The 72,089-nt window shown below is 43.7% G+C and overlaps 1 protein-coding gene across 2 annotated transcripts; it reads right to left on the bottom strand.

The window, feature by feature from the left end:
- Positions 1-21,097: 21,097 nt before the first annotated feature.
- ccdc85a (coiled-coil domain containing 85A) lies at positions 21,098-64,060 on the bottom strand. 2 transcript variants are annotated; one of them, XM_055902355.1, is made up of 4 exons: positions 63,412-64,060; positions 60,180-61,227; positions 26,127-26,184; positions 21,098-21,963 (listed from the first exon to the last, which is right to left on the bottom strand). In XM_055902355.1, the coding sequence occupies exons 1-4, from the start codon at positions 63,640-63,642 to the stop codon at positions 21,948-21,950; spliced, it is 1,353 nt and encodes a 450-aa protein (XP_055758330.1). In that variant the 5' UTR covers positions 63,643-64,060; the 3' UTR covers positions 21,098-21,947. The 2 variants fall into 2 exon arrangements, with proteins under 2 accessions (XP_055758330.1, XP_055758331.1); XM_055902356.1 differs by lacking the exon at positions 26,127-26,184.
- Between the last annotated feature and the right edge of the window lie 8,029 nt (positions 64,061-72,089).

The following is a 72,089-nucleotide window of genomic DNA, read 5'->3' as shown; positions in this document are numbered from 1 at the left end:
CAAATGTTCTATAAGATTGAGGTCAGGGCTTTGTGATGGCCACTACAATAACTTGACTTTATTGTCCTTAAGCCATTTTGCCACAACTTTGGAAGAAGGCTTGGGGTCATATTTCATTTGGAAGACCCAAGCTTTAACTTCCTGACTGATGTCTTGAGATATTGCTTCAATATATCCACATAATTTTCCTACCTCATGAAGCCATCTATTTTGTGAAGTGCACCAGTCCCTCCTTCAGAAAAGCACCCCCACAACATGATTCTGCTACCCCCGTGCTTCACGGTTGGGATAGTGTTCTTCGGCTTGCAAGCCTCCCCCTTTTTCCTCCAAACATAACAATGGTCATTATTGCCAAACAGTTCTATTTTTGTTTCATCAGACCAGAGGACATTTCTCCAAAAAGTACAATCTTTGTCCTCATGTGCAGTTGCAAACCGTAGTCTGGATTTGTTATGGCGGTTTTGGAGCAGTGGCTTCTTCCTTGCTGAGCGGCCTTTCAGGTTATGTCGATATAGGACTCGTTTTACTGTGGATATAGATACTTTTGTACCTGTTTCCTCCAGCATCTTCACAAGGTCCTTTGCTGTTGTTCTGGGATTGATTTGCACTTTTCGCATCATCTCTAGGAGACAGAACGCATCTCCTTCCTGAGCGGTATGACGGCTGCGTGGTCCCATGGTGTTTATACTTGGGTACTATTGTTTGTACAGATGAACGTGGTACCTTCAAGTGTTTGGAAATTGCTCCCAAGGATGAACCAGACTTGTGGAGGTCTACAATTTATTGTGGAGGTCTTGGCTGATTTCTTTTGATTTTCCCATGATGTCAAGCAAAGAGGCACTGAGTTTGAAGGTAGGCATTGAAATACATCCACAGGTACACCTCCAATTGACTCAAATGATGTCAATTAGCCTATCAGAAGCTTCTAAAGCCATAACATAATTTTCTGAAATTTTCCAAGTTGTTTAAAGGCACAGCCAACTTAGTGTATGTAAACTTCTGACTCACTGGAATTGTGATAGAGTGAATTATAAGTGAAATAATCTGTCTGTAATCAATTGTTGGAAAAATTACTTATGTCATGCACAAAGTAGATGTCCTAACCGACTTGTCAAAACTATAGTTTGATAACAAGACATTTGTGGAGTGGTTGATCAACAAGTTTTAATGACTCCAACCTAAATGTATGTAAACTTCCGACTTCAACCGTATCTCTCTGAAATTAACCCATCAAGTGATTTTTAACAAATACATATCTGTCATTGAACAACCACATACCATGAATAGATAGTGACAAAACACACCAGTCTCTTATGTCATTTTTTAAACAATATAAGCTAATTAACCATTTCTGAAAATGGATATACTGTGTACTGTTGCATTTTGGAATGAAACTCTTCTATTCAAGTTTGAGATAAAATGTAGATTCTTCTGACTTCCTTTTTTAGGTCGGGAATTAACTTTTACCGCCTCTCAACCCCGGATCCGGGATCACCCCTCACCCCCCCCCCCCCCCCCCCCACACTGATTAGCATCGCTAGCATAACGTCACAATTAAATAGTAGCATCTAAATATCATTAAATCACAAGTCCAAGACACCAAATGAAAGATACAGATCTTGTGAATAAAGCCACCATTTCAGATTTTTTAAATGTTTTACAGGGAAGACAAAATATGTAAATCTATTAGCTAACCACGTTAGCAAAAGACACCACTTTTCAAACTCCATCAGTTTCTTACTCCATCAGGTGCTGTCACCAATTCGGCCAAATAAAGATATTGATAGCCACTAACCAAGAAAAAACCTCATCAGATGACAGTCTGATAACATATTTATTGTATAGGATAGGTTTTGTTAGAAAAATGTGCATATTTCAGGTAGAAATCATAGTTTACAATTGCACCTACCATCACAACTCGACTAGAATAAATACACAGAGCAACGTGTATTACCTAATTACTAATCATAAAACATTTCTTAAAAATACACAGCTCACAGCAATGGAAAGACACAGATCTTGTGAATTCAGACAACATTTCAGATGTTCTAAGTGTTTTACAGCGAAAACACAATAAATCGTTATATTAGCATACCACATGTGCAAACGTTACCCGAGCATTGATTCAAGCCAAAGAGAGTGATAACGTAATCATCGCCAAAATATATAAATTTTTTCACTAACCTTCTCAGAATTCTTCCGATGACACTCCTGTAACATCATATTACAACATACATATATAGAGTTTGTTCGAAAATGTGCATATTTAGCCACAAAAAAACGTGGTTATACAATGACAATACTAGCAAAACTAGCCTGAAAATGTCGGGCGCCATATTTGACAGTGATCTTGTCTCATGAATAACTATTCATAAACTTGACTAAAAAAATATAAGTTGGACAGCTATCGAAAGACAAATTACTTCTTAATGCAATCGCTGAATTACATTTCTAAAATTATCCTTACTGTGCAATACAGGGTTCGCCAAGCGAAGCTATACCAAACAAAATGGCGGAATATGCGTTTAACATTTTTCGACAGAACAACGATTTATCATCTTAAATATTTCTTACTATGACGTGATCTTCCATCAGAATCTTGGGCAATGTATCCTTTCTTGGGTCTAATCTTCTTTTGGTCGAAAGATGTCCTCTTGCCCACTAACGTTCGACCGGGACCCCGAAACGTGCCCGGCGCTTCAAAGTGCATCACAAAGCAATGCCTCAAAATCGCACTAAACAGATATAAATTGCTATAAAACGGTTTAAATTAACTACCTTATGATGTTTTTAACACCTATAACGAGTAAAAACATGACCGGCGATATATTACTGGCTAAACGACAGCTTGGAAAGAGAGCAGGTCCGACGTCCATCGTGCGTCAGGCGCAGGGAGCAAAAGAACGGTACATCCGGTCTTTGGCCTTTTATACAGGCCCTGATTGCGCAATCGACTCCATTCAAATTGTCACCACTTACTGACATCTAGAGGAAGGCGTAGGCAGTGTTTGTATCCTCATAGCATTTACAGGGACATTAAAACTGACCTGGGACCAGAGGCCAAGATTTCTGAAATCTCACTCCATATCAGGAAAAGTGCTGTAGAATGAGTTTTGTTCCACTCAGAGACATAATTCAAACGGCTATAGAAACTAGAGAGTGTTTTCTATCCAATAATAACAATAATATGCATATTGTACGAGCAAGAATTGAGTACTAGGCAGTTTAATCTGTAGAGCAAAGTATGCTAATGCGAAACAGCACGCCCTATAGTGGCAAGAATTAAGGAACGAAGTAAAGTCGAAGTGCTCATTGGATGAATTCAAACTCTATTTAAATGTAGTTCATAAATAAATATTTTTTATCTCAAATTGTCAAATTAAAGTGTATGTGTCACATGATTCATAAACAACAAGTGTCGTAGACTAACAATGAAATGCTTACCTACGGGATCTTCCCAACAATACAGAGAGAAAAAATAATAATAACACAAGGAATAAACAAACAATGAGTAACGCTAACTTGGCTATACACACGGGGTACCAGTACTGAGTTGATGTGCTGGGGTACGAGGTAATTGAGGTAGATATGAACATATAGGTAGGGATAAAATGACTAGGCAACATAATAGATAAGAAACAGTAGCAGCAGCGTATGTGATGAGTCAAAAGAGTTAGTGCAAAAATAGTAAATGCAGCTAGTCAGGGTATCTATTGGTTAACTATTTAACTAACTATTTAGCAGGGAGTAGAAGCTGTTCAGGGTCCTGTTGGTTCTGGACTTGGTGCATCGGTACCGCTTTCTGTGCTGTAGCAGAGGGAAAAGTCTATGGCTGGAATCTATGACAATTTGTAGGACCTTCCTCTGACACCGCCTGGTATAGCGGTCCTGGATGGCAGGGAGCTCGGCCCCAGCGATGTACTGGGCCGTATGCACTACCCTCTGTAGCGCCTTGCGGTCAGATGCCAAGCAGTTGCCATACCAAGTGGTGATGCAGCCAGTCAAAATGTTCTCAATGGTGCAGCTGTATAACTTTTTGAAGAGCTGAGGCTGTAGTCTATTTCCTGTAGTCTATGATCAGATCCTTTGTTTAGCTGAAGTTGAGGAAGAGGTTTTTGTCCTGGAACCACACTGCCAGGTCACTGACCTCCTCTCGATAGGCTGTCTCATCGACGTTGGTGATCAGACCAACCGCCGCCGTGTCGTCAGCAAACTTAATGATGGTGTTGGAGTCGTGGGTGGCCAGGGAGTACAGGAGGGGACTAAACACGCACCCCTGAGGGGCCCCCGTGTTGAGGGTCAGCGTGGTGATTGTGTTGTTGCTTACCCTCACCACCTGGGGGCAGCCGGTCAGGAAAACCAGGATTCAGTTGATGTGAGCCATGACCAGCCTTTCAAAGCATTTCATGACTACAGATGTGAGTGCTATGGGGTGATAGTCTTTTACCTTGGCATTCTTGGGCACAGGGACTATGGTGATCTGCTTGAAACATGTAGGTATTACCGGTCAGGTAGAGGTTGAAAATGTCAGTGAAGACACTCTCCAGCTATTCGGCAACTGCTCTAAGTACGTATTCTGGTAATCCGTCTGGCCCCTTGGCCTGTCACGCCCTGACCTTAGAGAGCCTTATAATTTCTCTATTTGGTTAGGTCAGGGTGTGATTTGGGTGGGCATTCTAGTTTGTCTGTTTCCTTGTTGGCCGGGTATGGTTCCCAATCAGAGGCAGCTGTCTATCGTTGTCTCTGATTGGGAGTCATACTTAGGCAGCCTTTTTCCCACCTGTGTTTGTAGGTAATTATTATTTTCTGTGTGTGCGCCACGGTTGCATCACGTTCGGTTTCTGTTTACCTGTTTTTTTGTGAAGGTTTCACTTTATTAAAGATGTGGAATTACAAGCACGCTGCGCATTGGCTCATTTATGACAGGGAGATTGAAGACAGCGATCGTGACATGGCCTTGTGAATGTTAACCTGTTTAAAGGTTACGGAGAGCGAGATCACAGAGTCATCCAGAACAGCTGATACTCTCGTGCAAGGTTCAAATAAAAGTTTAATAAATTAATAAATTCATTAAGTGTTGCTTGCCTCGAAGCAAGCATGAAAGGAATTTAGCTTGTCTGGTAGGCTCCCTTCACTGGGCAGCTCGCGGCTGAGTTTCTATTTGTATTCCGTGACAGTTTGCAGCCCCTGCCACATCCGACGAGCATCAGAGCCGGCGTAGAAGAATTCACTCTTAGTCCTGTATTGACATTTTTACTTTTTGATGGCTCATCGGAGGTCGTAGTGGGATTTATTATAAGCATCCAGATTAAATCAAATAACATTTTATTTGTCACATGCGCGGAATACAACAGTAAAATGCTTACTTACCCTTAACCAACAATGCTTTAAGAAGTTATAAGAAAAAAAATACAGTAAAAAATTAATAAGTAAAAAATAGAAATAGACAATAAAAGTAACAAATAATTAAAAAGCAGCTGTAAAATAACAAGTGAGGCTATTTACAGGGGGTACAGGTACCGACTCAATGTGCGGGAGCACCGGTTAGTCGAGGTAATTGAGGTAATATGTACATGTAGAGTTAAAGTGACTATGCATAGATTATAAAGCAGATAGAACAGTCCACAATCATCTCCTTTGTCTTGATCGCGTTGAGGGAGAGGTTGTTGTCCTTGCACCACATGGTCAGGTTTCTGACCTCCTCCCTATAGGCTGTCTCACCGTTGTTGGCGATCAGGCCTACCACTGTTGTGTCATCGGCAAACTTAATGATGGTGTTGGAGTCATGCCTGGACGTGCCGTCATGAGTGAACAGGGAGTACAGGAGGGGACTGAGCATGCACCCCTGAGGGGCCCCTGTTTTGAGGATCAGAGTGGCGGATGTATTGTTACCTACCCTTACCATCTGGGGGCGACCATCAGGAAGTCCAGGATCCAGTTGTGTTTAGTCCCAGGGTCATTAGCTTAGAGATAGAGCATTGGAAGTTAAGACCAGGTTTAGCCATTGTTCTCTCTCTTACGTTTGGCCTTCACAAGCGAAGGTCACGGTTGTTTTATTGGGTATCCTTCATTTATTTGGCGTGGGCTACGGCCAAACAGTAGCCTGTGTGAATTTGGGTTAATCAACCATAAATTCGTAAACTCAATACTCTGTCTGTATAATTCTTCCTTTATGATCTAGCCAGGTCCTTACATTGGTGTCAGAAGTAAAAACGTTGATAAAAGTTAGCCAGCTAGCTAGCTGACTTTCGTGGCTAGCTAACATACGTGAGAACGGGGGTTGAATATGCTTAGAGGGAATCCGGAAGGGGAGGTGGGGGACAATTATGGCCAAGGAGGTGTGTGTTGGAGGATCTGGCTGAGGAGATCGCCAGGACGATGGAGCACAGAAGACGCTTGAGGGAGGACGCTAGAATGATGGCTGCTGAAGCGGGCATGAGTGCTTCGTCGACTGTGCTTCGCACAGATTCTGGTGGGCGGACCGAAGGTGTGATGTCGACGCGGCGGGACGAAGAATCTGGGGCTCAGGGTGTAAACAAACATGGTGGCGCCCAGTTCCCGATTGCGTCTGTATCTGTTAAGAGCCAGAAGTATTCCGGTAAGGCGGATTGGGAAGCTTTTTCATGCTCAGTTTGAACTGTTAGCTCATTTTTGGGGGTGGTCGAATGAAGATAGGGCACTGCAGTTGGCTTTGTGCTTCATGGATGATGCTCTGGCCTATTTGATATTAATTAGCCCCGAGGACAGACGTGATTATGAGGCTTTAGTGGGAGCACTGAGGAGGCGCTTTGGACAGTGTGTACAGCCCGGGCTGCTGCGATCCGAACTGAGTAATAGACGCAGGCAGCCTGGAGAGCCACTACGGGTGCTAGCTAATGACATTGAGAGCCTCTCTCGGCAGTTATATACTCACATGCCCCCCTCCGTGCAGAGCGAGCTAGCATGGGACCAGTTCATAGAGGCGCTTTCTCCTACGGAGCTGCGCATACAGACCCAGCTGAATCATCCTGAGTCATTGCAGATAGCTTTGGAGATGGCTTTGGAGAGGGAGCTGGTGTGGGCTGAGGCTTCAGCTGGGGCTTTGGTGAGGGTGCAGGGAGACAGACCCACTGTGCGGGCTGGGGGGCAGAGCAGCCCAGAGCTGGAAAAGCCTGCATGGGTGGCTGAAATGACTGAACTCATTCGTGCTGTGTCGCTACAGGCGGCACGAAACACACGCCAAGGTCCCAGGGTCTGCTGGGGGTGTGGCCAGTCAGGCCATCTACGTTGGGATTGCCCCATGTCCCCCAGAGCTCAGGGAAATGGCTCGGGGTCCGCATAGACCGGGGAGTGCGGACCCCTGGCTCTCTTTCCCAACCACCATCATCTTCAGGAGGAGCCCGCCGGCACAGACGGGGAAGCAAGGCTCCACTTCCCCCAGAAGCAGACGGGCAAGCTGATGGAGCCTGTTGTTGTGGTGGGCCGGACCTGTGTTGGGGACTTTTGTCATGTCCCTGTCACTGTGGAGGGTGTGCACTGCTCTGCCCTGGTGGACACTCGGTCCACAGTAACCCTGGTGAGGCCGAATATTGTGCCAGGTTGGACTCAGTTTGAGTCCACAACTGTGCAGCTCTGCACAGTCACAGGTGAGCTGGAACCCATGAAAGGGAAGGGAATAATGACTCTGACAGTAGATGGCAGGTCTGTGAGTCATCCTGTGTGGGTGGCGGCTGTGCAAGACCCTCGTATCCTGGGGTTGGACTTTCTTAGGAGCACAGGCTGCCAGTTAGACCTAAATGGGGGCACACTGAGCTTCCAGGGAGGGCCGGCAGTCACCATGCCCCCCCCCCCCCCCCAATGTCACATTCATTCAACCCAACAAACCCTTTACTCCAACAGTTAAAGCAGCAGAGACCCCCCCCCCCCTCCCCCACATCTGTGTGTGACTTTTCCCCAGCCCCTCTGTCACCTACGGCTGTGTGTTACATTCCCCCAGCTACCTCCACGACACATCCCTCCATGAGCCCAGGCCACGACCCCCCAGCGCAGCTACCCCAGATGGGAGAGGAGAGGACACTGTCTGCTGTGAGGGAGATTTGGGGAAGGAACTGTGTTGGTCTTGACCCTGAGTAGCAGGAACGGTTGTGGCAGTTGCTGTTTGAATTCAGAGACAGCTTTGCGCTGACTGAGGAAGAGGTGGGTCAGACTCATCTGGTGCAGCATGAGATGGACACAGGTGATGCTCGGCACATCAAGATGCGTCCCCGCCATATCCCGCTGGCATGCCAGGAGGCGGCAGACAAGGCTGTGTTGGAGATGCAGCGGGCAGACTTCATCGAGCCCTCAGACAGCCCCTGTGCGGCGCCAGTCATCATGGTTCCTAAGGGGCCAAGCTGAGGTTCTGTGTGGACTACAGGCGGCTGAATGAGGTAACCAGGAAGGACTCATACCCCACACCACGTATCGATGAGTCGCTGGACCTGGTTAGGGGGTCCTCCTGGTTCTCCTCACTAGACCTCCGCAGTGGCTACTGGCAGGTGCCCCTCTCCCCAGAGGTCAGAGCCAAAACTGCGTTCTCCACTAACAAAGGACACTGGCAGTTCAAGGTCCTGTGCTTCGGCCTGTGCAACGCTCCAGCTACTTTTGAGCGTTTGATGGACAGGGTGCTGGATGGCATCCCCCGACAGCAGTGTCTGGTATACCTCGATGACATCCTGGCCCATGGCAGCTCCTTCCAGTCAGCCCTGGGGGCGCTACGGCGTGTGCTGGAGCGGCAGGTTAAGTCCAGGTTTAGCCATTGTTCTCTCTCTTACGCCTGGCCTTCACAAGAGAAGGTCACAGTTGTTTTATTGGGTATCCTTCATTTATTTGGTGTGGGCTACGGCCAAACAGTAGCCTGTGTGAAGTTGGGTTAATAAACCGTAAATTCGCAAACATAATCCTCTGTCTGGACAATTGTTCCTTTTAGCGTCTTGAAAATGACTGGTCGCTGAGTCAGACAGGCACGGTCATTGAGACACAGAGTTTAAAACTGTGGAAACCCAGATAATCATAATAGTGTCTGAGAGTTTAGGTCTGTTGCCATGGTGATGAAGTCATGTCACCCATGGTTGGGCAGAGTTATGTAAGTGTGTGGGGGGTGGGGATGCGGTTGGATACAACATAGGCAACATTCTACAAAACAACGCAACAGAAAGAGGAGTGTGTTTGTGGGTGTATGCACCTTTGTGATTATTTCACAAGTCTGGATTTCATCAAGTATTTACCTGCGTTCAAGTTTACAAACAAATATTTAGATGGTGGTAATGTATCGAACATAGCCCAGAATCCCTTTGATCAAATTGCATTTAGATAACTACTGTAAGGGGTCAAACACAATACAATGTATACTGTGTATGCCCTTGGGTCTTGCAATACATTTGTGTAAGTAGCCCCTCTCAGACTTCTAGGTCAGTATGACTCAACAGTGTGTGGAAACGGTACTGTACTGAACAACCAGTTGAAGACATTGACCACGTTTACATGCACACAGTACTCTGGATAGTAGCTCATATCCCGTTGAAGGTCTTATTCGGGATAAGACGTTTACATGCACCTTTGATATCCCGCTAACAAGTATACCCGTATCCATGAAAAACTGAATATTCCTAATTAAAGTTAATATATGGGTTAAATGGAATAGTAATTGAAATATGGACACCGACTGTAGGCCTATAACTGCTCACATGTAGCGTAATACAATATTAACTACTGCAGAATTATGCATTTCTTGCAGTAAAGGTATAGAACAAATGTTTATTTTGTCTCGGGTACAGAAGTGGAGAAATATGATATATTTCTTTCAGCATCTCTTGAGAAAATGCGAATGTGCGTGTAATGTGTTATCTTTCACACTGTAATGCAAGCAGACAGTATTTCAACCACATAAAATATCAGCCTGGTCTCATAGACTAGACGTAACATAGTAAATGTAAATCCGGGACACTCAACTGATATAGTATTATTTGTTAGGTTTGTTATGGTTACATAAGACAGAAGGTTATGTAAGGCAAAAACATAAGGAGGGTGTAACAGAGCAACCTGGTCTCAGAGCATTTCATACTATTTTTATGTACGGAAATCCGAGACACTCAATTTAGTATATGTTACATTTGGTATGGTTACATAAGACAGATGGTTACTTCAGGCAAAAACAAAAGGAGGTTATTTAGGGTGGATGGGTGGGTGTATAATATGAAATTCATCATGGACAACTTTAGCATTTTAGATGAATAGCAACTTTTCAACTACTTACTACTTTTTAGCTACTTCGCAACTACTTAGCATGTTAGCTAACCCTTCCCCTAACCATAACCCTTTTAGCTAACCCTTCACCTAACCTTAAGCCTTCAGCTAACACTTCCCCTAACCTTAACCCTTTAACCTAACTCTTAACCCTAACCCCCAACCCCTAGCCTAGCTAACTTTAGCCAGCTAGACAACACTAGCCAACTAGTTACCAAGCTAACGTTAGCCACAACAAATTAGAATTCATAAAATATAATACATTTTACATACAGTACCAGTCAATAGTTTGGACACACCAACTAATTCAAGGGGTTTTCTTTATTTGTACTATTTTCTACATTGTAGAATAATACAACGTAGAATCATGTAGTAACCAAACAAATCAAAATATATTTAAGATTCTGAAAAGTAACCACACTTTGCCTTGATGACAGCTTTGCGAACTCTTGGCATTCTCTCAAGAAGCTTCACCTGGAACGCTTTTCCAAGAGTCTTGAAGGAGTTCCTACAAATGCTGAGCACTTGTTGCCTGCTTTTCCTTCACTCTGCGGCCAACCCATCCCAAACATCTCAATTGGGTTGAGGTCGGGTGATTGTGGATGCCAGGTCATCTGATGCAGCACTCCATCACTCTCCTTATTGGTCAAATAGCCCTTACACAGCCTGGAGGTGTGTTGGGTCAGTGTCCTTTTGAAAAACAAATGATAGTCCCACTAAGCCCAAACCAGATGGGATGCTGTATCACTGCAGAATGCTCTGGTAGCCATGCTGGTTAAGTGTGCTTTGAATCCTAAATAAATCACAGACAGTGTAACCAGCAAAGCACCATCACACCTCCTCCTCCATGCTTCACGGTAGAAACCACACATGCGCAGATAATCCGTTCTGCTACTCTGCGTCTCAGAAAGACACGGCTGTTAGAACCAAAAATCGCAAATTTGGACTCATCAAACCAAAGGACAGATTTCCACTGATCCAATGTCAATTGCCCGTGTTTCTTTCCCCAAGCAAGTCTTTTCTTCTTATTGGTATCTTTTAATAGTGGTTTCTTTGCAGCAATTTGACCATGAAGGCCTGATTCACTCAGTCTCTTCTGAACAGTTGATGTTCAGATGTGTCTGTTATTTGAACTCTGTGAAACATTTATTTGGGCTGCAGTTTCTGAGGTTGGTAACTCTAATGAACTTATCCTCTGCAGCAGAGTTAACTCTGGGTCTTCCTTTCCTGCGGTGGTCCTCATGAGAGCCAGTTTCATAATAGCGCTTTATGGTTCTTGCGACCGCACTTTCAAAGTTATTGAAATTGACTGACCTTTATGTCTTAAAGTAATGATGGACTGTCATTTATCTTTGCTTATTTGAGCTGTTCTTGCCATAATATGGACCAGATCTTTTACCAAATAGGGCTATCTTCTGTAAACCAACTCTACCTTTTCACAACACGACTGATTGACTAAACGCATTAAGAAGAAAATAAATTCCACAAATTAACTTTCAACAAGGCACAAGTTAATTGAAATGCATTCCAGGTGACTAACTCATGAAGCTGGTTGAGAGAATGTCAAGAGTGTGCAAAGCTGTCATCAAGGCAAAGGGTGGTTACTTTGAAGAATCTCAAATATAAAATATATTTTGATTTGTTTAACATATTTTTGGTTACTACTTGATTCCATATGTGTTATTTCATAGTGTTGATGTCTTCACTATTATTCTACAATGTAGAAAATAGTCAAAATAAAGAAAAACCCTGGAATGAGTAGGTTTGTCCAAACCTTTGACTGTACTATATATATATATAAAATATTATATATATATATTTTTTTTTAATTGTATTCTGATTTTTGAAGAGCCCTAAAGGAAATATTACCATGATTATTCAACCAACCAACCCCAAAACTGCAAAATTAACCAAATTAATTGCAGTAGAAGCCATCTGTAATGTTTCATAAAACAAATTAATGAATGAGTCCATTGAGGGTACTTGTGTACAAAGAACATGTTTTTGGTTACTACATGATTCTATATGTGTCATTTCATAGTTTTGACATCTTCACTATTATTGTCTTGCCTTGATGTTTCACCTGTCCATGTGATTGTCTCCACCCCCTCCAGATGTCACTTATTTTCCCCAGTGTATTTATCCCTGTGTTTCCTCTCTCTCTGTGCCAGTTTGTCTTGTATGTTTCCAAGTCAACCAGCATTTTTCCCGTTCTCCAGCTTTTTGCATTCTCCTTTTTCTAGTCCTCCCGGTTTTGATCCTTGCCTGTTTCTGGACTTTGTACCCACCTGCCTGACCATTCTGCCTGCCTTGACCACGAGCCTGTCTGCCACTTTGTACTTCCTGGAACCTGATCTGGTTTTGACCTTTTTGCCTGTCCCTTTGGATTAATAAACATTGTAAGACTCCAACCATATCCTCCCGTGTCTGCATTTGGGTCTCGCCTTGTGCCTTGATAATTATTCTACAATGTAGACAATTGTAAAAATAAAGAAAACCCCTGAAATGAGTAGCTGGGTCCAAAACTTTTGACTGGTACTGTATTTGTCATATATCATAAATTTAGCAAGTTCGCTATTCGCTAAATATTGTACGCTTTGCAAATTCCGTAACATCATATGAAATGGATGATAGACATCCACAAATTAATACATACCATACTAAACGTAACATATGATACTAAATGGAGCATCTCGGATTTACATACAGAATAATATGAAATATTCTAAAGGAAGGTTGCAGCAATGCACCCAAGATGAACTGAAGTCTTATCAGAAACGTGTTTCATAGTTTTCTCGCCTTTCATTTCCTTAAAACCGGTCAAGCTGATGACATTTGGACATTTTGCACAGGACCAATCTTTCCACTGTTTTGGAGTTATTGCGTTTTATCCCCGGTCCCTAAAAGAAACAGACAACTTTACCAGTGTTAACTGCATTCATTCTATAAAGACATTATTCTGGTGAGCACTACTTTATTCTACTCTTCTAGGGCAACAACTTATGACAGAAGAGAAGCTGCATGAGAAAAATATCAACGCAACATGTAAAGTGTTGGTCTCATCATGATCTGATTTAAAAGACCCCCCCCCAAAAAAACAACAACATTTTACATCCCTGTTAGTGAGCATTTCTACTTTGCCAAGATAATCCATCCACCTGACAGGAGTGGCATATCAAGATTCTGATTAAACAGCATGATCATTACACAAGTGCACCTTGTGCCGTGGACAAACGGCCACTCTAAAATGTGCAGTTTTGTCACACAACACAATGCCACAGATGTCTCAAGTTTTGAGGGAGCGTGCAATTGGCATGCTGATTACAGGAATGTTCACCAGAGCTGTTGCCAGATAATTTAATGTTAATTTCTCTACCATAAGACACCTTCAATGTCGTTTTAGGCAATTTGACAGTACGTCCAACTGGCCTCACAACTGCAGACCACATGTATGGCGAGCGGTTTGCTGATGTCAACGTTATGAACAGAGTGCACCATGGTGGTGGTGGGGTTATGTAATGGGAAAGCATAAGCTACGGACAACGAACACAATTGCATTTTATCGATGGCAATTTTAATGCACAGAGATACCGTGTAGACATCCTGAGGCCCATTGTCACGCCCATTGTTTTTAAGATACAGTATCTGTGACCAACAGATGCATATCTGTATTCCCAGTCATGTGAAATCCATAGATTAGGGCCTAATGAATTTATTTCCATTGACTGATTTCCTTATTTGAACTGTAACTCAGTAAAATCTTTGAAATTGTTGCATTTATATATATTTTTCAATATACCTATATTTGACTAACAAATGGCCTATCAAAAAAAATGTGGCCAGTAGGCTATACGGTCCAGTACGGAGTATCAGCAAAATCAATTATTATGAAATTACTATGGTGGATGGAACTGCGCAGGTAGCCTACTTTTTGAAGTGATTTGTTTGAAAATCAGATGAAAACATCATCACACCACACCCATTATATGTAAAATTGGACTTGCGGAGACCGCAAAAAACAACAGTAAACAGGGTAAGATGTTTACAAGGCACAGTATCCGGCTTAAGATCAGCATATCCCAGGCATCTTATACAGGTTTCTCATAACCGGGATACAAGCTTTTTCGGATGATTGTAAACAGGATATTGTCACGACTTCCACCGAAGTCGGCCCCTCTCCTTGTTCGGGTGGTGTTCGGTGGTCGATGTCACCGGCTTTCTAGTCACCACCGATCCATGTTTCATTTTCGTTTTGTTTTGTCTGTATTACACACACCTGGTTTCAATTCCCATATCATGTTCCTTATTTAACCCTCTGGCATACCTTTCTGTTCTGTCTGTGATTGTTGGTGTCTTAGGGGTTGTTGTAGGTGTTAGTTTGTATTTTCCTTATTGGAATATTGCTTGTTTGTTTAATTGAGTAAACTCAGTTGTTTTACTCTAAACTGTGTCCTGCGCCTGACTCCGCTACATCTCTGCACCCAATCGCTGACAGAATCACGGACCACTCAAATGGAGTCAGCAGGTGCAGCCAGCCCTTCTCTCCCAGTAGAGGAGCGAGTCCAGCAGCACGCGACTATGTTACAAAGTCTCTGGACAGCCATGGATCGCGTGCTGCAAACAATGGACAGATGGGAGAGAGGAGGCTTTCCTGTAAATCCTACATTCACCTCCGCCCGCACCTCAATCTACACCGATGTCCACCCCTTCTTTGTCAGGACCCAGTGGGATTCGGCTCTCGCTCCCGGGAGCGTATGACGGAACAGCTGCCAGGTGCCAGGGGTTCCTACTCCAGCTAGAGCTCTACCTGACAGCTGTTCAGCCGGCCCCTCCGGGACGCGAGAGATTGAGCGCTCTCATCTCCTGCCTGACTGTAAAAGCCCTGGAGTGGGCCAATGCCATCTGGGGAAGGGAAGGCCCGACTCTGGATGACTACGAAGACTTCTCCTGCCGCTTCCGGGCAGTTTTTGATCATCCACCTGAAGGGCGGGAGAGCTATTGTTCCATCTGAGACAGGGGATGAGGAGCGCTCAAGAGTTCGCACTGGACTTCAGAACTCTGGCCGCTGGTGCGGGATGGAATGAGCGGGCCCTGATCGACCACTACAGGTGTAGTTTACGACAGGACGTTTGTAGGGAGCTAGCCTGCAGAGATACCACTCTCAACCTGGACCAGCTGGTGGACTTGTCTATCCGGCTGGATAACCTGTTGGCCTCCCGCGGACGTCCGGATCGGGGTCCGTTCGTTCCATTTCCCAGCACCTTGGATCCAACACCGATGGAGTTGGGAGGGGCTGCTATGAGGGGGGCCGGAGGGGGGACCATTCCCTGCACCAGCTGTGGCCGCAGAGGGCACACTGCTGGTCGGTGCTGGGGTGGTCCTCCAGGAAGTCGAGGTAGCAGGCGGAGCACTGGTGGGTCATCCCAGGTGAGTAGGCACACAACTCACCCAGAGTCCCCTGTTGCACACATGTGGTTACCTATAGAATTTCCTGAGTGTCCCCGCATTCCCAGCATAAGGCGCTAGTAGATTCAGGCGCAGCTGGGAACTTTATTGACTGCTCCTTGGCACATAGATTAGGGATCCCTATTGTTCCTGTTGATGTTCCCTTCCCTGTACATGCCTTAGATAGTCGTCCTTTGGGATCGGGGCTAATTAGGGAGGTCACAGCTCCCATTACTATGATAACGCAGGGGGGTCACGAGGAGAGAACTACGGTGGAAAGTCCAAACCAGATTTCCACCATGCACATTCCCTCCGAATATGCCGATTTGGCACTCGCCTTCTGTAAAAATAAGGCGACTCAATTACCAACCCATCGACAGGGGGATTGTGCGATAAATCTCCAGGTAGGCACTGCACTTCCCAGGAGTCACGTGTATCCTCTGTCACAGGAGGAGACGGCGGCTATGGAAACATATGTTGCCGAATCTCTGGGACAGGGATACATTCGGCCTTCCACTTCACCTGTCTCCTCAAGTTTATCTTTTGTGAAGAAGGATGGAGGTTTACGCCCGTGTATTGACTATCGAGGTTTAAATCAGATTACGGTAAAATACAGTTACCCGCTACCTCTCATCGCCAGTATGACAGAGTCTTTGCACGAGGCGCGCTTCTTCACAAAATTGGTCCTCAGGAGCGCTTACAACCTGGTGCGTATCCGGGGAGGGGATGGGTGGAAGACGGCATTTAGTACCACTTCTGGGCACTATGAGTACCTAGTCATGCCGTATGGGTTAATGAATGCTCCATCAGTCTTCCAATCCTTTGTGGATGAGATTTTCGGGGACCTGCACGGGCAGGGTGTAGTGGTGTATATAGATGACATTCTAATATACTCCACTACCCGCGCCGAGCATGTCTCCCTTGTGCGCAGGGTGCTTGGTCGACTGTTGGAGCATGACCTATACATCAAGGTGGAGAAATGTCTGTTCTTCCAACAGTCCGTCTCCTTCCTAGGGTACCGCTTTTCAGCGTCAGGGGTGGAGATGGAAAATGACCGCGTTTCAGCCGTGCATAATTGGCCGACTCCAACCACGGTAAAGGAGGTGCAGCGGTTCTTAGGGTTTGCCAACTACTACCGGAGGTTTATCCGGGGCTTTGGTCAGGTAGCGGCTCCCATTACCTCCTTGCTGAAGGGGGGACCGGTGCGACTACAGTGGTCAGCTGGGGCGGACAGGGCTTTTGGTCACCTGAAGGCTCTGTTTACCTCGGCTCCCGTGCTGGCTCATCCTGATCCATAGTAGAGGTGGACGCGTCCGAGGCTGGGATAGGAGCTGTGCTGTCTCAGCGCTCGGGTACGCCACCGAAGCTCCGCCCCTGTGCTTTTTTTCCGAAGAAGCTCAGCCCGGCGGAGCCAAACTATGATGTGGGGGACCGGGAGCTGTTGGCTGTTGTCAAGGCTCTGAAGGCGTGGAGGCATTGGCTTGAGGGAGCTAAACACCCTTTCCTCATTTGGACTGACCACCGCAATCTGGAGTACATCCGGGTGGCGAGGAGAATGAACCCTCGCCAGGCAAGGTGGGCCATGTTTTTCACCCGCTTTGTTTTCACCCTATCCTACAAACCAGGTTCCCAGAACGTTAAGGCAGACGCACTGTCCCGGCTGTATGATACAGAGGAGCGGTCCACGGATCCCACTCCCATAATTCCAGCTTCTCGCCTGGTGGCACCGGTGGTATGGGAGGTGGACGCGGACATCGAGCGGGCGTCACGTGCAGAGCCCACTCCCCCTGAGTGTCCAGCTGGGCGTCTGTATGTTCCGTTTGATGTCCGCGATCGTTTGATCTGTTGGGCTCACATGTCACCCTCCTCTGGACATCCTGGCATTGGTCGGACGGTGCGCTGCCTTGCTGGGAAGTACTGGTGGCCCACTTTAGCTAAGGACATGAGGGTTTATGTTTCCTCCTGTTTGGTATGCGCACAGTGCAAGGCACCTAGACATCTGCCCAGAGGGAAATTACAACCCCTTCCCGTTCCACAACGACCGTGGTCACACCTATCGGTGACGGATCTTCCACCGTCGTGGGGTAACACCACGATCCTGGTCGTTGTGGATCGGTTTTCTAAGTCCTGCCATCTCCTTCCTTTGCCTGGACTCCCTACGGCTCTACAGACTGCAGAGGCCCTGTTCACCCACGTATTCCGGCACTATGGGGTGCCTAAGGACATAGTTTCTGATCGGGGTTCCCAATTCACGTCTAGAGTCTGGAGGGCGTTTATGGAACGCCTGGGGGTCTCGGTCAGCCTTACCTCAGGTTTCCACCCCGAGAGTAACGGGCAGGTGGAGAGAGTCAACCAGGATGTGGGTAGGTTTCGGCCGGGGGAGTGGGCGGTTTACATCCCCTAGGCGGAGATGGCCCAAAACTCCCTCCGCCACTCCTCTTCCAACCTATTACCGTTTCAGTGTGTGCTGGGTTATCAGCCGGTCCTGGCACCATGGCATCAGAGCCAGATCGAGGCTCCTGCGGTGAATGAATGGTTTCGGCACTCGGAGGAGAAATGGAACGCTGCCCATGTGCGGCTACAACGGGCCGTCAGGAGGCAAAAGGCAAGTGCCGACCGCCACCGCAGTGAGGCTGGATCGGGTCTGGCTCTCGACCCGAAACCTGCCCCTTCACCTGCCCTGCCGGAAGCTGGGTCTGCGGTTTGTGGGGCCATTTAAAGTCCTGGGGAGACTGAACGAGGTTTGTTATAGGATACAACTTCCCCCTGATTATTGTATTAACCCTTTGTTCCATGTGTCTCTTCCTCCGCCCCCTCTGGACATCGAGGGAGTCCCGGCGTATACCGTACGAGCCATCATGGACTCAAGGCGTCGGGCGAGGGGCCTTCAATACCTCGTGGAGTGGGAGGGGTACGGCCCGGAGGAGAGATGCTGGGTACCGGTGGAGGACATCCTAGATCCTTCATTGCTACAGGAGTTTCACCGTCTCCACCCGGATCGCACACATTCCCGAGGCCGGTGTTGGTGCGCTGCGCTGGAGCCGCGCGTCAAGGGGGGGGGGGGGTACTGTCACGACTTCCACCGAAGTCGGCACCTCTCCTTGTTCGGGTGGTGTTCGGCGGTCGACGTCACCGGGTTTCTAGTCACCACCGATCCATGTTTCATTTTCGTTTAGTCTGTATTACACACACCTGGTTTCAATTCCCATATCATGTTCCTTATTTAACCCTCTGGCATACCTTTCTGTTCTGTCCGTGATTGTTGGTGTCATGGTGGTTGTTGTAGGTGTTTGTTTGTATTTTCCTTATTGGAATATTGCTTATTTGTTTTATTGAGTATACTCAGTTGTTTTACTCTAAACTGTGTCCTGCGCCTGACTCCGCTACATCTCTGCACCCAATCGCTGACAGATATGATGTTTATATGCATCAACTCAAAAACAGAATCCTTGAGTATCCCGAATAATAACGGTGTCACGCCCTGGCCATAGAGAGGTTTTTATTATCTATTTTGGTTAGGCCAGGGTGTGACTAGGGTGGGCATTCTAGTTTCTTTATTTCTATGTTTTCTATTTCTTTGTTTTTGGCCAAGTGTGGTTCCCAATCAGAGGCAGCTGTCTATTGATGTCTCTGATTGGGAATCATACTTAGGCAGCCTTTTTCCCACCTGTGTTTGTGGGTAGTTAGTTTCTGTTTAGTGTCTGCACCTGACAGGTTGCGGTTTTTCACTTTGTTATTTTGTTCAAGTGTTTTTTGAGAAATAAAATATCATGAACACTTACCACGCTGCGCTTTGGTCCATGCCTTCCGACAGGAGACGTTACAAACGGGATATTGGTGTGCATGTAAACGTGGTCAATGTGACAATGGTGGCCCAGATGGTGATTATATATGGTGTGTTTGGCAATTTCAGATGGTCACAACCATATTGATCAGGCCGCACCTTGCTACATCCACCAAACAGGAGAAAACATACCTCAACTGCTGTTGAAGACCGTTTTGGGAAAATGTGGTTTCAGTACAAACCGCCACGCAACGTAGCAAATGTTGAACGCACCCCAGGTAGACTTCCAGGTGTAGTGTGTCACATAACTGACGGAAAGAGACAATAGAGGCAAAGAAAAAGCTGCTTTACTCAATACCTAGTGAGAACTACTGATTTATACACAGACCGTTCCCTACAGGGAACAGGGAATAACAATGAAGGGGAACAATCCATTGCAAATCCAGGACTTTGCAATGTGATTCCCAAGTCCCTAGGCTCTGACATTAGTGTGTGACTGTTATCCTGGATCAAATGTAGGATGTTTAGGACTTGAAAAAACAACGTAGTTCTTCTATAATGAGAAATCCCCAGGGATCTCCATGCATGCACACGCACACAGACACACACACGTGCAGAATCAGACACACACAGAAAGTCACAGTCACACACACAAGCACACATACCAGGTATCAACGTGCTAGCGAAGGCATGTTGCTACTTAGACAATCCCAGTTCCTACAAATTGTGTTATTTTATTTGAACAATACTGCAGTTATGAAATATAAGCCATCCTCTTCAGCCCTCCCAGCCTACATTGACATTACATGTCAAAGTAAGTACAGGCGGATAGACAGACACAGTGTGTTAAGTAGTCAGGTAGGCTGACACAGAGACACAGCTTGCCGGCAGTAGTGAGAGCAACCCTAGTAGGACCCACTACTGGTGCATTGCAGTGAGAACTCAGACAATCACAGGAGTAGGTTTGCAGTTCCGCCCTGCTGACAGAGTTAATGTTAATCAGCACACCACTCCCCTCGCCTACCCCACACACAGGTGTGTGTTTGTAAGATAATTGTGTACAATGAAAATAAAACATTTTCCTTTGTGTGATTTCCTTAGTGTGTATGCTTCCTTTGCGAGTGTATGTATGTTGGTTGGGAAAGTGTAGAGATGTATATGTGTTTCTAAATGCGAGGGTGGTTCTTATTAGAATTGATTTGATCTGATGCCATTTGAGTAAATAAATAATGTTAGACCATTTCCCATGGCAGCAACCCAGAGGAAAATCTATATATTTACTGTATAATATAGTGTTACGAAAACACACAGACACAAGCTGACTATAGAGAGATATTGATCAGATAAGCCTGTGAATATCATGGAGGTCTCTTCGGTCAAGCGGAATGGTAAGCTTGATCATCATGAGCTTCTATCTGCTGTGTTGTGCCTGGATCGACGAGTTAAGCGCATAATTGCTGAATACCTGTTGCCGTTCCTTCTGCTGGGGTGAAATAGCCATTTTCTTCATCCTTAACATGAATCCATGCACTCCTAAATACAAACACACCTATCGTCAGTGTATGGTGTGTGTGTGGGGCCAAACAGAAGACAAGTCTCTCTGGATTAGGTATTTTACATAAAGACACTTTATTATATTAGACATACATCTCTTGATATGATATTTATAGATATAATAAGACCAGTAGGTCAAAAATAATACTATCATTGTTATATATAGAAAACTAAGCAGATATACACTACTTTTGACTTATCTTAGTTCTGTCACCAAAAATCTAAAAAGTCACAGGGATTAGAGGTTATACGGTACAGTCTGTTAGTAATAAAGTGTGTGTGTGTGTGTGTGTGTGTGTGTATAAGTGACCCCTCACAAATCACATGAATTGAGATTGGGATTTTGTTATGTTCTCTCCACAACCATTGTCATATTAGCTGGTGTTTACATTTGTAGATGTATAATAAGAGGCCAATATAATGCAATCTTCTCAGTTGAACTTTGACACAAGGTTTATGTACTGTACTGTAACACTGGTTGGAACTTCACACTAAGCTGAAAGGGGAACACAGTACTGTAATGCATTATGGAGAGCATGTGTTGGTCTGTAAAGGGCCTATGGCCGACAAGTCTTGTTCCTTTCTGTTTCATAGGCTTTTTTATCAAAGGAGGTAGGACTATTTTGTTGGCAACAGAGAGATAAAATTCACTGACAGTAATATTAATTTGGCAACCACACTACCGTGTTTCCTCTATCTGACATTAAGAAAGAGCATGGCTGAAGTGGGAGAGTCGCCCTCATCAAGACACTGTCTTTCAACCTTTATTTTGGTATTTCTTTCTCTTTTTTTCTCTTTCTCTACTGCACCTCTCTCTCTAGTGTTTCTCTCTGTCTCTCCCCCTCTCTCTCTCTTTAGGGGCTCTGGTCACTGCAGCATGTATGATGGAGGCTTGTCGGGGTCAGGAGGCATCAAAGCTGAAAGACAAGAGGGGAAAATGGGTATTACCATTACTGTGTATATGCATGTTTCGTGCAAGTTGCCGTGTGTGTGTGTGTGTGCGCGCGCGTTAGGGATGGGGGTTTTAAATAATTTCACTATTCGAAAAGTAATTTCTGTCAGATATCCGGATATTGTAAATAAATGTTATTTTTTTACTTACGTTTTTTAACCTGAGCACTGCTGCTATAGCTAGCTAGGCTAATTCAGGCTACATGCTGCGCTTTTTCCCCAACCCCATTCAAATAAAACAGCTTACCTGTTGGTTGCTCGTTGTAGCTTACTCCTTCTCATTGAGAACTTTTAATTCCATAATTTTATTCCATCTTGCATTGCATTAGAGAACTCTCACTCCACTTGCTACACATTGAGCCTCTTTGTCACCTTGATTGGCCAACATCAACAACAAGCTACAGTGCCTATAGAAAGTCTACACCCCATTGAACTTTCTTCACATTTTGCTGCGTTAAACTTAAATCTAAAAAGGGATTATATTCAATTTTTTTCCCTACATATCTACACAACCTACTCCACCTTTTCAAAGTTAAAGAAAGCTATATGTCACGTCCTGACCATAGAAAGACTGTATTTTCTATGGTAGAGTAGGTCAGGGCGTGACTAGGGGTGTTTAGTCTAGTTTATTATTTCTATGTGGGGTTCAGGTTAATTTTCCTATGTTGGTGTTTGTGTATGATTCCCAATTAGAGGCAGCTGATAATCGTTGTCTCTAATTGGGGATCATACTTAAGTTGCATTTTTTCCACCTGTGGGTGATGGGATATTGTTTATGTTTCGTTGCCTGTTCGCACTGAATTGTCGTCACGGTTCGTTTATTCGTTTATTCTTTATTTGTTTTTTTGTATTTACTTAAGTTTCACTCATGAAAATATGTGGAACTCAACATACGCTGCACCTTGGTCCAATCATTATTACGAACATTGTGACACTATAAAACATTTTCCAAATTTAGAAAAAATAATACAACTGAAATATCATAATTGGACAAGTCTCCACCCGCCTGGGCTAATACTTGGTGGAAGCACCTTTGGAAGCCATTACAGCTGTGAATCATTTTCATTAAGATTCTACCAACTTTACACAACTCTTAGAGCAACATACAGAGCATTCGGTAAGTATTCAGACCCCTTCCCTTTTTCCACATTTTGTTTCGTTACAGTCTTATTCTAAAATCGATTAATTAAAAAAAAATCCCAATCTACACACAATAACCCATAATGAAAAAGCGAAAACAGGTTTTTAGAATTTTTGAAATACCTTATTTACATAAGTATTCAGACTCTTTACTATGAGACTCAAAATTGAACTCAAGTGCATCCTGTTTCCATTGATCATCCTTGAGTTGTGTTTACAACTTGATTGGAGTCCACCTGTGGTAAATGTGTCGAGGCACGGATCTGGGGAAGGGTAACAACACATTTCTGCAGCATTGAAGGTCCCCAAGAACACAGTGGCCTCCATCATTCTTAAATGGAAGAGCACTCCACCAATCAGACCGTTATGGTAGAGTGACCAGATGGAAGCCATGCCAAAAGGTACCTAGAGGACTTTCAGACCATGAGAAAGACTCTCTGGTCTGATGAAACCAAGAAACTCTTTGGCCTGAATGCTAAGCGTCACGTCTGGAGGAAACATGGCACCATCCCTACGGTGAAGCATGGTGGTGGCAGCATCATGCTGTGGGGATGTTTTTCGGCGGCAGGGACTGGGAGACTAGTCAGGATCGAGGGAAAGATGAACGGAGCAAAGTAAAGAGAGATCCTTTTGGCAAGCTCCTTGGGGCGGCAGGTAGCCTAGTGGTTAGAGCGTTGGGCCAGTAACTGAAAGGTTGGTGGATCGAATCCCTGAGCTGACAAGGTAAAAATCTGTTGTTCTGCCCTTGAACAAGGCAGTTATCCCACTGTTCCTAGGCCGTCATTGTAAACAAGAATTTGTTCTTAACTGACTTGCCTGGTTAAATAAAAATAAATAACATAACAATCCTTGATGAAAACCTGCTCAGGACCTCAGACTGGGGTGAAGGTTCACCTTCAGACAGGACAACGACCCTAAGCACAAAGACAAGACAATGCAGGAGTGGCTTTGGAACAGGTCTCTGAATGTCCTTGACTGGCCCAGCCAGACCTCGGACATGAACCCGATTGAACATCTCTGAAGAGACCTGAAAATAGCTGTGCAGCAACGCTCCTCATCCAACCTGACAGAGCTTGAGAAGATTTGCAGAGAATAATGGGAGAAACTCCCCAAATACAGGTGTATTATAGCATCATACCCAAAAAGACTTGAGGCCGTAATCGCTGCCAAAGGGGCTTCAACAAAGTATTGAGTAGAAGATTTGAATACCAATGTAAATGGGATATTTCCATTTTTTATTTTTAATACAATTGCAAAATTTTCTAAAAACCTGTTTTGCTTTGTCGTTATGGGGTATTGTGTGTAGATTGATGAGGGGGGGGAAACAATTCAATAAATTTTAGATTAAGGCCAAAATATGGAAAAATTCAAATGGTCTGAATACTTTCTGAATGCACTGTATGTGTGTTTGTTTTTGTGTGTGTGCATGCCTTTGTATGTGCAGTACCAGTCAAAAGTGTGGACACACATACTCATTCTAGGGTTTTTCTTGATTTTGTACTATTTTCTACATTTTCTACATAGTAAAGACATCAAAACTATGAAATAACATACATGGAATAATGTAGTAACCAAAAAAGTGTTAAACAAATCAAAATATATTTTAGATTTTAGATTCTTCAAAGTAGCCACCGTTTGCCTTGATGACAGCTTTGCACTCTTGGCATTCTCTCAACCAGCTAGTCTCCTGGAATGCATTTCAATTAACAGGTGTGTCTTGTTAAAAGTTAACTTGTGGAATTTCTTTCCTTAATGCGTTTGAGCCAATCAGTTGGGTTGTGACAAGGTAGGGTTGGTATACAGAAGATAGCCCTATTTGGTAAAATACCTGGTTCATATAATAGCAAGAACAGCTCAAATAAGCAAAGAGAAACGACAGTCCATCATGGGCAGTCAATCTGGATGAACTTTGAAAGTTTCTTCAAGTGCAGTCGCAAAAAACATCAAGCGTTATGATGAAACTGGCTCTCATGAGGACCATCACAGGAAAGGAAGACCCAGAGTTACCTCTGCTGCAGAGGATAAGTTCATTAGAGTTAACTACACCTCAGATTGCAGCCCAAATAAATGCTTCACAGAGTTCAAGTAACAGACATATCTCAACATCAACTGTTCAGAGGAGACTGTATGAATCAGGCCTTCATGGTCAAATTGCTGCAAAGAAACCACTACTAAAGGACACCAATAAGAAGAAGAGACTTGCTTGGGCCAAGAAACACGAGCAATGGACATTAGACCGGTGGAAATCTGTCCTTTGGTCTGATGAGTCCAAATTTTTGATTTTTGGTTCCAACCGCCATGTCTTTGTGAGACGCAGAGTAGGTGAATGGATGATCTCCGCGTGTGTGGTTACCACCGTGAAGCATGGAGGAGGTGTGATGATGTGGGGGTGCTTTGCTGGTGACACTGACAGTGATTTATTTAGAATTCAAGGCACACTTAACAAGCATGGCTACCACAGCATTCTGCAGCGATACGCCATACCATCTGGTTTGTGCATAGTGGGACTATCATTTGTTTTTCAACAGGACAATGACCAACACACCTCCAGGATGTGTAAGGACTATTTGACCAAGAAGGAGATGCATCAGATGACCTGGCCTCCACAATCACCTGACCTCAACCCAATTGAGATGGTTTGGGATGAGTTGGACCGCAGAGTGAAGGAAAAGCAGCCAACAAGTACTCGGCATATGTGTGAAGTCCTTCAAGACTGTTGTAAAAGGATTCCAGGTGAAGCTGGTTGAGAGAATGCCAAGAGTGTACAAAGCTGTCATCAAGGCAAGGGGTGGCTACTTTGAACAATCTCAAATATAACATATATTTTGATTTGTTTAACACTTTTTTGGTTACTACATGATTCCATATTTGTTATTTCATAGTTTTGATGTCTTTACTATTATTCTACAATGTAGAAAATAGTAAAAATAAAGAAAAACCCTTGAATGAGTAGGTGTATCCAAACTTTGACTGGTATTGTATATCTCACCTGTCCCAAATCTTCACACCCCTACAGGTGTTGGTGCAGCAGCCAGCAGATATGAGAGCTGGAAACAACATCAATAAATATGATCAATAATCTATATGACAAGGGACAAGCACAACTTCCTTACAATAAAACCAGAATGGAATAGAATAAAATAAACATATTTAAGATTGAAAATATATTATAGTAGAGTATTGTCGTGTGTCTGTCTTGATTTTCACAGTATCTCCAGAGCAGTGTGTGTGTGTGTGTGTGTGTGTGTGTGTGTGTGTGTGTGTGTGTGTGTGTGTGTGTGTGTGTGTGTGTGTGTGTGTGTGTGTGTGTTCGTACGTGTGGCCATAGTAGTGAGTCACTGTACTAATTACAGTCATTAGGTGGAAAACTACCCCATAATTCAAGTGTGTTGTAATAAGGAAGCATCACTTAATCTGAGAGGACTGGATCTGCTGGTTTGATTTGCTTATAATGCCCTCTTAATTATTTATGTTTGATACACTGAGGACATCCCACACACACCCCAGTTAGCACATAACGTTCTGAGAACCATATGTTTCTTAGAGCTTGGTGAGAGCAAGGTTGTTCTATGGTTATTTTGCATACAACCTTCCCACAAAGTTTTGTGAATGGTGCAGGATACCAAGCTAGCACATAACATGAAACATATGTTTATTAGGTGGGAATTTCGGTGCTTCAGCATAATGAACGTTTCCTACAGGTTTCCTCATGGTTAAATTTAAAGTAATGTTCTCTTAACGTTCAGAGAACATTAAGAGACAGCAATCTTCTGTAGGAATTTCAGTACTTGAGCATAACATTTTCTACAGGTTTCCTCACGGTTCTATTTAAAGTCACAGGACATTAAGAAGACATTCCATAAAAAAATATAAGAAAACAGTAACATTCAAAGAATGTTATTTAAAAACATACATTCCGTTCTCAGCGTCAACAAAACGTTCTCTATGTTGTGTGTTCAGGCGTGTTGGCCGTTCCACTAATTGGCCACACCTGGTTCTTAAAGAGTGCTTCTTTTCTTTGAAATTGGGTCAATTTGAATAGACTAAACTGAACAGCTTTGTATGAGTAAAAAAAACATGGCATGCTACTTCCATTCTGGTGGTGCAGTGGACTAATTCCATGGATAGAAAACAGAAGATCATCGTTTTGAATCTCACTGACGTTGTGCCACAATAAATCTATGCTTGGAGTTCAAAACAGTTAATAAAAACTAAACTAGCAGTGTTTTTAAAAGTCATATTGAAACATTTTCTCAGAACATTATTTAAGTACCTTAAAATAACCTATAATTTCGGTTCTCAGAACATGAATAAAACCTCCAAGGAAAACATTCGGGGAACCATAGTAAAACATTCTCAGAACCTCCCAGCAACTGAAAAATATTTGTTCCCAGAAAAGGTAAAATGATCATTTCTGTTTTTAGAAAGTTTAAAAGCGTTCTGTTTTAACGGTCAGGAAACGTATGGCTTCGTTCCCAGATACAATGGGAACCAAAAAATGTACGTTCCAACAACTTCCAAGAAACTGAATGTCTGTCATTCTGCCCCTGAGCAAAGCAGTTAACCCACTGTTCCCCGGGCGCCGAAGACGTGGATATCGATTAAGGCAGCCCCCGCACCTCTCTGATTCAGAGGGGTTGGGTTAAATGCGGAAGACACATTTCAGTTGAAGGCATTCAGTTGTACAACTGACTAGATATCCCCCTTTCCCTTTCCCAGTGCAAATGAAAAACATGTTTTAAGTTTCAAAGTTACAACAACCTATAGCTAAGTTTTTGTTATTTGGAGTTAATAAATACTTTTTGATTTGGGTCGCAGCATATTATGCATATCTGCTACTGTACCATAGCAGCAAAGGCTGGACAAATATTATTTATCTCTTTTGTTTTAATATGTTAAAATGCATCCAACTGTATGTACATAAGTGGACATTATCAAGGGCCATATTTTTTCAAATAAAACAATGGCCAGGTTGGGTTGCAGTTGCACATTTTTTTGCAAAAACAAATAGGCTATGTCTGGCCCGTGAGTTATTTGTGTTTTTTCAAGTTTGACACCCCTTGGCTAGACTATCTATTCATGTAACTAGCTATTTATTTAGCAAGTTAAAAACACGGAGCCTAATGTTAGCTAGCTAGCTGCTGGGAGGATGACATGTCATTGGATGAGTGGGTGAGTGACCGAATTTTTCCACTCATATCGTTTTTCTTTGGCTACAACTAGAGATGCTGCAGGTTCATTTGGTTAGCGAGCAAGAAATGTGAATCACTTTATCCACAGTTAGCATATCTCTTAGTTGTCAATCAAATGTACTTGGCATCGATCAAATGTGCGGGCAGGCAGGCAAGTTCCCATGCATGCATGCATTTGCAGGCAAGGTGCAGAAGGATGAGCAGGCCACTATTCCCCATTGTTTATCAGTGCAATTTTGACGGCAAACTAGTTTGAGAGGCTTAATCTACTGTTCCCTCGTTAGATTTTAGCTCATCTCGCTCTGGCTAGCATTAGTTGTTGATCTTGTTGTTGTTGATGTGCATAGGCAACTGAGGGAGAGAGACTCCCTTTTCATGGTTGTTCGATCAATAGGATTGTGAAGTGTGCAAATGTAAGAGGACTCCCGTGGTATTTACATATTTGCAGAAATCCATTCAGGTATATTTTGTAGCTTTTGGTGAATGCGGTCTAATGATCTAATGTTGCGCTGTTAATACTGCCTGTAAACACACAGTCCAGTTCAAAGTGAATGATGGCAGGCCTGTGTGGCAAATGACTTATTTGCATATAAGCCTACTGTACCTCTGATTGGCTATGATGCACCCAGACAGGACAGATGTTTTATTTGGTTTTAATTACAGCAGTGTCTATTAATTGTCCAAACGCGAGGCCGCTTTCCCACTCTATATTAATATAGAATTTTCACAAACGCCTTACTATACGTAATTCCCAAATATACTATGAATTTATGAAAACATGATAATGAACATATCTCTCTTGTACGAAAATGTACAAAAAAGGTGTAATATTCTTCCTGGAGGTGTATATGAACAGATTTTATGTCATGTTGCAAAAATGCTGTCAGTTCCACTTTAAAACATTTACAGAGTTTAATTGCTGTTGATAGGAGAAAACTAAGGATAGATCAACAACATTGTAGTTATTCCACAATACTAACCTAAATGACAGAGTGAGAAGACTGAAGCCTGTACAGAATAAAAATATTCCAAAACATGCATCCTCTTTGCAAAAAGGCACAAAAGTAAAACTGCAAAAATGTGTCAAAGAAATGTACTTTTGTCCTGAATGTTATGTTTCGAGCAAATCCAACACAACACATCACTGAGTACTACTCTTCATATTGTCATCGGCAAGGACTAGGGAGTTTTTTAGGATAAAAATGTATGGAAAAAAGCCAAACACAGTCAAAATCCTAGAGGAAAACCTGGTTCAGTCTGCTTCCAACAGACACTGGGAGACAAATTCCCCTTTCAGCAGGACAATAACCTAAAACACAAGGCCAAATATACACTGGAGTTGCTTACCATGATGACATTGAATGTTCCTGAGTGGCCGAGTTACAGGTTCGACTTAAATCGGCTTGAAAATCTATGGCAAGACATGAAAAACGCTTTCTAGCAATGATCAGCAACCAATTTGACAAAGTTTGAATAATCTGAATTTAATTTCAATAATCTGAATTTAATTTTCAATAGATTTGCAAAAAAAAAATTAAAACATGTTTTCACTTTGTCATTATGGGGTATTGTGTGTAGATAGGTGAGAAAAACATATTTAATACATTTTGAATCAGGCTGTAACACAACAAAATGTGGAATAAGTCAAGGGGTATGAATACTTTCTGAAGGCACTGTACATATATGACTCGTTTCAGGAAACTAGGCATATGTCGCACTACTTCACAGGAGCGTCATTTGAACGTAAACAAACATTTTTTATCAAAATGTGTTTTTTGGTAGAAATGCCTTCTGGAATATGTGACCTTTCATGTGCCTTAATAGCAAACGTGTATTCTATTCTAAATATGAATACAATTGTTAAATTACGAGCCAAGTTGGTTTAGCCACAGAAAAAGCTGGAACCTTCCCACTAGCCATGATTGGCTGAGAAAATGGATGGGTTGGATATGCCGGGAGATGAGTTTGGATTGGTCTGCAATGTAGCATGCTTCTGTCTATAACGTGAGCTGTTCAGTATGTGTTGACAATCCTTTCCATGAAAGATATAACGTTAGCCATAGAGAACTACAAAAGTTTTGCTACTTTTCACAACAACATGACTTGACACAACGCTGGCCAAACGAGATGTAGCTAAACAAAATTGAGTTAAATGGTTAACTACGTAAAGCATTCATCCATGTATACAGATAAGAGTCTAGCTACATTTTCAGATATACGTTTCTAATTTAGTCAGAAAGTCGTTTTTATTGCAAGTTAATGCGTACTGTTAGTTAGCAAACGTTAGCTTGCTGGCTCGCTAACTAACATTATGTGTATGATCTGTGTAGTAATATTATGTGAATCAGGAATCCATTTGCATTGCTAGTTATAGCCTAATGTTAGCTAGCTAACATTGAACCAATTTTGTTAGCTTTAGCTACCTGCACATTCATACTACAGCCATGACAATGTTTGTATTGGTACTGTAGTACTATGAGATTATCCTGGTTCATTGTTTAACTAGCTAGCTACGTGTGTGTGTGCATGCGTGTTTATTTAATATTCTAAGTACAGAGAAAACACTGACAGGTGTTTTGAAGGGCTATCCTGCCCCTATCCTGTCCTCTAAGCAGAGAGACCCTGATCCTCCTGGCCCTCTCTGCCACTATTGACCTGCTTCCTCCTGCCCTCCCATTGGTCCAGCCAGAGACAGGGACAGAGACCTCTGGCTAGTCCACAGCTGTCTCCTCTGCTCTGCTGCACCTGTGTGTGTGTGTGTGTGTGTGTGTGTGTGTGTGTGTGTGTGTGTGTGTGTGTGTGTGTGTGTGTGTGTGTGTGTGTGTGTGTGTGTGTGTGTGTGTGTGTGTGTGTGTGTGTGTGTGGAGGGGGGGGTGGCCCTCCATTTTGTTAGGGTCCTCTGAGGCATAGCCTCATTGTGAGAGGAGGAAAGAAGGGAGAATAGAAAGAGCCGACTCTTTGAACAACAGCGCCAGGCTTCTATGAAGACTTCAAAGAGTAAACACACACACACAAACACATATAAAAAGGTAAAGACACACACACACACATATAACGACACACACACCACCTCAACAGTCTTCATTATGTTCCTGAATCCCTCTGACAGCCATTAGACACAGTGTCAGTGAAGGTCTGCTCTGAATCTGAACCTCTGCATTAGGCTATTGGTGGGGGAACAAAAAGCTTAAAGCACCAGGAACGACGCCTAAGTGTTGCTTACACTATCAAATAAACAGAATGATTTTACTGCATCTATTTGGATACATAACACACTGTACACTAAGATCAGTCAGAAGCCTGTAGCTGACATGGTTAGGGGAGTTAGTGTGTGTGTGCGTGCTTACATGTGTGTGTGTAACAGTATAACTTTAAACCGTCCCCTCGCCCCGAAACGGGCGCGAACCAGGGACCCTCTGCACACATCAAAGACGGTCGCCCACGAAGCATCGTTACCCATCGCTCCACAAAAGCCACGGCCCTTGCAAAGCAAGGGGCAACACTACTTAAGTCTCAGAGCAAGTGACGTAACTGATTGAAATGCTACTAGCGCGCACCCGCTAACTAGCTAGCCATTTCACATCCGTTACACTCACCCCCCTTTCAACCTCCTCCTTTTTCCGCAGCAACCAGTGATCCGGGTCACGGCACCAATGTAACAGTATAACTTTAAACCGTCCCCTCGCCCCGAAACGGGCGCGAACCAGGGTCAACAGCATCAATGTAACAGTATAACTTTAAACCGTCCCCTCGCCCCGACCCGGGCGCGAACCAGGGACCCTCTGCACACATCAACAACAGTCACCCACAAAGCAGCGTTACCCATCGCTCCACAAAAGCCACGGCCCTTGCAAAGCAAGGGGCAACACTACTTAAGTCTCAGAGCAAGTGACGTAACTGATTGAAATGCTACTAGCGCGCACCCGCTAACTAGCTAGCCATTTCACATCCGTTACATGTGCATGCCTGTACACGCATACTGTACATGCGCATCCGTGCGTGTCTATGTTCATGACAGTGTGGGTAGGTTAGCTGCACATGTAAGCCATTAATAATATGTAAAATATTCCTCAGCAGACATAATAGGAAAAAGGCTTCAAAGTGGAAATGCAAATTAGAAGCTAGGGAAGCAGCTGTTGGCCTAGCTTAGGAGCTGTCCCCTGTAGAGGACCTCTGATCACTATCACACACACATACACATGCTCACACAAGCTCACATACACTCACACATCCTCCAACATCCCATAATCCAACAGCAGTCCAGGTCAACACTTAATTAGTTTCCTACCAAATATCTGTGCTGGGCTTACCACTTTATTAACCTACTTCCTGCTTGCTAGCAACCAAAAGAGAGAAAAATACCCAACAGTGACAGCACACACACTTTCTGACTCCCACTTCCACACACACTTCCCTGTTATAGTTGTTTGTGGGAACTCCTAGCACTCGCAGACGGAAGACCCAGAGATGGAGTAAATAGAAGTGATTGGAGCACACCAGGGAAACCAGCGATATTAGGAGCTTAAACTACTATTTAAAAACCCTAAGATCAAACACACTCACACACTTACGCTATGTGTGTTTTCTCTGGAGGCAAATTAGGCTCTCATCCTTAGTCCTACTGAAGGCATCCACCCACAACAGACCAATGTTCTGTCTCTTCTCTTGTCTGTAGAAACACAGCAGGGGTACTGAGGAACACTATACTGTATTCAGTCCTGGTCTAGCTACTGACTGCCTGCCCTGGTACTGAGAGAGAGATCACAGGAGGCTGGTGAGAGGAGGACGGCTCATAATAATGACTGGGATGGAGTGAATGGAATGGTATCAAACTCATGGAAACCACATGTTTGATGTGCTTGATACCATTCCATTGATTCCGTCCCAGAGTGTCTAGTTTGAGAAACAGACGCCTCACAAGTCCTCAACTGGCAGCTTCATTAAATAGTACTCACAAAACACTAGTCTCAACGTCAACAGTGAAGAGGCGACTCCGGGATGCTGGCCTTCTAGGCAGAGTTCCTCTGTCCAGTGTCTGTGTTCTTTTGCCCATCTTAATCTTTTATTTTTTTGGCCAGTCTGAGATATGGCTTTTTCTTTGCAACTCTGCCTAGAAGGCCAGTATCCCGGTGTCGTGTTTTCACTGTTGACGTTGAGACTGGTGTTTTTGCGGGTACTATTTAATGAAGCTGCCAGTTGAGGACTTGTGAGGCGCCTATTTCTCAAACTAGACACTCTAATGTACTTGTTCTCTTGCTCAGTTGTGCACCGGGGCCTCCCACTCCTTTCTATTCTGGTTAGAGCCAGTTTGCGTGGTTCTGTGAAGGGAGTAGTACACAGCGTTGTACGAGATCTTCAGTTTCTTGGCAATTTCTCGCATGGAATAGCCTTAATTTCTCAGAACAAGAATAGACTGACGAGTTTCAGAAGAAAGTTATTTGTTTCTGGCCATTTTGAGCCTGTAATAGAACCCACAAATGCTGATGCTCCAGATACTCAACTAGGCTAAAGAAGGACAGTTTTAAGCTGTGCAAAAGGGTTTTCTAATTCTAATTATCCTTTTAAAATTATAAACTTTGATTAGCTAACACAACGTGCCATTGGAACACAGGTGTGATGGTTGCTGATAATTGGCCTCTGTACGCTTATGTAGATATTCCATTAAAAATCATCCGTTTCCAGCTACAATAGTAATTTACAATATTAACAATGTCTACACTGTATTTGTGATCAATTTGATGTTATTTTAATGGGCAAAAATTATATTTTCTTTCAAAAACAGGGACATTTCTAAGTGACCCCAAACTTTTGAACGGTAGTGTACATACAGTATATATATATATTTTTTTTTTTACACATACTTTTCTCAACATTAACCACATCCGAAACAAACCCTTCCACAAACCAAAGTATCAGCCATCACACCATGCAAAGGAACGTCACATTAGTATGAATGATTCGGGAGACAGGCGCAGGAATGCGTAATAGTTGTAAAAAAAATTCTTACCCAAATTACGGCGTGACGTATTTTGGCACGAGTACGAATTCCAAACAAACACTATACAAAACACAGGGTAGAAACCCAAACAAAAGAGCGAGGAGTACCTTGAATAAATAACACAAGCGCACAATGATTAACACAATGGACGAGACCCGTAATCATCTGCGCAATCCACAATGGCACGAAAGACAAACCACACATAGAACAGGTACTCACACGAACATTGTAACAATAATCGACAGCACAATGGTAAACCAAGGATACACTTATACAATTACTAATCACTGGGAATAGGGGGCAGGTGTGCATAATGAAAGTTCCGGAGGGATCCGTAACAGTTTCCCCCCCCCCTGATGCGCTGGCCTCGATGACGATCACAGGAACGCAGTGCGGGTCGTTAAGGACCCAAAGCAGCGGCCGAAGTTGCGTTGTCGTCAGACGGGCCAGTTGCCGCTGCCGAATTAGCGGCGGCGTTGAATAGACCAGTAGCGTAGGACGGACCGGTTGTGGCGTCGTCGGACGGGCCAGTTGCAGCTGCCGAAGTTGCGGCAGCGCCGGACGGACCAGTCGCAGTGTAGTCGGACAGGTCATTCCCGCTGTCTCCCTTAAGGGTTTATTATTCTGTCACGTTGGTATGAATGATTCGGGAGACAGGCGCAGGAATGCGTAATAGTTATTTTTATTTCTTACCCAAATTACGGCGTGCCAAGTAAAGGCACAGGGACGAAGACCATACAAACACTATACAAAACACAGGGTAGAAACTCAAACAAAAGAGCGAGGAGTACCTTGAATAAATAACACAAGCGCACAATGATTAACACACTGGACGAGACCCGTAATCATCTGCACAATCCACAATGGCACGAAAGACAAACCACACATAGACCAGGTACTCACACGAACCAACGGACATTGTAACAATAAATCGACAGCACAATGGTAAACCAAGGACACACTTATACAATTACTAATCACTGGGAATAGGGGGCAGGTGTGCGTAATGAATGTTCCGGAGGGATCCGTGACAGAACAACCTAATCAAAACCTTTCCTTTGTAGAATGCACCTAAATGTCAACTCCGTCAAACAGCACAAAAGGCATGTCTATCTTTGTTTCCATTATCCAACTTGTGTTCAAAGGCTTTGATTGTTCTACTCTAACACTAGACTATTCAAAAATGCAATACAAATCTCCAAAACGTCTCCCTGTTCCGTTCCATACCACTGAATAATGATCCAGGGCCAACCCTGCTAGCATCCTGGCATGCCCTTCCAGACTCAGAACATAAAACAAGATCCACAAAGCAAACACCATCCCTTATGTCCAGCACAGCAAGTACTTCAACAGTCTTAGCATATATTGCAGGACAATGATGAACAATGACTAGCAATCAGCGATGGAGCTGACAACCATGCATCAATTACAAAAACATCTTCCTTGTCACTATACTGTTGGGTTGTGCAACCCTTTACTCAGTTCGGAACCATTGCTATTCTAAAATGTTTACACAGCTTATCAGTGATATTGAATGCAGCCCAGTTAGCACATCTGGCATGACAACAGGAAGTCTGACTGACAGGGAGAAGAGGATGTGGAGCATATGATGACGTCATATCCTCTTTCTCAGCAATCTTTCTTCACAGCTACAACCGGGCTCAAATCTCAGGGCTAAAAATAGACCCAGCATCATACACTGTATGACAGCCTAAAGAATAAACAGCCACCGTTTCCTCTATTCTCTTATCCAATAACTCTCTCTCTCTCTCTCTCTCTTGTTCACTCACACACACACAAACACACACAAACACACACACTGCCCTGAGGAGAGGTAGGTGTGCTTAACCCTTTACTGACAGAGTGGAGAAGCAATGTCATCAGGTCTGGTAAAGGTCTGCTCAGGAGCTTCTCTGCTGACACGTTAGAACATCATGAGGTCAGGTGACACACTGCCAACCAATGCTATTATCATGAGACTAATTCAGACTTCTGTAAGGGACACCCATAACCAGATTGGAATACAGTACTAGTGCAAAAAGTAAACACTCTGCATCTACCAGGATTGGGATTCAAACATTTCAAGGACGGATGAGGTTTGCGCCATTTTCTCCCTTGGAGAAAGGTTCTGTCTTTGTGTTCTTTGCTTCGCCAGGCTTCTGCAGCTGTCTTTTGTCTGGGTGAACAAGTTCTCAAAAGATGACTTGGGGAGGGGGGGGGGCATACAGCCAGTTCCTGAAAGACAGAATATGACCTTCAGCTTAGCATACCCCACAAAGAGTAAAGCTCCTTCAAATACAACAGCTCAGCCTTCGTCATACCCTCAATGTGCGTCACACACTCATTCACTCACAGTGAGCGACCACAGTTGGATGGCTGAATTGACAATGGCAGTATGACTGCCATGTGTATTGGTGATAGTGAAGAGGCTATTGCTAATGTCCATATTCTTATGATGCTCCACTCCCTCACTCGCATATGCACACCCCCACGCACACAATACACACAACACACATACACTCTGTCATTCTCTCTCTCTCTCTCTCTCACTGTTTGAACAGATTTTCGTGGCTAGGCCAACATGATTGGTCGTGAGAGTCTGGAAAATGGGACATTGGATTCTCCCATTCTGCTGGTTTACAGGAAGTCCCTCCATCCTACTCTGCATCTTCACTGGCAGGTTTGCTCCATATTCACTATGTGGCTGCTGGCCTTACTTCTGGTATTTTATTAACTTCTTAAAGCATGTGCTAAATATTCACAGTACATATGCTATTTAGCTGCCTAACAATTCTACTACTTCCTTTCCCTCTATGTAATGTGGTCCAACTCTGTACAGTCTAGGATGGCCACAGTGAAAGAGCAGAGACAGAGTGATGTGTGCCCTCTCATCAGAAACAAAAAAGTTGCCTCCTGTTCAGTCGAGCAACCACTTCTTTCTGCCTATGAACAATAATGCAAGCAAGGCCAGCTGAGACTCAGCCAAACTGCAGTGCTTTAACTTATGCCCCTTTAAAGCATATACACACACACACACTTTCATAATCATATTTTCTGTGACAAGAGAACTAAAAAAAAATGTTGGTACACTGTCACACACACACACACTTTCTCACTCAAGCGAATGGGGCACCATCTGTTGCTGCTCACACCACACCTGACACCAAGCATGTCAGTGTTCTGGTCTTAACGACACACACACTGACTTCTACACATCCAATCAGTCATCTCTTTTCCATCCATACTATCATTATCTAAAAACACAATCTACAAAACATAATCATCATTAAGGCTCTAAATCGTGCTATTTAAGGTCTGACAGCATAAATTAAAGCTGTGATTAATTCATGCAACACACACACACACACACACATAGGCACACACAGACAGACACCAACACACGCACACACACACACACACACACACATGACAGATATTCATGCACTATCTCTGAGACTGACGGATCTATAAGATGAAGAATGTCTGTTGAGAGCTACAACACATACTTAGGGACGGATTCAATATAGTGTGCTTGACATTTTAGTCATTTCTGATTGAGCCGACCTGCGCAGCACATACAAGTGTCGGCATAGAGTGCCATCAGAAAGCATTCCTACCCCTTGACATATTTCACATGTTGTTGTGTTACAGTCTGAAATCAAAATGGATTAAATTGATTTTCTCTCTCTCACCCATCTACACACAATAGCCCATAATGACTAATTGAAATACAGAAATATCTCAATACATGTTAGAATCACCATTGGCAGTGATTACATCTATGAGTCTTTCTGGGTAAGGGTCTTAGACCTTTGCACACCTGGATTGTACAATATTTGCACATTATCTTTTTTTAAATAATTCAAGCTCTGTTAAGTTGTTTGTTGATCATTGCAAGACAACTATTTTCAGCTCTTGGCCCTCATGATGAAATCCCTGAGCGGTTTCTTTCCTCTCCGGAAACTGAGTTAGGAAGGACACATGTATCTTTGTAGTGGCTGGGTGTATTGATACAGAATCAAAAGTGTAATAATAACTTCACCATGCTCAAAGGAATATTAATTGTCTGCTTTTTTATTTTTACCCATCTATTGTACTACACCGACGCTTGTCGGATGTGGTAGGGCTTGCAAACTAAAACGGACTACAAAGGGAAGCACAGCCGTGAGCTGCCCAGTGACACAAGCCTACCAGACGAACTACAGTTGAAGTCAGAAGTTTACATACACCTTAGCCAAATAGATTTAAACTCCGTTTTTCACAATTCCTGACATTTAATCCTAGTAAAAATCCCCTGTCTTAGGTCAGTTAGGATCACCACTTTATGTTAAAAATGTGAAATGTCGGAAAAATAGTAGAGAGAATGATTTATTTCAGCTTTTATTTCTTTCATCACATTCCCAGTGGGTCAGAAGTTTACATTCGAGGTCGACTGATCGGCATGGACGATTAATTAGGGCCGATTTCATTGCATTCAATGAGGAAACTGCGTGGCAGGCTGACCACGTGTTACGCAAGTGCAGCAAGGAGCCAGGGTAAGTTGCTAGCTAGCATTAAATGTATCTTATAAAAAACAATCAATCTTCACATAATCAATAGTTAAATACACATTGTTGATGACATTACTAGGTTAACTATCTTGTCCTGTGTTGCATATAATCAATGTGGTGCCTGTTAATTTATCATCGAATAACAGCCTACTTTGCCAAACGAGCCCAAAAGCGCACTTGCGAAAAAAAGCGCATTCGTTACACGAATGTACCTAACCACAATCATCAATGCCTTTCTTAAAATCAATACAATTTTCAACCACTCCACAAATTTCTTGTTAACAAACTATGGTTTTGGCAAGTCGGGTAGGACATCTACTTTGTGCATGACACAAGTAATTTTTTCCAACAATTGTTTACAGACAGATTAATTCACTAATAATTCACTGTATCAAATTTCAGTGGGTCAAAAGTTTACATACACTAAGCTGATTGTGACTTTAAACAGCTTGGAAAATTCAAGAAAATGATGTCATGGCTTTAGAAGCTTCTGATAGGCTAATTGACATAATTTCAGTCAACTGGAGGTGTACCTGTGGATGTATTTCAAGGCCTACCTTCAAACTCAGTGCCTCTTTGCTTGACATCATGGGAAATCAAAAGAAATCAGCCAAGACCTCAGAAAATAAATTGTAGACTTCCACACGTCTGGTTCATCCTTGGGAGCAATTTCCAAATGCCTGAAGGTACCACGTTCATCTGTACAAACAATAGTACGCAAGTATAAACACCATGGGACCACGCAGCCGTCATACCGCTCAGGAAGGAGACGCTTTCTGTCTCCTAGAGATGAATGTACTTTGGTGCGAAAAGTGCAAATCAATCCCAGAACAACAGCAAAGGACCTTGTGAAGATGCTGGAGGAAACAGGTACAAAAGTATCTATATCCACAGTAAAATGAGTCCTATATCGACATAACCTGAAAGGTCGCTCAGCAAGGTAGAAGCCACTGCTCCAAAACCGCCATAAAAAAGCTAGACTACAGTTTGCAACTGCACATGGGGACAAAGATCGTACTTTTTGGAGAAATATCCTCTGGTCTGATGAAACAAAAATGGAACTGTTTGGCTATAATGACCATCGTTATGTTTGGAGGAAAAAGGGGGAGCCTTGTAAGCCGAAGAACACCACAACAACCATGAAGCACGGGGGTGGCAGCATGATGTTGTGGGGGTGCTTTGCTGCAGGAGGGACTGGTGCACTTCACAAAATAGATGGCATCATGGGGATAGACAATTATGTGGATATATTGAAGAAACATCTCAAGACATCAGTCAGGAAGTTAAAGCTTGGTCGCAAATGGGTCTTCCAAATGGACAATGACCCCAAGCATACTTCCAAAGTTGTGGCAAAATGGCTTAAGGACAACAAAGTCAAGGTATTGGAGTGGCCATCACAAAGCCCTGACCTCAATCCCATAGAATATTTGTGGACAGAACTGAAAAATAGTGTGAGAGCAAGAAGGTCTACAAACCTGACTCAGTTACACCAGCTCTGTCAGGAGGAATGGGCCAAAATTCATCCAACTTATTGTGGGAAGCTTGTGGAAGGCTACCCAAAATGTTTGACCCAAGTTAAACAATTTAAAGGCAATGCTACCAAATACTAATTGAGTGTATGTAAACTTCTGACCCACTGGGAATGTGATGAAAGAAATAAAAGCTGAAATAAATCATTCACTCTACTATTATTCTGACATTTCACATTCTTAAAATAAAGTGGTGATCCTAAGTGACCTAAGACAGGGAATTTTTACTATGATTAAATGTCAGGAATTGTGAAAAACTGGGTTTAAATGTATTTGGCTAAGGTGTATGTAAACTTCCGACTTCAACTATATATATAAAGCACAGGAAAAATCACGTTTTGGACTGCCCTGGATCTTTAAACTCATAGCACGTCATGCCAATTTTAGGCAACAATATTTTACAGTTGAGGCATAAAACACCCACCTGTGAATGAAAAGAGACTCAGTTCAGAATAGACTCAGGTGTGTGAAAGTTCATTTCTTCAGAATTTCTCCACAAAAAAAATAAGGGTTGTCCTAGGCAACGCATTGCGGGGAAATTCAGCCCATGCTTTTTCACTCTACCTAGTCCCAATTCCTGATTGAATATGAATGCAAGTCTGATAACAACAACAATTGGCCTTTACAAATGAGCCATAATAGACCTGTCACACTGACAACTCCTTTCCGTAATATCAGACATGTTCATCCTTATTGGACAACTGCTAATAGCCTTGTATGCATTGCATTGGACCAACTTTATTGAAATTCCAAGGTATTTGGAGACACTGGTCAGGGTGTTAACAAGTGAAGGAGGAAACAGAGAACATGGCTCTAAGTAATGATCAGTGTACCAGACTGATTATTCAGAGAACTGGGCTTCCTCTTATGCCAACAGCTGGGTATACACAGTAGGAGGTTTTCTCAGAAAATGACTTTAGTTTCTGAGAATGAGGGCGATGGAAGGGAGGGAGAGAGACAGTGAAAGAGAGAGGGAGCAAGAGAGAGGGAGCGTGAAAGAGAGACAGAGAGAAAGAAAGAGGGAGGGCGGGCAGGAGGGATGGATGGAGGGGGAGGGAGGGAATGAGTAAAGAAGAGAGAAAGTGCAGTATTGAAAACATCAGATGAATGCTAAAGCCTTGTTTATATTGGCAGTTTGAAGTGACTAAAATCCAATTTTTTAGCATTTCCGATTGGTTTGAATCTGTTATTTTTCCTGCAGTCTGAACAGCCCTAAAGCACATGGAATAGGATACTTGGAGCCACATTTTCATATGTTGTTTGAAGTCAGATATAAATCTGATGCGACTGGCCATGCGACTTGTGTCTGAATGGTCAAATCTGATTTATTTTACCTCAACTGGTTTTAAGATTGTTATTTGGCATAGCTTGTTACTTGCTAGCTACTCTGTTGACAGTATGACAAGGACATGTGGTAACTAACTAGGTTGTTTGAGGCTTTGAAATTGTTCTAACACTATGATTTTGAACATTCAAAGCAACCGGGAAATGTCCATTGTAGGCATTGTTGTCACCGTAGCTTGATACATATCTTCTGAGTGGAGCACGAGCACCAGGAAGCATGAGCACCACCACCAATCAGCACCACCACCAATCAGTCTTTGGACAGTCAGTATTCCATAACGGATTTGAAAAACACAACTGATTTGAGAATTAAGGCCTGCAGTGTGAACAAGGCTTTAGAGGATCCCTGCCAGCTCCCTCTTTCCCTCATCAGTAACACCATCTCAAGAGACGATAAATTAAATTCCAGCGTGATGCCAAAACAGCCGATGTTCAACCTTCTACACTCCCACCCACCTCCCCCCAACACTCAAGGAAACCCAGAGAGCAATTCAAAATCCCTCCAAATTAAATTAGGTTCATACTGCAATATAAACATCCTAAACCGAACAGGACAGGCCAGAGCAGGGCTTTCGAGATTCTCACGATTCTATATGTATTGTGATTTGATACTGCAATTTTATTCCGATTTGATGTTCCAAACATATTGCTCACTATACTGCATGTCTACTACAGAGAGACAAGTGAGAAAATGAGTTTTGGTCAGTCACGGAAATAAAAGTGGAGAAAACATTTTGGCTCAAAATGTAACGGCGGTCCTCCTCCTCTTCATCTTCGGAAGAGGAGGAGTATTGAGGGAACCAAGGCGCAGCGAAGTTTGAACACATATTTATTTAACAAAACAAGAAAACGATCGTGAAGCTAAATAAACGATGTGCACACACAGGCTACAAACGTTTAACATAGACACGAACTTGTATAAACTAACAAAACAACAAAACGGTGTAGACAGACCTATACGACGAACTTACATAAAAACAAGAAGAACGCACGAATAGGACAATTAGACTACACAAACCGAACAAACCGTAACAGTCCCATATGGTGCAAACAATTACACAGACACGGAAGACAATCACCCACAACGAACACTGTGACAACGCCTACCTAAATATGACTCTTAATTAGAGGAACGCCAAACACCTGCCTCTAATTAAGAGCCATGCCAGGCAACCCAAAACCAACACAGAAACAGAAAACATAGAATGCCCACCCAACCTCACGTCCTGACCAACTAACACACATAACAAACTAACATAAATAGGTCAGGAACGTGACATAACCCCCCCCATAAGGTGCGAACTCCGGGCGCACCAGCACAAAGTCTAAGGGAGGGTCTGGGTGGGCATCTAACCACGGTGGTGGCTCAGGCTCCGGGCGAGGTCCCCACCCCACCATAGTCAATCCCAACCTCCATCTACCCCTAAAAATGTCCACCCATATCCCACAAAATCCTCTTTGTAACATCCATGACAGGGACAGCACCGGGACAGAGGAATAAATCAAGACAGAGGGATAGATAAGAATAAAGAGGTAGATTAAGATAGAGAGGGAGATCATAATAGAGGGGCAACTCCGGACTGAAAGGCAGCTCCGGACAGAGAGACAGCTCTGGACTGAGGGGCAGTTCTGGGTATATAGCCATTTCTGGCTGAAGGGCAGCTCCTGGCTGACTGACGAATCTGGACGCTCATGGCAGGCTGACGGCTCTCGACGCTCATGGCAGGCTGACGGCTCTCGACGCTCATGGCTGGCTGACGGCTCTCGACGCTCATGGCTGGCTGACGGCTCTCGACGCTCATGGCTGGCTGACGGCTCTCGACGCTCATGGCAGGCTGACGGCTCTCGACGCTCATGGCAGGCTGACGGCTCTCGACGCTCACGGCTGGCTGACGGCTCTCGACGCTCATGGCTGGCTGACGGCTCTCGACGCTCATGGCTGGCTGACGGCTCTCGACGCTCATGGCAGGCTGACGGCTCTCGACGCTCATGGCTCTCTGACGGCTCTGGCTGCTCATGGCTCGCTGGCGGCTCTGGCAGATCCTGTCTGGTTGGCGGCTCTGGCAGATCCTGTCTGGTTGGCGGCTCTGGCAGATCCTGTCTGGTTGGCGGCTCTGGCAGATCCTGTCTGGTTGGCGGCTCTGGCAGATCCTGTCTGACGGGCGGCTCTAGCGGCTCCTGTCTGGCGGGCGGCTCTAGCGGCTCCTGTCTGGCGGACGGCTCTGTAGGCTCATGGCAGACGGGCGGCTTTGCAGGCTCATGGCAGACGGGAGGCTTTGCAGGCTCATTGCAGACGGATGGCTCAGACGGCGCTGGGGAGACGGATGGCTCAGATGGCGCTGGGGAGACGGATGGCTCAGATGGCGCTGGTGAGACGGATGGCTCAGATGGCGCTGGTGAGACGGATGGCTCTGGCCGGATAAGGCGCACTGTAGACCTGGTGCGTGGTGCCGGAACTGGAGGCACCGGGCTAAGGACACGCACCTTCATACTAGTGCGGGGAGCAGGGACAGGGCACACTGTACTCTCAAAGCCCACTCTATACCTGGTGCGTGGTACCGGCACTGGTGACACCGGGCTGAGGACAAGCACATCAGGATTAGTAGGGGGAGAAGATACAGTGTGTACAGGGCTCTGGAGACGCACAGGAGGCTTAGTGCGTGGTGCCGGAACTGGAGGCACCGAACTGGATACACGCACTACAGGGAGAGTGCGTGGAGGAGGAACTGGGCTCAGGAGACGCACTGGTAGCCTAGTGCGTAGTGTAGGCACTGTAGGTACTAGGCTGGGGCGGGGAGGTGGCGCCGGAAATACCGGACCGTGGAGGCGTACTGGCACTCTTGACCATTGAGCCTGCCCAACCTTACCTGGTTGAATGCTCCCGGTCGCCCGACCAGTGCGGGGAGGTGGAATAACCCGCACCGACCTATGTAGGAGAACCGGGGAAACCATGCGTAAGGCAGGTGCCATGTATGCCGGCCCGAGGAGACGCACTGGAGACCAGACGCGTTGAGCCGGCCTCATGACACCTGGCTCAATACCCAATCTAGCCCTACCAGTGTGGGGAGGTGGAATAACCCGCACTGGGCTATGCACTCGTACAGGAGACACCGTGCGCTCTACTGCGTAACACGGCGCCTGCCCGTACTCCCGCTCTCCACGGTAAGCCTGGGAAGTGGGCGCAGGTCTCCTACCTGCCCTTGGCCCACTTCCTCTTAGCCCCCCCCCCAAGAAATTTTTGGGTGTTACTCACAGGCTTTTTGGGCTTCCGTGCCAGACACGTTCCCTCATAACTCCGGTTCCTCTCTCCGGTAGCCTCTGCTCTCCTCAGTGCCTCCAGCTGTTCCCATGGGAGGCGATCCCTACCAGCCAGGATCTCCTCCCATGTGTAGCAACCTTTCCCGTCCAATATATCGTCCCAAGTCCATTCCTCCTTCTTTTCCTGTCCCTTACTCCGTTTACTCCGCTGCTTGATTCTGGAGATTTGGTGGGTGATTCTGTAATGGCGGTCCTCCTCCTCTTCATCTTCGGAAGAGGAGGAGTATTGAGGGAACCAAGGCGCAGCGAAGTTTGAACACATATTTATTTAACAAAACAAGAAAACGATCGTGAAGCTAAATAAACGATGTGCACACACAGGCTACAAACGTTTAACATAGACACGAACTTGTATAAACTAACAAAACAACAAAACGGTGTAGACAGACCTATACGACGAACTTACATAAAAACAAGAAGAACGCACGAATAGGACAATTAGACTACACAAACCGAACAAACCGTAACAGTCCCATATGGTGCAAACAATTACACAGACACGGAAGACAATCACCCACAACGAACACTGTGACAACGCCTACCTAAATATGACTCTTAATTAGAGGAACGCCAAACACCTGCCTCTAATTAAGAGCCATACCAGGCAACCCAAAACCAACACAGAAACAGAAAACATAGAATGCCCACCCAACCTCACGTCCTGACCAACTAACACACATAACAAACTAACATAAATAGGTCAGGAACGTGACACAAAATGTAAAAAGTGGATGGATATCTATAGGATTGGATGCAGGTTACTGCCGACAAGCGCTAGCTAATACTACCCAGCAAAATTAAAATCAATACTTGGGATTCAATGTATCGATATAATTTAGTCAAAAAAAATATCACGATATGTAGGCTAACTGTATACATTTTTCACTACAGGATACGGAAAGGAAAACCTATGTAGCATGAAGCAGCCTGAAAATTCAGCAGGGCCTGTTGGGTGTAACATCTCCAATGCTAATGCCTGGGCACCCTGGGCACACGACAGGGAGAATTATGCCTTATTTACACAGCAACTGACACCAGACCTCACTGACTGACTGGCTGACACACTGAGATCACTCCACCAAAGCCCAGAGAATATTAAGTGCTCTCAAAAGACAAGCATACACAGTGCTTTCGGGAAGTATTTAGACCCCTTGACTTTTCCACATTTTGTTATGTTACAGCCTTATTCTGAAATTGATTTATTGTTCTTTTTTTCTCAGAAATATACGCACAATACCCCATAATGACAAAACAAAAACAGGTTTTTAGAAATTAATTTAAAAAATATATATATATATATGAAATACCTTTTTACATAAGTATTCAGACCTTTTGCTATGAGACTCGAAATTGAGCTCTTGTGCATCCTGTTTCCATTGATCATTCTTAAGATGTTTCTACAATTGATTGGAGTCCACCTGTGGTCAATTCAATTGATTGGGCATGATTTGGAAAGGCACACACCTGTCTATATAAGGTCCCACAGTTGACAGTGCATGTCAGAGCAAGAACCAAGTCATGAGGTCGAAGGAATTGTCCATAGAGCTCCGGGACAGGATTGTGTTGAGGCAAAGATCTGGGGAATGGTTCCAAAAAATGTCTGCAGCATTGAAGGTCCCCAAGAACACAGTGGCCTCCATCATTCTTAAATGAAAGAAGTTTGGAACCACCAAGACTCTTCCTAGAGCTGGCCACCCGGCCAAACTGAGCAATCGGGGGAGAAGGGCCTTGGTCGGGGAGGTGACCAAGTACCTGATGGTCACTCTGACAGAGCTCTAGAGTTCCTCTGTGAGGATGGGAGAACTTTCCAGAAGGATAACCATCTCTGCAGCACTCCACGAAGCAGGCCTTTACGGTAGAGTGGCCAGACAGAAGCCACTCTTCAGTAAAAAGCACATGACAGCCTGCTTGGAATTTGCCAAAAAGCACCTAAAGACTCTCAGACCATGAGAATCAAGATTCTCTGGTCTGATGAAACTAAGATTGAACTCTTTGGCCTGAATGCTAAGTGTCACGTCTGGAGGAAACCTGTAACCATCCCCACGGTGAAGCATGGTGCTGGAAGCATCATGCTGTGGGGATGTTTTTCAGCGGCAGGGACTGGGAGACTAGTCAGGATCGAGGCAAGGATGAACGGAGCAAAGTACAGAGAGATCCTTGATAAAAACCTGCTCAAGAGCGCTCAGGACCTCAGACTGGGGCGAAGGTTCACGTTCCAACAGGACAACAACCCTAAGCACACAGCCAAGACAATGTAGAAGTGGCTTTGGGACAAGTCTCTGAATGTCCTTGAGTGGCCCAGCTAGAGCCCGGACTTGAACCCGATCGAACATCTCTGGAGAGACCTAAAAATAGCTGTGCAGCAACGCTCCGCATACAACCTGACAGAGCTTGAGAGGATCTGCAGAGAAGAATGGGAGAAACTCCCCAAATACAGATGTGCCAAGCTTGTAGCGTCATACCCAAAAAGACTCGATGCTGTAATTGCTGCAAAATGTGCTTCAACAAAGTACTGAGTAAAGGGTCTGAATATATATATATATATATTTTTTTTTTAAATTAGCAAATAATTCTAAAAAACAGTTATTGCTTTGTCATTATGGGGTATTGTGTGTAGATTGATGAGGGGAAAAAACGATTTAATACATTTTAGAGTAAGGCTGTAACGTAACAAAATGTGGAAAAGGTCAAGGGGTCTGAATACTTTCTGAAGGCACTGTATATAGTGCTACTCTAGGGCTGTAGCAGATCATTGACTTCGATATATTGATATGTTGTTGTTACATTGACATAACAATACAGTTGTGTCCATTTTACACATGTGTGTTGATCTGTATTGTTGTGTGTTGTCAAACTAAACAGAAATCAAATGCAGTGCATCATGTCCCCGAGATCAAATCCAATATTGCACTGTTTTCTTTGAGATCAGTTGTGTTTTTCTGTGTCATTAGACCAAGGTTAACACCTCTAGGGAAGGAACATAACAAAATCAAGCACGAAGAAAACTATACCCAGACTCTACATAGTGAATAAATAGGAACGTTATGGTGCTATACTAATAGTGGATGACAAGCAAGAGCCATGACGCTAATCGAAGGGGACAAAGAAGAGACACTTATTATGATGTTGTGTTTGGAAGGTGCTTATTCAAGGTAGTCCAGATCACAGCCCTTGTCCTCACAGATGAGCACCCTAGCACTGGATTGGTTTCCCCCAGGGAAGGTGTGTGTGTGTGTGTGTGTGTGTGTGTGTGTGTGTGTGTGTGTGTGTGTGTGTGTGTGTGTGCGTGTGCGTGTGCGTGTGTGTGTGTGTGTGTTAGGGTAGAGGGCAGTTTCAAGGGGACCCTGTCAGGTGGTATGCACTGTGCAGTTACACACACACACACACACACACACACACACACACACACACACACAAACGTAAATACAAACACAGACATCCATGACACCAATATACATTTTTTCACTAGGATCAAGGTTGAAGCCCCCTAGAATCAGTCCCAGCGAGGTTAGTATGGAGCTGGTTACCTCACCACCCTCTCTGAAGGAACAAAGTGATTGTCTGACCTGCACAGGGTCAACTGATGTCCATATAGCATCTACAATGCATTACAAACTGGTTGATAGAAACCCTTTCTGAAATGTTTACTGACCACTGGCTTTCTCAATTATTGAACACACTAGGCCTTAATGACTTTAGTTTGTTAAGGAGAGGTATATCTATAATTCCATGTCTATAACTTGCATTATCATCTACATTTATGATGAGTATTTCTGTTGAAACGATGTGGCTATGCAAAATCACTTGATGTTTTTGGAACTAGTGAATGTAACGCGCCAATGTAAACTCAGATTTTTTGATATAAATATGAACTTTATCAAACAAAACATGCATGTATTGTGTAACATGAAGTCCTATGAGTGTCATCTGATGAAGATCATCAAAGGTTAGTGATTAATTTTATCTCTATTTCTGCTTTTTGTGACTGCTATATTTCGCTGGAAAAATGGCTGTGCTTATTCTGGTTTGGTGGTGACCTAACATAATCGTTTGTAGTGCTTTCGCTGAAAAGCATATTTGAAATCGGACAATTTGGTGGGATTAACAACAAGATTACCTTTAAAATGATATAAGACACATGTATGTTTGAGGAATTTTAATTATGAGATTTCTGTTGTTTGAATTTGGCGCCCTGCACTTTCACTGGCTGTTGTCATATCGATCCCGTTAGCGGGATGCAGCCATAAGAAGTTTTAATACAACCGCTGGGTCAGATTTCAAAAAAACTTTACGGAAAAAGCAAATCATGCAATAATCTGAGACAGTGCTCAGAACAATAGCCAAATTAGCCGCCATTTTGGAGTCAACAGAAACCAGAAAATACATGATAAATGTTTCCTTACCTTTGATGAACTTCATCAGAATGCAGTCCTAGGAATCCCAGGTCCACAATAAATGCTTGATTTGTTCGATAATGTCCGTTATTTATGTCCAATTAGCTACTTTGGTTAGCGCGTTTGGTAAACAATTCCAAAGTCACAAAGCGCGTCCACTATAACGTGACGAAATGTCCAAAAGTTCCAAAACAGTCAGTAGAAACATGTCAAATGATGTACTGAATCAATCTTTAGAATGTTGTTAACATACATCTTGAATAACGTTCCAACCGGAGAATTAGATTGACTTCAGTTGAGCGATGGAACGGAGCTGCCTATCACGTGGTCAAAGCATGGTCATCAGACAAAGTTCTATTGACTGTTGACATCTAGTCGAAGCCGTAATATCTCGCTGTAATTTCAACGAGAGCTTGGTTGAAAATCTGCCACCTCAGAAAAAATCCAAACAGGAAGTGGAACTTCTCAGGTTTTTGCCTGCCATATTAGTTCTGTTATACTCACAGACATAATTCAAACAGTTTTAGAAACTTCAGAGTGTTTTCTATCCAATACTAATAATAATATGCAAATATTAGCAACTATGACTGAGGAGCAGGCCGTTTACTCTGGGCACCTCTGTGAACCTTTCATCCAAGCTACTCAATACTGCCCCTGCAGCCATAAGAAGTTAAGGTGATAATTATATATAAATAGATTTACCAAGGGGTGAAAGTAAGCCGAGTCCCGGCAAAATAAATATTGGGGGTACGCCGTACCGGTAAAACATGAGTCTATCACAATATTTAACACAAAATGCCAAGAAAACGATATATAACATTATTTAACATTACCACGTCAACCACAGAATACACTCCAAATTTAGTTGGTTTGACGAGAGCACTTACATTTTGCCAAGGCGGAGATGAGTGGCTGATACCAAGACGCACGCGGACATCAGGCTAAGTGCAGGCCTTATGAAAATCGCAGAATGTCATCACAATACAAGTTTAGGTGTTTTCTAAAAAGATGTCTTCTTTCCATTCATCACATTGTGGGTGCACAGTGCACTGTTTGGATGCTGGAATTATTTTGTGAGTGGACCAACATGCATGGGTAGCTTACAGGAGCATTTTTTTGAAGTGATTGTTTGAACAATCAGATGAAAACATCATGACTGGTTGTGTTTCTGCTACATTAAAAGGTAATACATGTTAAAAGCTAAAGTTGAAGTCGAAAGTTTACATACACCTAGGTTATAGTGATTAAAACTTGTGTTTCAACCACTCCACAAACTACTTGTTAAGAAACTATAGTTTTGGCTAGTCGGGTAGGACATCTACTTTGTGCATGACACAAGTAATTTTTCCAACAATTGTTTACAGACAGATTATTTTACTTATAATTCACTCTATCACAATTTCAGTGGGTCAAAAGTTTACATACACTAAGCTGATTGTGACTTTAAACAGCTTGGAGAATTCCAGAAAATTATGTCAAGGCTTTAGAAGCTTCTGATAGGCTAATTGACATCATTTCAGTCAACTGGAGGTGTACCTGCGGATGTATTTCAAGGCCTACCTTCAAACCCAGTGCCTCTTTGCTTGACATCATGGGAAATCAAAAGAAATCAGCCAAAACCTCAGAAAATAAATTGTAGACCTCCACACGTCTGGTTCATCCTTGGGAGCAATTTCCAAATGCCTGAAGGTACCACGTTCATCTGTACAAACAATAGTACGCAAGTATAAACACCATGGGACCACGCAGCCGTCATACCGCTCAGGAAGGAGACGCGTTCTGTCTCCTAGAGATGAATGTACTTTGGTGCGAACATTGCAAATCAATTCCAGAACAACAGCAAAGGACCTTGTGAAGATGCTGGCGGAAACAGGTACAAAAGTATCTATATCCACAGTAAAGCAAGTCTTATATCGACATAACCTGAAAGGTCGCTCAGCAAGGAAGAAGCCACTGCTCCAAAACCGCCATAAAAAAAGCCAGACTACAGTTTGCAACTGCACATGGGGACAAAGATCGTACTTTTTGGAGAAATGTCCTTCTGGTCAGATGAAACAAAAATGGAACTGTTTGGGCATAATGACCATCGTTATGTTTGGAGGAAAAAGGGGGAGGCTTGCAAGCTGAAGAACACCATCCCAACCGTGAAGCACGTGGGTGGCAGCATCATGTTGTTGGGGTGCTTTGTTGCAGGAGGGACTGGTGCACTTCACAAAATAGATGGCATCATGAGGATGGACAATTATGTGGATATATTGAAGCAACATCTCAAGACATCAGTCAGGAAGTTAAATGGGTCTTCCAAATGGACAATGACCCCAAGCATACTTCCAAAGTTGTGGCTTAAAAAATGGCTTAAGGATAACAAAGTCAAGGCATTGGAGTGGCCATCACAAAGCCCTGACCTCAATCCTATAGAAAATTTGTGGTCAGACCTGAAAAAGTGTGTGCGAGCAAGGAGGCCTACAAACCTGACTTAGTTACACCAGTTCTGTCAGGAGGAATGGGCCAAAATTCACCCAACTTATTGTGGGAAGCTTGTGGAAGGCTACCCAAAAGGTTTGACCCAAGTTAAACAATTTAAAGGCAATGCTACCAAATACTAATTGAGTGTATATAAACTTCTGACCCACTGGGAATGTGATGAAAGAAATAAAAGCTGAAATAAATCATTCTCTCTACTATTATTCTGACATTTTACATTCTTAAAATAAAGTGGTGATCCTAACTGACCTAAGACAGGGAACTTTTACGAGGATTAAATGTCAGGAATTGTGAAAAACTGAGTTTAAATGTATTTGGCTAAGGTGTATGTAAACTTCCGACTTCAACTGTATATGAGAAAATCTTTACTAGGCCTACTAGGCCCATAGAGATCATATTAAATGAATAGTGATTCTATACGTGAATCTATGATTACGCCTAGGCTATAATAAATGTTTTTTTGCACACATAGGGAGTCCCTTACTGGTAAGAAATTAAATCTACTTTCATCCCTGGATTTACCAATGCCGGAGACGACAGCACATACTGCCATGCTGAATGTACATCAAAGGAGGCTGGTGGGAGGAGCTTTAGGAGAAATGTAATGGCTGGAATGGAATAGATGGAACGGTATCAAACACATCAAACATAATGGAAACCACATGTTTGACTCCATTCAATGAATTCCATTCCAGCCATTACAATCAGCCAGTACTCCTATAGCTCCTCAAACCAGCCTCTACTGATGTACATGTACAGTTGGTTCTTTGGAAGACAAATGACATTGCTGAACTTAGATGCAGTTGCAAAGGAGAAGAGCAGAGGAGTAGCAGGCAGGACAGAGGGAGACCAGAGATAGAACAGACACACAGAAAGGGTTAGGCTAGAGCCCATGGAAATCATAGAGACAGGGAGCAATTTACCAGTTTTTTGACAAATTTGATAAAGCATTCCTTAATTGCTGATTGTGCATTTATTTATAAGTGCCTAAATGTACTTCTATCTACAGTCTTCGTTTTTTGTTGATGCATACACTGTATAGATGACCTAATATATAATAACTGATACCAATAATGTATATATGAGGTGATGTATTATAGATGACGCCAAAGGACTATGATAATTTTTTTGTGTCTCAAAACTCTATTTGAGTGGTCCACAATGTGTTTTTTTTTAAACTGTATTTTGTACTGTCAATTATTGTATCATTGTGGAGATATACTTTAATACATTCTTCTTACCCTCTATTATTCTGTGATTAACCATGTTATTTACTGCCAGTAAAATATTTACAGTCATGCCAGTAAAAACTGAATTCAATTTGATAGAGTACAACACAAGGCACACACACTGCACACCGACATTGGGAACAGGATTGTCACAGACACGTACAATGGCAAAACACCAGTAAGGCACAAGCAGATACAGGTAAAGATAGAACTGGCACAGAACCGAGAGGGCACAGGCGGACACACGACACCAGCACCAACAGTGAGGGGTTAACTGGATAACTGGTGCCTCTATGTGCCTATAATCCTCAGACCAACAGACCAGACCCCAGTATGTGTTAGCCTAATTGGTTCTGCAACATTAACAGAGGGATGGAGACAGAAAGAGTGGGAGGCAGAGGGGAAGAAAGAGAAGGCGTTGGGAGGAAGAGGAGAGGTAGGGTGATTTGGAGACTGCGAGACTATGGGGTGAGTGGAGCAAGAGGGTGGATGAAAGAAAGGGATAAAAAACAGAGAGAGAGAGGCAGGAGGATAGAGAGAGAAGGGGTAGGGAGAACAGTGCTAGGCGGTGTCAGCTCCTGTAGACTGTTCTCCACTCGTTAGCTCATGGTGTCAAAAGGGTGAGTGAGCACCAGACGGAGACATTCATTTCCCAATAAACTCAGCTTCAACAGCAGGGAGGGAGGGAGCAGAGAGAGGGAGAGGCTGAGAGAAAGGAATTAATAGAAAAAGAGAAAGAGAGAGAGGAGGAAGTGAAGAGAGTGAGGATGAGATACAGTCTGCCCAGTTAGCACATTGTGGGAACGTACATTTTTGGTTACCCATTGGTTCTGGGAATGAAGCCATACGTTTTCTGACCGTTAAAACTGACCGTTTTTTAAATGTTCTGAAAACAGAAATTAGAATTTTACCTGTTCTGGGAACATACATTTTTAAGTTGCAGGGAGGTTCTGAGAACGTTTTACTATGGTTCCCTGAATGTTTTCCTGAGAGGTTTTATTAATGTTCTGAGAACTAAATTCTAGGTTATTTTAAGGTAATTAAATAATATTCTGAGAACATGTTTCAATGAGACTTTTAATAACACTGCTTGATTAGTTTGGATTAACTGTTTTGAACTCCAAGCATAGATAGGACACATGGAAATGAATTTGCTTAGGCAATAATCATACAAGCCCCTTTTTTTATTGTGGCACAGCGACAGTGAGATTCAAAACCATGATCTTCTGTTCTCTATCCATGGAATTAGTCCAAGTCTACTGCACCACCAGAATGGAAGTAGCATGCCATGTTTTTTTTTTACTCATACAAAGCTGTTCAGTTTAGTCTATTCAAATTGACCCAATTTCAAAGAAAACAAGCACTCTTTAAGAACCAGGTGTGGCCAATTAGTGGAACGGCCAACACACCTGAATACACAACATAGAGAACGTTTTGTTGACGCTGAGAACGGAATGTATGTTTTTAAATAACATTCTTAGAATGTTCTTTGAATGTTACTAATGTTTTCTTGTTTTTTTATGGAATGTATTCTTAATGTTCTGAAAACATGACTTTAAATATAACCATAAGGAAAACTGCAGAAAACGTTATTCTGAAGTATTGAAATTCCCATAGAAGAACGTTGTTACTTAACGTTCTCTGAACGTTCTGAGAACATAACATGAAATAGAACCATGTAGAAACCTGTAGAAAACGTTATGCTGAACTACCGAAATTCCCACAGAAGAACATTGTTTCTTATCGTTCTCTGACCGTTCAGAGAACATGACTTTAAAGCCGGATGTGAAGGTCCTGGGCTGGCGGGGTTACACGTGGTCTGCGGATGTGTGGCCAGTTGGACATGCTGCCAAATTCTTTAAAACGATGTTGGAGGCAGCTTTTGGTAGAGAAATTAATATTAAATTCCCTGGTAACAGCTCTGGTAGACATTCCTGCAGTCAGCATGCCAATTGTACGCTCCCTCAAAACTTGTGGCACTGTGTTGTGTGACAAAATTGCACATTTTAGAGTGGCCTTTTATTGTCCCCATCACAAGATGCACCTATGTAATGATCATGCTGTTCAATCAGCTTCTTGATATGCCACACCTGTCAGGTGGATGGCAAAGGATAAAGGCTCACTAACAGGGATTTAAACAAATTTGTGCCCAAAATGTGAGAGAAATATATTTTCTGTGCATATTTGACACGTTCCTGACCTGTTTTCCTTGTTTTTTAATGTGTTTAGTTGGTCAGGGCGTGAGTTGGGGTGGGTATTCTATGTTATGTGTTTCTATGTTGGGTTAAATGTGTTGCCTGATATGGTTCTCAATTAGAGGCAGGTGTTTGACGTTTCCTCTGATTGAGAACCATATTAAGGTAGGCTGTTCTCACTGTTTGTTTGTGGGTGATTGTTCCTGTGTCTGTTGCACCACACGGGACTGTTTCGTTTGTTCGTTCGTTTGGCTAGTCTTTCCTGTTCGTGCGTTCTTCGTGTCATTATGTAAGTTCTCAAGTTCAGGTCTGTCTACGTCGTTTTGTTGTTTTGTAATTTTCAAAGTGTTTTTCGTGTTCGTCTTGTCTTTAATAAATATCCATTATGTCTGCATACAACGCTGGGTTTTGGTCCGACCCTTACTCCTCCTCCTCATTCGAGGAGGAGGCATTAGACAGCCGTTACAATATTGAAAATTTCTGGGAACTTTCATTTCAGCTCATGAAACATTTCAGCTCATGAAACATGGAACCAACACTTTACATGTTGCATTTACAATTTTCTTTTCAAAAGAATTCAGACCCCTTGACTTTTTCCACATTTTGTTACGTTACAGCCAATTGATTAAATATGTTTTCCCTCATCAATCTACACATAATACCCCATAATGACTAAGCGAAAACAGGTTTGTAGACATTTTTGCAAATGTAAAAATATATAAAAATTAACTGAAATGCCTCAGACCCTTTGATATGAGACTCAAAATTGAGCTTAGGTGCATCCTGTTTCCATTGATCATCCTTGAGATGTTTCTACAACTTGACTGGAATCCACCTGTGGTAAATTCAATTGATTGGAAGGCACACATCTGTCTATATAAGGTCCCACAGCTGACAGTGCAGGGCGCCAGTGGCGAATTTGCCAATCTTGGTGTTTTCTGGCAAATGCCAAACGTCCTGCACGGTGTTGGGCTGTAAGCACAACCCCCACCTGTGGACGTCGGGCCCTCATACCACCCTCATGGAGTCTGTTTCTGACCGTTTGAGCAGACACATGCACATTTGTGGCCTGCTGGAGGTCATTTTGCAGGGCTCTGGCAGTGCACCTCCTTGCACTAAGGCGGAGGTAGCGGTCCTGCTGCTGGTTTGTTTCCCTCCTACGGCCTCCTCCACGTCTCCTGATGTACTGGCCTGTCTCCTGGTAGCGCCTCCATGCTCTGGACACTACGCTGACAGACACAGCAAACCTTTTTGCCACAGCTCGCATTGATGTGCCATCTTGGATGAACTGCACTACCTGAGCCACTTGTGTGGGTTGTAGACTCCGTCTCATGCTACCACTAGAGTGAAAGCACCGCCAGCATTCAAAAGTGACCAAAACATCAGCCAGGAAGCATAGGAACTGAGAACTGGTCTGTGGTCACCACCTGCAGAACCATAACGTTTTTGGGGGTGTCTTGCTAATTGCCTATAATTTCCACCTTTTGTCTATTCCATTTGCACAACAGCATGTGAAATTTATTGTCAATCAGTGTTGCTTCCTAAGTGGACAGTTTGATTTCACAGAAGTGTGATTGACTTGGAGTTACATTGTGTTGTTTAAGTGTTCCCTTTATTTTTTTGAGCAGTGTATATGTACTATACACCCTGTTCTGACAGTGATGTGCGTTCTAAAGCCTTATAATAAACTGTGCACAGTACCACAGGCCCACTTGTCAATTACTATGTCATCCCCTTTCAACATGCCTCCAATAATCAATCCTCTCATCAATACTGGATCCTAAATAGTACTTCTTTAGATCTTTGAATAAGGTAGCAACTACATCACCCAAAAACAGAATCACCCCAGTCCACATTATGTATCTAGAGTGTTTTTCCTACTGAGTAGACTAGTGTGTAAATGAGCGTGTAGTGTTGTGGTTATACGCTCAAAACATAACTGAACATATAACACCGAAACATGCATGAGAGCATCAGCTGTTCCGGACAACTGTGTGATCACGCTCTCCGCAGCCGATGTGAGTAAGACCTTTAAACAGGTCAACAGGGCCAGACGAATTACCAGGACGTGTACTCCGAGCATGCGCTGACCAACTGGCAGGTGTCTTCACTGACATTTTCAACCTGTCCCTGTCTGTAATACCAACATGTTTCAAGCAGACCACCATAGTCCCTGTGCCCAAGAACACTAAGGTAACCTGCCAAAATGACTACCGACCCATAGCACTCACATCTGTAGCCATGAAGTGCTTTGAAAGGCTGGTCATGGCCCACATCAACACCATTATTCCAGAAACTCTAGACCCACTCCAATTTGCATACCACCCCAACCGATCCACAGATGATGTAATCTCTATTGCACTCCACACTGCCCTTTCCCACATGGACATCTATGTGAGAATTATATTAATTGACTACAGCTCAGCGTTCAACACCATAGTACCCTCAAAGTTCATTACTAAGCTAAGGACCCTGGGACTAAACACCTCCCTCTGCAACTGGATCCTGGACTTCCTGATGGGCCGCCCACAGGTGGTAAGGGTAGGTAACAACACATCCGCTACGCTGATCCTCAACACAGGAGCCCCTCACGGGTGCGTACTCAGTCCCCTCCTGTACTCCCTGTTCACTCATGACTGCATGGCTAGGCACGCCTCCAACACCATCATTAAGTTTGCTGATGACACAACATCTGTAGGCCTGATCACCGACAACGATGAGATCTGGCCGTGTGGTGCCTATTCCCCCTCAGGAGACTAAAAAGATTTGACATGGGTCGTCAGATCCTCAAAAAGTTCTACAGCTGCACCATCGAGAGCATCCTGATTTCTTTGCATCACTGCCTGGTATGGCAACTGCTCAGCCTCTGACCGCAAGGCACTACAAAGGGTAGCGCGTACGGTGCAGTACATCACCGGGGCCAAGCTTCCTGGCATCCAGGACCTCTACACCAGGCGTGTCAGAGGAAGGCCCTAAAAATTGTCATAGCCTCCAGCCACCCTAGTGATAGACTGTTCTCTCTGCTACCGCACAGCAAGCGATACCGGAGCGCCAAGTCTAGGACCAAAAGGCTTCTCAACAGCTTCTACCTCCAAGCCATAAGACTCCTGAACAGCTAATCAAATGGCTACCGAGACTATTTGCATTGCCCCCCCCCCCCCCCCCCCCCCGTTACACTGCACACTCCGTTTACTATCTATGCATTGTCACTTTAACTCTACCTACATGTACATATTACCTCAATTACCTTGACTAACCGGTGCCCCCGCACATTGACTCTGTACCAGTACCCCCTGTATATAGCCTCGCTATTGTTATTTTACTGCTGCTCTTGAATTATTTGTTAATTTTATTTCTTATTTTTTACTTTTTCTTAAACTGCAATGCTGGTTAAGGGCTTGTAAGTAAGCACTTCACTGTAAGGTGTTGTATTTGGCGCATGTGACAAATAAAATGTTATTTTATTTGATAAGTGACGCATCAGGCCAACTGCTCACAACCAGGACTCATTCCCATGGCCTTACACAGAGGATCCACTCAGCACTCTACACTAATCTTTAGATCTCAGGGCTGCAGATACACACACATAGCCACACACACACACACACACACACACACACACACACACACACACACACACACACACACACACACACACACACACACACACACACACACACTCATACTCTCTCTCTCTCTCTCTCTCTCACTCTCTCTCTCTCTCTCTCTCTCTCTCTCTCTCTCTCTCTCTCTCTCACACACACATACAAACATGTGCACACACATTCTTAAATGGAAAAACATACTCACGTATTTCTCCCTAATAAATCCATACTTACTAAGGGACAGAGCGTCTATGAATACATACTCAGCTGTTCCTCTGTCAATGCAGTCACTGAAATGGATTCCCAGAAATCTTTTTATGTATGAAAGAGGCTTTAACTATTAAAAGAGGAACCGTTTGTCAAGGTTATTAAGAAAATCTATTTGATTTAATGTTATTTAACTGTCAAATGAAAGCCTTATATTAACTAAGTGGAGACCCTTACTGATAGACTCCCTCTTCATGTTTATCCAGGACAGTAGACTCTCTGAACTCTTATACACACACACAAACACATGCCCTTGGAACTGTGGGTAAAAATAACTAAAAGATGCTGCTAATAATAATAATGAAACCAGAAGACAGGACCCAGCTGTGCTGAGTGGCACATACGTGTGTGCGTATGCGTGTGTGTGTTGCCTGAATCACGGCCCTGAACGCACACAGCTGTGTTACCTGTGTTGACTTCAGACACCCTGGGGAGTGTTACATCATATGCCCTCCACCATCCATCCACACACACACACAAGCACAAATACCACCCCCACCACCACCACAACCTCATGTGACCCACAGAAAGAGAATCCCACAGAGCGGTGACATCACTGCTGCTTGGCTAACATCATAACTGCTGCTGAACCACATAGGTGATACCACAGTAACTGAACCTACCATAGCCCCAACCTCCCAATTGGCTGCTAAACACATTACACAGTCAATTGTGTTACATCGGCCTTTATGCTTGTTCTAGTCATATACAGTGGTCCTGGAAGGCTACTGGGTGTGCTAACCCATAATGTCTGCACACCTAAAGACCGCGTTAGCCCACTCAGCTAAAGCCTAGGTATTAGCACAAGTGTTTACTGTATGTCTCAGACAGTGTTATTGTATAAGACTCAACACACAGATATCGTTCCCTGAACCACCTCAGCTACATACAGTATTTCTCAAATAAAACATTATGACTATTCTGAACAAAAACGCACCGTTCATGCCGTTGTAGATGCTGCGGTGGTGAGGGGACAACTCGTCTCCAGTGGTCCTCCTCTGTACCCCCTCCCTGCCTGCTGGGGGGCTGCTGCCGTACCTCCCCTTCCCGTGCTCTGAACTGGGGCTATGGTGGAGGTTCTGGTGTCGTAACACTTCAGGGCTCCCCACTATCACCCGACCCTTCCTCAGATGCTCTGGTGTCCCCGGCAGTGCCTGTTTGGCCTCAGGGCTCCCACACCCAGCCCCAACCACGACCGGATTACCCCTGTGTCTCTGTGAGAGGTCTGGACTTGACTGACCCGGACCCTGGTTTGGCCCTAGCCCTTGCCCAGCCCCCAAGAGCTGTTTCTGGGCCAGCATGTCAGCACTGCTGGGTTTGGACTGAGCCTCGGCCTCCAGTCTAGTAGGGGATTTGCCGTGTTTCTCTGGGCTGCAGGGCCCCCGGAGGCCCCTGGGGTCAGGGATGGTGAGGGACCCCCCGCGGGGCCTGCAGGCCTGGGGGAAGGTGTGGTAGTCTGGGGTGGAGCTGTGGCGACGGCCTGTAGACACTGGGCCTGGGCCCTCTGGTTTGTCATGGTTGGAGCCAGGGTTGGAGCCCAGACCAGAGCCCTGGGTAGGGGGCTTGTGATGGGGCTGGTCGGGGTTGTCCGTGCTCCCCGCGCTGGAGTTGCTGCTCCCATCCCCCACGTCTCGGAGCAGGCACGTTATAGCCTCCCTAGTTTGAGACAGACTACTCTGGCTGTCGATGGAACTTCTGCACCCTGCACCCTGCACTGCTCCTCCCCCTCCTCCCCTCTCCTCGTCCAGTAGGATACACAGCTCCTTAAGCTCCAGGTTCTCTCTGATCACCTCTCCCTGGCGCTGCTCGAGCTCCTTCAGTTTGTGCAGGTAAAGGGACACCTCTTTTCTCATGAGGCCGGCGCTGTAGCGTCCCAGGCGCTGCCACTCCCGAGACACACGCTTGCCCTTCTGACGGTCGTCATCAAGGAAACAGCACAGGTCCCGCAGCTCTTGGTTATCCTCCTGCAGCTTCTGGTTCACGTCCTGGATACACACACACACACACACACACACACACACACACACACACACACACACACACACACACACACACACACACGCACACACACACACACACACACACACACACACACACACACACACACAGGAGCGAGCACAGAGGTGATACAGTTGAAGTCGGAAGTTTACATACACTTAGGTTGGAGTCATTAAAACTCGTTTTCAACCACTCCACAAACTCGTTGTTAACACACTATAGTTTTGACAAGTTGATTAGGACATCTACTTTGTGCATGACACAAGTCATTTTTACAACAATTGTTTACAGACAGATTATTTCACTTAAAATTCACTGTATCACAATTGCAGTGGGTCAGAAATGTACATACACTAAGTTGACTGTGTCTTTAAACAGCTTGGAAAATTCCAGAAAATGGCTTTAGAAGCTTCTGATAGGCTAATTGACATAATTTGAGGCAATTAGAGGTGTACTTCAAGGCCTACCTTCAAACTCAGTGCTTCTTTGCTTGACATCAAGGGGAAATCAAAAGAAATCAGCCAAGACCTGAGAAAATAAATTGTAGACCTCCACAAGTCTGGTTCATCCTTTGGAGAAATTTCCAAATGCCTGTAGGTACCACGTTCATCTGTACAAACAATAGTACGCAAGTATAAACACCATGGGACCACGCAGCCGTCATACCGCTCAGGAAGGAGACGCGTTCTGTCTCCCAAGATATTAGCGTACTTTCGTACGAAAAGTGCAAATCAATCCCAGAACAACAGCAAAGGACATTGTAAAGATGCTGAAGGAAACAGGTGCAAAAGTGTCTATATCCACAGTAAAATGAGTCCTATATGGACATAACCTGAAAGGCCGCTCAGCAAGGAAGAAGCCACTGCTCCAAAACCGGCATAAAAAAAGCCAGACTACGGTTTGCAACTGCACATGGGGACAAAGATCGTACCTTTTGGGGAAATGTCCTTCTGGTCTGATGAAACAAAATGGAACTGTGACCATCGATACGTTTGGAGGAAAAAGGGGGAGGCTTGCAAGCCGAAGAACACCATCCCAACCGAGGAGGAGGGGGTGGCAGCATCATGTTGTGGGGGTGCTTTGCTGCAGGAGGGACTGGTGCACTACACAAAATAGATGGCATCATGAGGATGGACAATTATGTGGATATATTGAAGCAACATCTCAAGACATCAGTCAGGAAGTTAAAGCTTGGTCGCAAATGGGTCTTCCAAATGGACAATGTCCCCAAGCATTCTTCCAAAGTTGTGGCAAAATGGCTTAAGGACAACAAAGTCAAGGTATTGGAGTGGCCATCACAAAGCCCTGACCTCAATCTCATAGAAAATTTGTGGGCAGAACTGAAAAAGCGTGTGCGAGCAAGGAGGCCTACAAACCTGACTCCATTACACCAGCCCTGTTAGGAGGAATGGGCCAAAATTCATGGGAAGCTTGTGGAAGGCTACCTGAAACGTGTGACCCAAGTTAAACAATTTACAAGGCAATGCTACCAAATACTTATTGAGTGTATGTAAACTTCAGAAACACTGGGAATGTGATGAAATAAATAAAATCTGAAATAAATAATTCTCTCTATTATTATTATTATTATTATATTATTCTGACTATTATTCTGACATTTCACATTCTTAAAATAAAGTGGTGACCTAACTGACCTAAAACAAGGAATCTTTACTAGGATTAAATGTCAGGAGTTGTGAAAAACGGAGTTAAAATGTATTTGTCTAAGGTGTAAACTTCCGACTTCAACTGTACATCACAGAAGAACCATTTGACATAGAAACACAGGATTATTATTATTATTTTTAAATAATATGTATTTATTATTAAAAAAAATATGAATAACATTCCACCCATGGGGACCCGTCATTTCGACTGCAGGCAAGGGCTACTACATATCTTCAGCAGTTCCAGCTCTTATGATAAGCATACAAGCAACAAGTGGTCCATTGGGTTAAATTATGTAAACCACTTGAAGACTACCTTGCTACCTTCAAACCACCTACCTTGGTTATTTTTAAGGAGTTTGCAGTGGTAAATTACAGCTTTTTTAACGCATGAATGATAATAATAATTAGACCATGGCTTTTTTCACCAGGAATCCATCAGACATCCATAGAGCAGTGCGCAAACTTGTGCGCACTGCATTATCAACATCACACCTGCCTCACCTTCAAACCCCGGATCTCTGTCAGGTGCTGCTGGAGTCGCCGGTTCACCTCCCGGATCAAATTTCCGTGGTCAAGCATGACGCCCATCTTCTCGGCTTCTGCCCTCCGTAACCGCCGCACCAGCTCCTCTTTCCTCCACTTCACCAGCTCCCCGTCGCTTATCTTGGAGAGTTCCTCCGCCGGACTCTCTGCGCTCTTGGCCATCAGCTGGGGCTGCGTCCCCTTCTCCATCGTTGAATTTAGGCTAGCCTACTCTAATGAGAAGATAACACTACGACGGTAACCTACTAATTCAGTGCAAAACCCACCCAAACGTAACTCCGCTCCTGCACTTACCCAAATGTACACTCTTTATCTAATGTCCAGATATTTATATCAATTTCATGTTTGTTCTCTCTCTCTGACGCCCATTTTGAAGCTATCCAAAACAAGCAGTCCTATATTCCCGCCTTTCTCAAAGTAGTCCGCACGCGGTCTCTTCTGGAGAGCCCATCGCCGGCTCGTGGGCTGTTTCTGGGCATGCCTGCTGCCTCGCACATAAAGCCTTTGCCTAGGGCTCTCCTGCTCCTGCGCTTCGTACAGAAGAGAGAAGTAGTGGCTGCAGATGCATCTCGAGAAGCAACGGTGCGTGATAAAATTCGACTGACTGGAAAACTCGTGCCCCCCCCCTCTCTCTCTCTTTCTCCCTCAGGGGTTGAGTGGCGAGGACGCGTTGTCTTCTTGCGCCATCTTCTGCATGATTTTATCCCTGTTAACCAATAGATTTAGCACAAAACTGTATTAATCGGGTTTCCAATCATATAACTAGGCCTAGTGTGGACTTTATTGAGATTGAAAACCCTGTGTAGATATTGGTCGGCATAAAAAGATCTACTCTGGAAGCTCGTTCCTGCCACCAAAAAAAGGAAAAGCGATCTGTATCACATGAATCCAATGTGCACGTTGAATTTCAGTCATTTAGCAGACACCCAATTAGGTTTAAGTGCTTTGCTCAAGTGCACATCGACACAGTTTTCACCTAGTCGGTTCAGGGATTCGAACCAGCGACCTTGACCACTAGGCTACCTGCCTTTGCATCAGGCCCTCTTCAATTTTCAAGGATAACCTTATGCATGTTCTATAGCCAATTACACATTGTGTGTGTGTGTGTGTGTGTGTGTGTGTGTGTGTGTGTGTGTGTGTGTGTGTGTGTGTGTGTGTGTGTGTGTGTGTGTGTGTGTGTGTGTGTGTGTGTGTGTGTGTGTGTGTGTGTGTGTGTGTGAGTGAGAGAGAGAGAGAGAGAGTTTGTGGTGATATTGTTCCATACTACTGGATTGGAGAGTTTTGTTGATGTTAGTGGGTGCCTGATTGATGACATTCATAAATTCAATGGGGGGGGGGGGGGCAATCTGGGATTGGTGTACATCCATGTTCGAACTTTAAAATTATTAATATATAGCCTTTGATTCTTGAAGAATGTCACTTCGTAATGAGTAACGGTCATACCCCATCAGAACCCAAAATATAAGCTTGTTTAACTCCATTGTTTGTAAACAATGCAATTGTAAACAAACACTGTACAGCTTCAAAACATATAATTATATATAAACATATAATTTTAATCTCATGGATGGTCAGTCCTCACATTAATATCTGAGTTTCAGGACTCAGGCTAAGACCCAGATGCAGACACAGGAGGTGGATAGTATGAGTCTCAGAGTTTTTTGATAGTACAAGGGGCAGGCAAAAGGTAAGTCAAGACAGGCAAAGGGTCGTAGTCCAAATCAGAGTGAGGCAGGTACAGGACGGCAGGCAGGATCAGGACAGACAGAAAGGTCAGAACTGGGAGCACTAAGAATAACTAAAGATAGAGCACAGGAAACACAGGAACACGCTGGTAGGACTTAACGGGACAAGACGAACTGGCAACAAACAGAAAACGCAGGTATAAATACTCAGGGGATAATGGGGGAAACGGGAAGGGGGTGGAGACAAGCACAAGACAGGTGAAACAGATCAGGCTGTGACAGTGAGAGTCCTTGCGTCTATGTACACTCAGCAAAAAAAGAAACGTCCTCTCACTGTCAACTGCGTTTATTTTCAACAAACTTAACATGTGTAAATATTTGTATGAGCATAACAAGATTCAACAACTGAGACATAAACTGAACAAGTTCCACAGACATGTGACTAACAGAAATTGAATAATGCTTCCCTGAACAAAGGGGGGGTCAAAATCAAAAGTAACAGTCAGTATTTGGTGTGGCCACCAGCTGCATTAAGTAACGCAGTGCATCACCAGATTTTCCAGTTCTTGCTGTGAGATGTTCCCCCACTATTCCATCAAGGCACCTGCAAGTTCCCGGACATTTCTGGGGGGAATGGCCCTAGCCCTCACCTCATATCCAACAGGTCCTAGACATACTCAATGGGACTGAGATCCGGGCTATTCGCTGGCCATGGCAGAACACTGACATTCCTGTCTTGCAGGAAATCACGCACAGAACGAGCAGTATGGCTGGTGGCATTGTCATACTGGAGGGTCATGTCAGGATGAGAATGCAGGAAGGGCACCACATGAGGGAGGAGGATGTCTTCTCTGTAAAGCACAGTGTTGAGATTGCCTGCAATGACAACAAGCTCAGTCCGATGATGCTGTGACACACCGGCCCCAGACCATGAGGGACCCTCCACCTCCAAATCAATCCCATTCCAGAGTACAGGCCTCGGTGTAACGCTCATTCCTTCGACGATAAATGCAAATCTGACCATCACTCCTGGTGAGACAAAACCGTGACTCGTCAGTGACACTTTTTGCCAGTCCTGTCTGGTCCAGCGACGGCGGGTTTGTGCCCATTGGCGACGTTGTTGCCGGTGATGTCTGGTGAGGACATACCTTACAACAGGCCTACAAGCCCTCAGTCCAGCCTCTCTCAGCCTATTGCGGACAGTCTGAGCACTGATGGAGGGATTGTGCGTTCCTGGTGTAACTTGGGCAGTTGCTGTTGCCATCCTGTCCCGCATGTGTGATGTTCGGATGTACCGATCCTGTGCAGGTGTTGTTACACGTGGTCTGCCACTGCGATGACGATCAGCTGTCTGTCTTGTCTCCCTGTAGTGCTGTCTTAGGTGTCTCACAGTCCGGACATTGCAATTTATTGCCCTGGCCACATCTGCAGTCCTCATGCCTTCTTGCAGCATGCCTAAGGCACGTTCACGGAGATGAGCAGGGATCCTTGGCATCTTTCTTTTGGTGTTTTCAGAGTACGTAGAAAGGCCTCTTTAGTGTCCTAAGTTTTCATAACTGTGGCCTTAATTGCCTACCGTCTGTAAGCTGTTAGTGTCTTAACGACCGTTCCACAGGTGTATGTTCATTAATTGTTTATGGTTCATTGAACAAGCATGGGAAACAGTGTTTAAACCCTTTACAATGAAGATCTGTGAAGGTATTTGGATTTTTACGAATTATCTTTGAAAGACAGGGTCCTGAAAAAGGGACATTTATTTATTTGCTGAGTTTATTTGAGTGGTTACATTTCTCCTGCCCCCTTCCTCAGCTGTTTACCAAATTAAGTGGCGGGGAGAGTGCTTTGTTATTGTTTGGGATCCCAGATTGCCCTTTAAAAGGGGTCAACCTGCAGGACTGTTCAATGTCCAGGATCCAGATTTACTATCTCATAATTATGACTAACATATCCCATAATAATGACTTACAATCTCATAATTATGACTAACATATCTCATAATAATGACTTACAATCTCATAATTATGACTAACATATCTCATAATAATGACTTACATATCTCATAATTATGAATTACTAGCTCATAATAATGACTTACTATCTCATCATTAAGAGTTACTATCTCAACTCTTAATCAGATCATTTTTGGGGGTGGCAGGAATGTGGTTTTGTATATGAAAGCTCGTTCCCGCCATTATTATGAGATACGTTTATGCAAACTGTATCACATGAATCACAGTTGTGTGTGTGTGTGTGTGTGTGTGTGTGTGTGTGTGTGTGTGTGTGTGTGTGTGTGTGTGTGTGTGTGTGTGTGTGTGTGTGTGTGTGTGTGTGTGTGTGTGTGTGTGATTCATTTAAATTAATTAGTTATAACCCATTAAAGGGGCAATCTGGGATGGTACATCATTTTGGACTTTTAAATTATTAAAAAGATACTACGGGATTTTGACAGGGTCAGATACCATTTTTATGTCTCTGTGTCCATAAAAATTCCCCCTTTGAAAGGGGTCGACCTGCAGGAATATATAATGTCCACGATCCAGACTCACTATCTCATAATAACGACTTACTGTCACGCATCCCCCCGGTACTATTTTTTGTTAAAAAGAAAGATGGGGGACTGCACCCCTGCATTGATTATCAAACTCTGAATAAAGCCACCGTTAAGTTCAGCTATCCTTTACACCTCATCCCAACCATCATCGAACAAATACACAGGGCGCAGTACTTTACGAAACTGAACTTGAGGAGCGCCTACAATCTGGTGCGCATTCGTGCGCATTCGTGCAGGCGACAAATGGAAAACAGCCTTTTCCACAACCACGGGCCATTACGAGTATCTCGTAATTCCTTTTGGCCTGTCTAATGCTCCTTCAGTCTTCAAGGCCTTTGCTGGAACGGGGTGTAGTTGTTTATATAGACAATAGTTTGGTCAATTCTGCTGACCGCGCCCAGCATGTCTCGTTAGTCAGGTCTGTGCTGGGTAGACTGTTGGAGCATGATCTATATGTTAAAACAAGATAAGTGTTTATTTTTCCAGCATATCCAAGGAGGGAGTGGAGATGGAGGAGCAACGTGTAAGCGCAGTCAGGTCATGGCCCATCCTCAACTCCGTGAAAGCAGTCCAGCGATTCCTGGGGTAAGCCAACTATTTCCGGAGGTTCATCCGGGGCTTCAGGACGTGCCTATTACCTCTCTGCTCTCTCCTTCCTGAGTGGTATAATGGCTCCGTGGGCCCATGGTGTTTAGGCGTGTGTACTATTGTTTGTACAGATGAACTTGGTACCTTCAGGCGTTTGGAAATTTCTCCAAAGGATGAACCAGACTTGTGGAGGTCTACATTTTTTTCTGAGGTCTTGGCTGACTTTTTTTGATTTTCCCTTGATGTCAAGCAAAGAGGCACTGAGGTTGAAGGTAGGCCTTGAAATACAACCACAGGTACACCTCCAATTGACTCAAATGAAGTCAATTAGCCTATCAGAAGCTTCTAAAGCCATAACATAATTTTCTGGAATTTTCCAAGCTGTTTAAAGGCACAGTCAACTTAGTGTATGTAAACTTCTGACCCACTGGAATTGTGATACAGTGAATTATAAGTGAATTAATCTGTCTGTAAACAATTGTTGTAAAAATGACTTGTGTCATGCATAAAGTAGATGTCCTAACCGACTTGCCAAAACTATAGTTTGTTAACAAGAAATTTGTGGAGTGGTTGAAAAACGAGTTTAATCACTCCAACCTAAATGTACACTGCTCAAAAAAATAAAGGGAACACTTAAACAACACAATGTAACTCCAAGTCAGTCACACTTCTGTGAAATCAAACTGTCCACTTAGGAAGCAGCACTGATTGACAATACATTTCACATGCTGTTGTGCAAATAGAATAGACAAAAGGTGGAAATTTTAGGCAATTAGCAAGACACCCCCAATAAAGGAGTGATTCTGCAGGTGGTGACCACAGACCACTTCTCATCCTGCTTCCTGGCTGATGTTTTGGTCACTTTTGAATGCTGGCGGTGCTCTCACTCTAGTGGTAGCATGAGACGGAGTCTACAACCCACACAAGTGGCTCAGGTAGTGCAGCTCATCCAGGATGGCACATCAATGCGAGCAGGTTTGCTGTGTCTGTCAGCGTAGTGTCCAGAGCATGGAGGCGCTACCAGGAGACAGGCCAGTACATCAGGAGACGTGGAGGAGGCCGTAGGAAGGCAACAAACCAGCAGCAGGACCGCTACCTCCGCCTTTTTGCAAGGAGTAGCACTGCCAGAGCCCTGCAAAAGGACCTCCAGCAGGCCACAAATGTGCACATGGCATAGAACATTTGCTATCTCACTGTTCAGAATAGATAGCCAACTACACAGCTAATACAATCGCTTCAAACTGAAACTGTAATGACAGTCAACTAGCTGCATTTATTGTTCTTCTATTACCATTTCTTCTTATATATCCATAAACATTATGCAGATTCATGTTTTCGACTGGCTGAGAAAAGCTGCCAGCCTGTCTGTCACATCCTGACTCCCAACATGTTCATTACCATAGTACAGCTGGAGATCGAATTTCAATATTCAAACAATGTTGCAAATGTCGGAGAGACAGACAGCAAGGTTATTACAAATCTCCGTGGTTCAAAACCAAATGCTAGTCTAAAAGAAAGTGGAGATAATGTCTATATGCTTTTAACAATGAAATGGGAGATAATGTCTAGATGCTTTTTAGAGTGCGGATCTAATATATAAATTGCCTGGCTGAGCTGATGAGACAGTGGATTTTTGCAGTCAGATGGAACAGAGTAAATATGCATTTTAACATCACAGATTTAGCTGGTGGTAACTTGTGGAATAGACACCGGCTGGAATACGGTTTTAACCAATCAGCATCCAGAATTAGACCCACCCGTTGTATAATATTTCATAATTGTTACTTACAGTACATATCTCATAATAATGACTGGTTATCTCATAATAATGACTTACTATCTCATAATAATGACTCCCTATCTCATAACTCGTAGTCCAATAATTTTTTTGTCGTGGCAGGAATGGGCTTCCATACAACTTCCATATAAACTTTTTAACATTTTTTTAATGGTCAAGCGTGAAAAGGCAATGAAGGCATCGGATAGAAGTAGCTTAAATTAGTCCACGAATATGAATACATAGTGATGTTTAAGTGACCGCGTGTTTATGAATTTGATCTTAAAGTCTAGTGTAAAGCAGCATGGGACTGGATCCAGGAAGTAGGCCTAAGGTGGAAAATGTGAGCAAATAGGTTAAAAAAACGAACGGTTTGCATTTATGTAGCCCTAATTATATTTACGGTGCCGGTTAGAATAGTAGAATACTCCAAGGCACAATTTTGAAATTTGGATGTGGATCAGCAGTTTTTCTTTTGCTTTGTTGGTCACTGATAGTCACATTTAATTAGCCCATGTCAGCAAAACATGTTGTTAGTCTAGCCAGATATCTAAACGTATAGTAATCATAGTCGAATTACTAAAATTAACTCTGAAAACATATATAAGTTTTCTCTCCTCTGTCAAGAACGGGACCACTAAAACGTTTTGTTTGCAAGGTGTGTTTGCAAAAATGTTTTTGCTTAGGGCCCCCAAAAGGCTAAGGATCTGATTGCATGTTGTGTGGGTATGGATGTGGATACGCAGACCCACCAGCCACTGCGGCCCCTCATGATGAGATTAGATTTTTTTGTGACCCCCACCGGCATCAGTTGCCCATCCCTGCTCTAGACCAATGGATTTCAATCTGTGGGGGTACTGCAGGTGGTCGGCAATTTGTTTCATTATTTATCAAATCTTTCTTCTAAAAATATTATCTGTTGGGAGTATTAATGGTATTATAAGCAATTTAATGTTACTTTTCACAATGCAAATTGTTTATAATAATAATAATAATAATATTAGTCATTTATCTGTTACATTCACTGATAAAATTGAAAAAATGTAACTGCCAAGATATTTTATGTAAAAAAAAATCTGCGACTTTGGGAATGGTGGTCCTCGAGAGCTGTTGACAGTGAATTGGTGAACCTCCGAACGGAAAAGGTAACAAACCGTAGCTCTGACAGACAGGTTGCCTCCCACAATGTAGGCCAACTAATGTTCCAGCTTTTTCTGCCCTTTGTCTCAGATTTGCCATGACTACTCTGCCATAGTAGAAGATATTTAGTTGCTCTAATGACCACTAAAATGAGCTCTGATACCGTGACTGGGCAGATTTCAACCACTCATCACTATTTGAGCCCAATAACTCACCAATGAACGCTACAACATAGTGTTGTGGACGGAGAGGTGGTCTTCATGGCAGGAACAAAGCAGGAAGTAAGGTGTGTTGAGGAGTGGATGATTTTATTTACACTGTCCAAAAGTGCAGGTGCCAAATGTATGCAAAGAAAAGGAACAGGTAGATTTACTGCATACAAAAGCCTACAATCCAGTAGGTTTACTACAGGTCTACTGATAACACCTACCTAGTCATCAGTGTGACAGACTTAACCTACAATTAAAATGACCTAACAACAATAGAAAGAATAAAAAAGGAGACCATAGAATGAATAGCTATTGTTAAGCTGTAGGTCAAGAGTAGCCTGGTTGCCGTCTCTGCACAGCTATTAAATCAAATAAAATTGTATTTGTCACATGCGCCGAACACAACAGGTGTAGACCTTTCAGTGAAATTCTTACTTACAAGCTCAAACCAACAATGCAGTTAAAAAAATTACAAACGACCTAAAAAAATTAATTAAAAAAAAGTAACAATAGCGAGGCTATATAGAGAAGGTACAGTGACTATGAATAGATAATAACAGAGAGTAGCAGCAGTCTAAAAGGGAGGGCAATGCAAATAGTCTGGGTAGCCATTTGATTAGATGTTGAGGAGTCTTATAGCTTGGGGTAGAAGCTGTTTCGAAGCCTCTTGGACCTAGACTTGGTAC

Source organism: Salvelinus fontinalis, chromosome 37 (genome assembly GCF_029448725.1).
Source record: "Salvelinus fontinalis isolate EN_2023a chromosome 37, ASM2944872v1, whole genome shotgun sequence".
In the NCBI taxonomy this organism is placed as follows: Eukaryota; Metazoa; Chordata; class Actinopteri; order Salmoniformes; family Salmonidae; genus Salvelinus; species Salvelinus fontinalis.
The sequence above is the reverse complement of the archived record's forward strand: the minus strand, read 5'-3'. Positions and strand labels throughout refer to the sequence as shown.

Bases quoted from the DNA above. Each gene is read 5' to 3' on its own strand.
- ccdc85a (XM_055902355.1), bottom strand. From the start codon at position 63,642: ATGGAGAAGGGGACGCAGCCCCAGCTGATGGCCAAGAGCGCAGAGAGT. The intron at 61,228-63,411 runs GTGAGGCAGGTG...GTGTGTATCCAG, and splicing joins CAGAGATCCGGGGTTTGAAG to GACGTGAACCAGAAGCTGCA. The intron at 26,185-60,179 runs GTGCGTTTTTGT...TGTTGTTTCCAG, and splicing joins CATCTACAACGGCATGAACG to CTCTCATATCTGCTGGCTGC.